Source organism: Bubalus kerabau, chromosome 1 (genome assembly GCF_029407905.1).
Source record: "Bubalus kerabau isolate K-KA32 ecotype Philippines breed swamp buffalo chromosome 1, PCC_UOA_SB_1v2, whole genome shotgun sequence".
NCBI classification, from domain to species: Eukaryota; Metazoa; Chordata; class Mammalia; order Artiodactyla; family Bovidae; genus Bubalus; species Bubalus kerabau.
This window is the reverse complement of record NC_073624.1, coordinates 159971865-160032237: the sequence shown is the minus strand read 5'-3', so window position 1 is coordinate 160032237 and position 60373 is coordinate 159971865. Positions and strand designations below refer to the sequence as shown.

Genomic DNA, 60373 nt, shown 5'->3' with positions numbered 1-60373 from the left:
CCAATAATCCTTTTGTTATGATGTTGTTTTATTTTATTTTTTTGTTTATTTGGCTGTGCCAGGTCTTAGTTGGGGCATGTGGAATCTTTTTTAGTTGCAACATGCAAACTCTTAGTTGCGGCATGTGGGATCTAGTTCCCTGGCCAGGGATTGAACCTGGGTCCCCTGCACGGGGAGTGCAGAGTCTTAGACCTGAACCACCAGGCAAGTCCCTTCAATAATCTTATGAGACTTTGGGTCCATAAAGCTTGGGCAATACTACCTAACTCCATCATTATTATGATGCTAAAAATGGAAAACAATGTGAATATAATTTGTGAATTTTAAAACACTGTGCACATATTAAAAAGTACTCTGGTATAATATCAATTAATGTGATTAATGAAAAGTTACTATTTCCAATTATAACTTTATATGGTATGATATGGAGGATATATGAATCTCACTATTTTAATAAAAACCTCAAATTAAAATGTAAAAAAAATTTTTTTCACAATTTTAATAATATGTGTCAGCCTTCTTTCTTTCTTTCTCTCTAAGTACCGCTCTCCTGCCAGCAGACAGTGCTTTCCAGTGGTTGCATAATACCCAAGGGGCAGGGGCTAGGCCAGTCCTTGAAAACTGCTGCCTTGGATAAGTTCATAACCAAGAAGAGGAAACGCTACATCCAGTGTCATTCCTTGCCCCGAGGAATTGGGGTGTAAGTAAGTGATTTGGATCCTCCCTTTGTCTTTGTCTTTTTTTTTAGTGAAAAAGAGTTTATTAACATGTACAGCATGCACACATATGGGAGAAAGTCTTTTGTCAGTTACAGACAGTTGCTTACTTGGCTGTTTTTGTTTTGTTAACAATACAAAATTATTTTTTTTTATTTTCTTTTTCCTCTCTTTGTCTTAGTTGCCTTTATATGGCTCCAAACACTTTTCTTTTGGATCTTTTGTATAGTTGTTTTCACTCCTCTCAGTACATCAGGGGCCAGGAATTTTAAGCTCATGTATTTTGTAAGAAGCCTTCCCACCCCACCCCCCACAACCCCCAGAAACTGACAAGCTGATTCTAATATTACTGTGGAAATTCTAACATGGACTAGCCAAAACAGTCTTGAGAAAGAACAAAATAGGAGTACTCACACTTCCCGGTGTCAAAGCTCACCACAAAGCTACATTAATCATGACTATTAGTTATAAGAAGAGACAGGTAGATCATTGGAATACAGTTGAGAATCCAGAAATACACGCAATATTTACAGGACATTATTTTCTACCAGGGTGCAAGAAAACATCATGGGAACAAAAACAGTCTTTTCAACAAATGGTGATATGAAGATGTAATCACACATAAAAGAATGAAGTGGACCATTTCATTCCATCATATACGAAAAGACTGTAACAAAGAATGGATAAATACAAGAGCTAAAACTATTAAGCTCTTTATGAAAACATATGTATAAATCTTTATTACCTTGAATTAAGCAAACAAAAAAACAAAAAAGCAGACAAATTGCACTTTGCTTAATTTGAAAACTTTGTTTTGACTGCTGGGAGTCAGATACGACTGAGCGACTTCAGTTTCACTTTCATGCATTGGAGAAGGAAATGGCAACCCACTCCAGTGTTCTTGCCTGGAGAATCCCAGGGACGGGGGAAACTAGTGGGCTGCCATCTACGGGGTCGCACAGAGTCGGACACAACTGAAGCGACTTAGCAGCAGCAGCAGCAGCATACAGAACTTAAAAAAAAACCCAATAATAAGTCACAGTCCCCAAAGTCTACTAAATTCTTTCCTTACTTCTATTGTTTATTTCTCTTTTTTTTCACAAATGCAGTATGCAAACAATGGTATGTCTTTTAATTTATATTTCTTTGATAATTTTAACCTATTATATTTATATGTATCCTACTTATATTTACTCTTTTGTCAATTGATTATACCTACCTTATTTGTATTTCTTTTCATTTTCCTGGTTAATGATAACAAAGCATTGTAAGTTGTATACTAATTCCAAATGTATATATTTAGATTTTTTTCTTTAATGTAAAAGTGTTAGTTGCTCAGTCATGTCCAACTCTTTGTGACCCCATTAACTGTAGCCCATCAGGCTTCTCTGTCCATGGAATTCTCCAGGCAAGGATACTGGAGTGGGTTGCCATGCCCTTCTCCAGGGGATTTTCCCAATCCTGGGGTTGAACCTGGGTCTCTGGCATTGCAGGCAGATTCTTTATCATCTGAGCCACCAGGGAAGCCCTTTTTTCTTTAATAAATATTTACAATTTTATTAAATATTTAGTAATCGAGTAAACACTTACTTTTTTTTCTTGGAATACATGTTAGGTAATCTTAGCAGAAACTATTGGTGTTCTGCCGATATCCCCTTAAATACTTTTACCAATTCTGTGTGACCCTGCTGCGGGTTCCCTGTGCTTTCACTCCGGGTGGAGACAATGTTACTCTTCCTTGGGAAACAGCCTCAAACAGAACCTTCTTGACTGAACAGACAAAAAACCTGAAATCTCTGGGAAGCTGCTTCCCTGGTGGCTCAGCTGGTAAAGAATCCGCCTGCAACGTGGGAGACCTGGATTTGATCCCTGGTTTGGTAAGATTCCCTGGAGAAGGGAATGGCTACACACTGCAGTATTCTGGCCTGGCGAATTTCATGGACTTTATAGTCCTTGGGTTCACAGAGAGTTGAACTGAGCAGCTTTCACTTATATTCCCATGAGGGATGCTGTTAGCCTGAAACCAGAGTGAGTCCCCTTGTTTCTGACTGGAACAAATCCTGGACCTAATTTACATTCTCAGTTCTCCTACAGAATTTGGCTGACACCTTTTTTCAGTGAGACTTGCTAGGTTCTTCCCTTTTCTGTTCCTGCCTCCTCCACTCCCTAATGAATCCTTCCAAGGAGTACACACAAATCTTCCTGACTATCTGATTTATGACAGTAATGCTTTACTGTAAAAAGTGAGGAGAAAGAATGCTTTGGAAAGAGGTACATTGTAGGAAATCAAAAGAATTATACTGCGAAGAAACCTTTACCCATTAACCTTTGAACATCAAGTGAAACTCATCCTGTATTTTCAGATATAAAAGCTAAGTGGACTAAAAGAGAGAGTGTGTGGTTTTTGCCTAAGGTCATGTAAGTTGAACTAGTACTAATATTTTATTTGACCACTTAAAGGGGATCAGCTTAGTTCATGATTCTGGAGACATACAGCTTTGAATGAAGTCTCTGGCTCTATTATTACCTTGAGTTTCATGATCAATGGCATTTACCTAAACTTCTCTGCTTCAACTACCTTGACCGTAAAACTACTTTACATAGATAATGTCATTATTAAGTGAAATAATACATACTAAGGAATTAGAGCAATTACTGACATGTAATCATTCCTGGAGGAAAAAAGCTACTTAACTCAATATTCTTTATATCATGTAAAGTTGGGCTAATTGGTTCAAAATGTTATTGCAACTTAACATTTCATAAAATACTTTGAGATAACTTCCTTTTACTCTCACAAAAACTTTTATATTTCAGATGAGGAAGTTGAGGCTTCAGGTGGAATCATCTCCATGTTTTGCAACCTGGGAGAGTCATCATTCCCTTATATCTCAGCTATAAATGACAACAAGCCTCAAAGAACATAAAGGACCAAAATACAGAAGGCAAGTGACACCTTCTATGACAGATCCTAAGTCAGACTTATTGGTGCAACTTGGAACATCAATAATGCTAAGTACAGGTCAGATAGGCCAGGGCAGCCCAAGCAATGGACAACTGGGTGGTTGTGCTCAGAGAATTTATTGCAAGGTCCATGAGTTCCTCTTAGCAAATGAAAGAAAAGCTGGGGTAATCTGACAACCAGATGATTCATTCTAAGAGGGAGAAGAGACACAATGGGCCTTCCTATGTTTGTGAAGATGTCTGTGACGCCAAGCCTGGTTACTTTTTAATGAGATTTAGTGGATGCATCGCACATGAAAATTGAATATATGACCATACAGCATCCATTACAAAAAAGCACTGTCACAGGAACTAGAGAATGGAAATAAGTACATTTTCCTTAGATACCCTGTCAACCCAAACTGCGGTTGCTTTAACATCCAAAACTCGATTAAGATTCCCAGCTCTTAACACCTGTTAAGAGTATCTGGCTGCCAGATCGCCACTGCGTGAAATAGCAGCGAGGGAATGCTAGAATAAATTTTAACTTGCAGCCAGAAACAATACCAAAATGCCATTCTTAATGCTCAGAAAAGCCTAGTTCATGTAAACTGCCAAGTAACAAATCTGCATGGAATCATAAGCTGTATTGCATTATACAATTTTCCTTTCCTTTTCTTTTTCTTTTTTCTTTTTTGCTTTCATGTTAAAGATTCAGTTCATAAATAGTACATAAAGATGGAACAAAGTTTTACCGCAAAGTTTCATTATCAAACAATACGATGCTATTGAGGACTTCTGTGGCAGTTGGGGAGAACATCTTTCTCACAAACGAATCATGGGGCTGCCATAGTCTAGGGGAAAGATGCTTTCCTGACTTCTCATAGGTCAAAATTCACATGATTTAAAAATAATTCACACAAAGGTGGTGGGTAGATCTTTTTAGCAGTTACAGTGGCATTTCTGTGTTGCAATAGAATGAACCGAACTTAGAGTTCACTCAGTTTTCAGCTTTGCAATTATGTAATTCTCAATGAAATTTTAATTTTATTAAGTTCACATTACTTCACATTTTGTGCCTAAATTAAGGCTTTATTACTGTTTTATAAAGTATTATTTCAAGTGTGCAAAAAATGTACTCACCCTTTATTAGATAAGTATAGTAAGCATCAACCATAGAAGGCAATTTTTAGGATGCATTCAAGGCTTTCTCTCCAAACCTTCATCCCTCTTCTCGCACCACATAAAAGGAGATTTTTATAGTTCTAGGCTAAACTATGTCCCAAGGACAATAAATCAGATATTAAGGGAAGGGAAAGTGTCAAGGATAACCACTAGAGTTCTGGTTAGGCTATCTGTCTATATGATCGTGCCTTCCCTGAGAATTAGGGACATTGGAGGAAGACTACATTTGTGGAACTCATAAATTTGGTTGAGGAAATATTGAATTTGGAAAGTCTGTGGAGCAGTTTAGTAAATATGCTGTTGGATGTAAAAGTCTGTGGCTCACAAAAAGTGTAAATATATATATATATATAAACTAAAAGTGCCTGGTTATCATTTTATTTGCTTTTATTACGTTTGGCATTACCCTTATACTCCAAAATGTGTCCTTGAAAAATAAAGGAATAAAAATTCTGAATGTGCCAAGATCCATGTGAAAATTCCTCCCAGTATAAATCAAATATGACTTTACCTGTTGAGAAACAAATAGACTTTAATGGGACAAAATTCTCAGAGACTCAGAGGTCTCAGAAGACAGACTATCACCTGGGTGAAGATTGTATACAAAACATACAATTAATCCACAGGCATTGCATTCACGCTGAGTTATGTCAAAACATCTGGGGGTACAAAACAGTTTCTTAGCAAACGTATCCTGAGCCATATGGAAAACAAAAATAAAACTGAAGATTATTCCTCTAATAAAAAATGTTATTTTTATAACTTAGCTTGATTCTGCCTATAGAAAATTTGGGAGATTTAAAGATGTCTTAGACTTCGTAGTTATACGTTTTTAAGAACTGAAATGGTAGTTTATTTCTAAGCATTCCTTTGCCAAAAAATAAAGTTACACTGTTTCAAAATTTTTCAACTTGTATACAATAGTCATTATGATATTTGGTGCTTTCCTAAAAGATACATTTTAATGTCAGCTAAGTCCCATCTTAACCCTGTTCTCTCCAGAATGGCTTTTGTTCATAACCCATGTTAAAATAAAGCTACTTCAATTATATTGATGTGTGATGCCAACTCAGCCTTCCGACCTGTGATTCTTTTTCTAGTATCAACTCTGTTCTCTGCCAAATGATTTAGAAGCATAAGCCTAGAAATCTAGACTCAGATTATGGCCGTTTGCAAGGCTAGTGACTTCAATAGTGGGACCCAGTGCACTAAATCAAAGCACAGAAGTGCAGGTATTTGCCTGACTGGACAGGGAGTTTTATAAATGCTGTATAATCACAGTGCCAAAGAAGAAGATAGATGATTCAGCATAAGCCAAACATTATGTTTTGGTTTGTCTTGAATACAAATACATGTCTTGGACAGTCAGAGAATTCTGTTGGAAATAACTCCAAAGGAGTGAGATTGAATCCCTGCTCTGCGTCACATCAAGTGTGAGGCTGTGGGCAAAAAGACTACATGTGTTTGAATTTAAGATCCTCGTCTGTAAATGGGGGTAATCATGCCTTCCCCAGGTGATCACTGGGAAGACCAACATTTTATCAGTGTGACTTGTGGTCCCTTTTGGCATATTTGTGTGAAGATAAAATACCATGAAAGCAATGGTTCCAGGAAAGACAATGTCTACTGCAAATGTATTTTATGTAAGTCACTGGGGAGAAGAAATAGTCACAATCATCGCTACAAAGGTGAGCCCTCACTCACTCCTTTGGAAGAGCAGCTCCTTTCAAATTTTTCCAAAGAGATGTGTCACATACACAGGCATGTGTCAGGTTAGATTAAATGTCTTTCAGATCCAGGCACAGAAATGCTTCTGCCTCCTTTCTTGGACGATGGTGCAAAAGATATCAAAGTGGCTCCCACTTTAGAGAAACCCTTTTCTATAGAAATTCTTGTCCTTCATCCAAGGTGAGTTTGTGTGGAAATGCTCTAGAGACAGTGTATCATTATGTTCTCAGTCTGGTCCCTTCTCTCCAAAATTGGTCCATTATCTGTGCACGAAATCTTTGCATCTTGACTCGCTCATCCCTCCTGCTCACAGTAGGACATTCAATCCCTTTTGCAAATGAACAGTAGGCAGTTTTGTTTGTTTGTTTGTTTCAATATCAGAGACCTGGAGTGAGTAGTACTTAGATTTCAGGTTGTATCTCTTGGCACATAGGTAAGACATGCATATTTACGCTAAAATGTGGCTAATTATAACATCAATTTTGGGGCTTCTCTTGTGGCTCAGCTGGTAAAGAATCCGCCTGAAATGCAGAAAATCTGGGTTCAATCCCTGGGTCAGGAAGATCCCCTGGAGAAGGGAAAGGCTACCCACTCCAGTATTCTGGTCTGGAGAATTCATGGACTGTATACTCCATGGGGTCACAAAGAATCAGACACAATTAGGCGACCTTCACTTTCATTTCACTTTCACAGCATCACTTTAATGACTTAGTTCTAAGACTTTCCTATGAAATCTTGTAACAAGAATATTTTCTCTCTTCTGCCATTATAAGTCATTCTTTATAAGAGATATAGCCAATATTTCTTCACTTTGCCCTATAGAATGGGAAAGAAAGGCTAAATTGTTATTTGTTGGGTCTTAATCTCAAAATGATTATTCTTTAGTTGTCTCTCCTCTTCCTGATACACATATAAATAACAAATTTCTCTAGTATTTAATCCTATTTCTGTTTGTCTTCTAAAAATCTGGTCTTTTCTGGAGTATATACTTCCTTTTTCTCCTTGCAAACTAATAACTTGTAGGTAAATCTTGTCTTCAATTGCAGTAGCTTCCCATAGTCTTTATTTTCTGATACGTTTACCTCCTTAATATTGTGCATACTGACTTAAGCCATTAAGTCAAATGATCCAAGGATGAATTTGGGTTTAGTCCAAGCAAGCAGGAGCAGTTTAATTGGTAATAATGATATAAGGACCCTGCCTCTATCTCTCACTTTAATTCTTACTTCTATCTAAGTCTACTCATCTCTGGACTCTTTAATTTTCACATATGCTCAATTCCACTTTTGCAATTTTTGTAATTGTTCCTTGTTCTTTTCTTCCCCCAACTTGATCTTGCTGCCTTCCTGGGTCTTTTTAAAAACAAACAAACAAAAAAAACAAAAAACCTATCCCCACTGGGTTCTTTCTACTTCTGACTTCTTTAAGCAACATCACCTGCCAGAGTGTCAGTTCCCTGGTATTTAAATTCCCATCTTGAGAGGTATTCCAGCTGGATTTGCTGGACATTATTAAACTTCTGCTCTGTTACTTTAATAATCTTATTTCACTTTTTAAAAAATTGTGCACTGCCCAACTTCAGTTTTTTTTAGAAATAGGCAGTGAATACATAGTAAAACATTTACTTTAAACATTAAATTCTTGAGCCAAAACCCACTCATCTAAATTCTAATATAACTGTATCAAACTCTACCAACCAACATGTAAATAAAGAGAGAAAAATTGGGGAATAGAATGTTCATGATATCACTCTCTTCTCCCTGCTGAGTTCAAAGGACCATTACTCTTTTGAATAAAACAACCTAAAGATACATCTTTCCCTTCAGGCCAGAAAGAAAAAAAAACAAAAAGCAGTGTTTAGTCTAACAAAAGCTCATGACAAGGAAACAAGGAAAAACCTACAGAATTTCTTATCATATGAGAATATATTTGTATACAGTGTGGGCAAGCAACTGTTACTAGTTTAGGGTGACTGGAGCAGACTCTATTCCACTTGAATTTCAAAATTTTGGATAATGAAAGAGTTTCAGAGAAATATAATTTGATCATAATAAATACATCTACTAGCACACACTACTGGTAAATTGCTGCCAAACTGATTTGCTGCCAGACTTGATTTAATAATTAAAGCATTCCTTATATTTAAATATTTCTTTGAAATGACGAGGAAGATGAATAAAATAGGATATTTCCCTCAAACAGTTTGTAGTCCAGAAAGCAGAGAGAGAAAATTCTATATATGCACACTAGCAGAAACAAAAGCTTGAAGGAGACAGCTGCTACGAGCGAGGAGCACACGGAGTTCTACGAAGAGCTCAAGAAAAGTGACCTAATTTGAATGGGAGCCTCAGACTTCCAGTAGGACATGTAGTCCTTGCACAATAAATGTTTAATTTCAGCCACAACTTTGTGTTGTGTGTCAGTGTTAGGAGAGAGTTGGAAAGGGCCCCAGAATTTTCCAAGTTTCAAAAATTCTCATCTTGCAGATGAGAACAGTGTTGAGATGAGCTCTGAAAATGGAGAAAGATGAAGAGAAAAGACAGAATTCCAAGTAAATAGAACTCAAGCAGAAATAAACAGGGAAAAATAGAGATGGGAATGATTCAGTTTTTAAGAAAACAAGGTCTTATAGAGCAGGCGTATTGTGCAACACCTCATGCAGTTTTTCCTATGTCTTCGGATTCATCTTTGTAAAGCAACATGAACAATTTTGGTGAACTGGATGAAGCAAGCTGCTGCTAATTTTATGGTAAATTGGAATGTTCTGAAAAGGTGTTGAGGGCACATATTCTGGTTTCCTAGTCCATTGTGGCATCAGTTATCACCGCAGTCTACTAATGGCTCATATTAGTGGAACTGGTCCAACCTGAGCTTTTAGGATGGCAACTGAATGTATTCATTCATTCAGAAATAGTAACTGGACATCCACTAGGTGCCAGATCTTTAACTGGGTACCAGGATAAAACCAGTCAAGTTAATAATCAAAATGATACTAATCTTTAGTTTGGATCTGTCAAAAATGTTCCTAATAATAAAGTAAACTTGACAACTTATCTCATTCTCTTTTTCACAATTTCCTTTCACCTAAGGCAGCTCAAGAGCTAATCACTTATCACTGCACTAAAGCTCTCCCTTATGCTCGCAGCAGCAGCCCCTATCCCTGCCCCTTGATCCCCACCTCTTCCCCCTAACCCTCTCAGATCTGTACCATATAGATCCATTCAACCTCATTCTCTCAGCTTTTTCTCTTTTCTCATTTCTCAGGCTGAGCCCTCATTGGTGCATTGTTTGGATGCATCTGAAAGTTCTAAAATCCATTTTTTTTGTGGGAAGCCACACAACTTAGAGGGTGGGAAAGACAGAGAGGTCAGGTAGGCAAATATGACATCATCCTGAGAGATTAGAAGGAGCAGGAGGTATGCCTAGGGCATCACAATTCCCTTTTCCCTTCCTCCTTTCCTTCCTTCGTTACTTCCTTCTTTTCATCTGTATACGTTTCACCATGTCAAAATGTTCTCCCGATCAATCTTTGAAGATTCTCTTCCTCTCTCTTTCGCACACACACATACACCAAAGTATAATGTAGCTCCCTAAAGTTAACCTTATCTCTATGACACCATGCTTCTTCATGAGAATGCATGTAAATATTCTTATATGCCTTTGAAGATATTACCAGGTTTGGTCTGTTTATAACCTTATAAATGTCTTTTCTAAAAACTTGAAATTGGTGAATGAATGGCTTCCAGAGAACAGACAGCTCACTCTCAGCACCTCCCACTCAGAATCTCTATGCAGGAACCTGTTCAAGGGTATGTACTTACCAGTTGACATCCCTCCCAGATTCCAGCTGCCACTAGATGTCCCTCCTAGCCAATGCTGAAATGCAATTGCACTTTCCATCCTTCCTGGGGGTCTCTGCAGTGTAAATGGCTAGATGCTTAGGTGCACCTCTACCACCGTGATAGCAGATTGCAGGAGGCTGCTTCCAAACTAGTCTTGATTCTGCCTCTCGATGTGTTTGAATGGCTCTGTTGAAGATTGAGGAGCTTGTTTATTCCTACTAAGTCAGACGGGGCTCCTTGGTGGTATTTAAGAGAATCGTAGGTGCCTTATTTCAGTTCTCTCATGTCCTCATGGTGCCTCAGGTCTAAGCTTTATTACTCATCCCCACTTCCCTGTCGCCACATCTACCTCTGTCCCATGCCTGGCTTGATTTCATATGGGGGAAGAGTTCTCTGGAGTAATAAGGTAGTCCGGTACAGTCTACAGAGTGCTGCGGCAGTCTACCCTCCGGTGAGCCCCGCTGAGTCACACCCTTGTGTCATCCTCGCCTTGTGTGTTGTGGAATCTGGAACTTTCTTCTAACCAATACAATGTGGCAAAAGTGACAGAGTGTCCTTCCTGTGGTTATGTTACATCATAGGGCAAAGGTGAAAGGGTTTCACAGATGTAATTAGGGTTCCTAATCTGTTAGTTTTGAGTTAATTAAAAAGGACATTATCCTGGGTGGGCCTGACCTAGTCAAGTAAGCTTTCTAAAGAGTATTTAGTCTTTTCCTGAATTTAGGGCTCCAAGTGGCAGAGGTGCTCCTTCATTTTCTTCTCTCTCTCCTTTTCACTCTCTCTTTCTCTCTCTCTTATTCATTGACTTTGTTGAATCAAGCTGTTATGAAATCTGCAGTTGTATGAACCCGAGCTCTACCAACAACATAATGGAGGTTAGGAGTGGATCCTTCCCCAGACAAACCTCCAGATGGGAACACAGTCTAACCAAGCCTTGATCTGAGCCTTGTAAGAGACTGAGCTCAGGACCCAGCTCACTTGTTCCCAGAGTCCTGGTCCATAGAAATTGTGCGATATGAAATGAGAAATGTTTTAAGCTGCTAAATGTGTGGTAATTTGTTATGCAGAAAATAACATAATTACTCTTATTAAGTGCATTCAAACATATTCAACCTCACTGCTTTTGAGAAACCAGAAGTCTTTATCCTGCACCCTATCCAAATATTATGTGTTCCTCCTGTTTTTCAGTCCAAGTACAAAAACAGAGAACATTTATTCCTGTTGATGTCACAAAACTATTTTTGGCATTAGAATTCCCTTACTATCATGAATTCATTTCAGTAATCTTCAGGGAAAATGTCAGTCTTATGGTATCTTAAATATTTTTGCATGTAATCAATGGTATTTCTTCTTCCCTGAGCCTCTTTACCACTGTTCTATGGATTAGGCAGTTTTTCTTTGTTTCTGGTTGAGTTTTTTTTTCCCCCCTCCTCTCTGTTGGCAGCAACAACTAATCCTGACGATAAACTGCAAGTTTTTGGAGTTTAGCTATCCAAATTTTGCTCCACATTGTGGATGGGGCTCAGGTTTCTTGTTCTAGGACCATCAGTCTTGCTGTGTTCTTCTCAAAGAGCACAGCGAACACACAGGAGGGGGAAGTTACACATGCGTGTTTCCTAACACATTCATTCAGAGGTGATGGGGCCGTTTGCCCACAGTCCATTTCTCAGAGTGCTATGCACTGAATTATGTCCCCTCCTACCAAGTTTTATGCAGAAATCCTAACCCCCAACGTGATGGTATTTGGAGACGGGGACTTTGGCAGGCTGTTAGGTCATGAGGGTGGAGCCCTCACAATGGGATAAATGCGCTTATGAGACCAGACGTGGCATACCTTTCTTCCTCTCTGTGTGTCTCTCTCTGACGTGAACACAGCATGAAGGCAGCCATATGCAGGTCAGAAAGAGTTCTCACTGGAAATGGACCAGACTGGCACCTCAGTCTCAGACTTCTACTCTCCAGAGCTGTGAGAAATAAATTCCTGCCATTTAAGTCACCCAGTCTCTGGTACTTTGTTGTGGCAGCCAGAGCTGACTAAGATACAGAGCAAGCTACATGGCAAAACCCAAAGCAATCGGAGAAGTATATTCCATCCTCCTGTGTGGGAGAGAGGAGGAGTATATTTGTTAATAATGCAAGGAATGGTATTACAGGTGTTGAAATCCTGTTCAGCCCTTGACATGCTACCTATCACTAGTATCTTAACTTTAAAGTTACAAGTAACATCATCATTCCAAAATCTGTTTAACTGATAAACTATCTAGTCTTCTGGAAGCAAAGCAGAAGTCTTAAACAAATACAGAGATAAGACCTTTCCTTGATATCCATGTGATACCAATTGGTATCTGAAGTAGTTGAAGGAAACATAAAACAAAAGAAACCATACACTTCAACTTTATAGTTCATTACGTATAAGTGACTTTGCTGAGTTTTGCTTAACTAGAACATGCACAAGTTCATGCTTTCGGTTAGAATGTTAAGAAATAAGTAGGGCCTTTTTGCAAACTATGAAAATCTTACTAGGCTCTCATCCTCTCAGGAACTCTTCAACATTTCTGCATAATTCCTGATTTGATGGACTCTTCCTCATCAGTGTCATTGTTCCAACAGCTTAGCATTCAGGATGAAAATACACTTTGACTCATAGTTACAGTCATGATTTTCATCCTGACTGAGCAGAGCTGGGTGCTGGAGCTGAAATCCTGCATGTTAGTCCCAAAACATGTTACCCTAGGAAACCAAGGAGATGATTCAGCCCCAGAATGATGTGATTTTGAAGAAACAGTTCACCACCCAAAAGTATTTAAAGAAACATACAATTCTGTGCTTCTCAAACAACATCAAAGGGATTTTCTATATTAACTTTGGTCACAAAAGCTTATATCAAAGCATTTCCTACCTGCCATCTGAGTAACTCTAGTTCACTTCTCTTTGACCCACCCCTATTTACTCTCAAAAATGGACTTGCTTTTGTCTTATGTAGATTGACTTCTCCTCTCTTGTAGGAAAGTAGCATCTTTGCCCTTGAGGATGGGCAGAAATATGGAGCAAATAGGGTTATAAACACATCACTTTTTTTTTTTTTAACTTTTGTTTTTGTATTGTATTGTATTAGGGCCTCCCTGGTAGCTCAGATGGTAAAGAATCTCCCTGCAATGCAGGAGACCCAGATTCAATCCTGGGGTTGGGAAAAGCCCCTGGAGAAGGGAATGGCAACCCACTCCAGTATTCTTGGTTGGAGAATTCCATGGACAGAGGAGCCTGGCGGGGCTACAGTCCATGGGGTTGCAAAGAGTTGGACACAACTGAGCAACTAACACACACAATGCAGACAGGCAATTAACAATGTTGTGATAGTGTCAGGTGAACAACGAAGGGCCTCAGCCATACATATGCATGTATCTATTCTCCCCCTCCCATTCAGGCTGCCACATAGCATTGAGCAGAGTTCTGTGTTAGGTGCATCATTCTTTCATTAATAGCTGACTTACGGTGTTTGTGAACACACTCATGTTTATAGTTTTCGGTCCTATGCACTGAGTTTTAGACCTAATTGTCCATTTCTTAAAATCTCAGAAACCAAACTCTGGAAGAGATCTAGTCAGATCACCATTGTTTTGGGTTGTCGAAAAAGTTCGTTCGGCCAACCCAATATATCTAAATATGCTCTGCCATAATATCAGTTAAGGAAATGAGGCTTAACCATTGGCAGCAACACAAAATTGAATGTAGAGACATCTGGAGTCTGACTGTTCCATTATCTGTTTGGTTTAGCATATATTGGAGCTGATATCACCTCGGTGTAACTTCTACCAACAATCCTAAAAGTATCCCATAAGAATATATTCCCAATTTCTCTTCTATCTGACAGTCCTTTCAATATTTGAGAATGACTCACACATATAATCAGACTGAATAAGTATCATTTCAAATGCTCTCATGTGACATGGATGTAAGTGTCCCCATGATCCTGGTTGTCCTTCATCAAAGTGATATTTATTTATAACTTTCATTGTTTGCCTAGACTCCAGTAGTCTGGCGAGAATAGTGTAGACGAGAATCCATTAAATCCAATATAATCTCAGTAATTCAGTTTAAACTTTAATAGTATTTTGAGAGGGAGAATGACATGGTTTTGTAAGAGCTCCAACTTGAAGTCAAACCACCTGGGTTCATAGGCAGCTTCATCCTGTGCCTGATTTCTTCATCAACAAGTCTATTCAAAGAAATTTTATGGATTTTGCAAGATTCCAATGAGATAATGCTCACAAAGAACATGCAAAATATCTGGCACAAAATAAGAGCTCAGCTAATACTAATTATCACTAGTATTGTTACTTTGAAAACTCCTAGTTTAGAACTTATAATCAACTAAATTTCCCAGTGTCAGATCTTATATTCAACATTTAAAAATACTGTTATTGCTTCTTTATCATGTTGCATTCATGCTTAATTCTGCTCATTCAGTGAATTCCATTGCCAAATTAAACCAAAGAGCTCTCCTCCATAATGTCTTTAGGCATCAAAGGTGTCTACTTAAACCTGGAGATGACCTTTGAATAGCTAAAATTTGATCTCTTTGCATAGGATAGTGTAAAAACAGTAGCAGCAGTAACAACATCATTTATTGAATGTTTTCTACATGCCAGGCTTACACACACACATACACACACACACACATACCCTATCTTGTTCTGGTTTTCCCATCAATAACCTGAAAATAACGATCCTAACAGTGATTAGTAATAGCAGCAGCTGCTCCACTCCCTTAGTCACAGGGACATTTGAGGGATGAAAAGACACTATCTGGATGTGTCTTTCCCAGGATCTGCCACGTTTGCCAGCAGGATTTGCATCCGTGATTAGAACTGTTTCACAGGCAATTTCTTTCCCCACTGAAAACATTCCCATAAGGCCATTCCAAATATCAGCTCAGCTTCCATTCGGCAAATACGTTACAACTCGTAACATTTCCATAGAATTTTAATATTAAAAACTGCTCTCATGGGACTTCCCTGGTGGTCCAGTGGCTAAAACTCTGTGCTCCCAATGCAGGGGGCCTGGTTTTGATCCCTGATCAAGGAACTAGACTCCACAGGCCACAACGTAGAGTTTACCTGCTGCAACTGAAGATCCTGCATGCTTGAACTAAAGGATCATGCATACTTCAATGGAGATTGAAGATCCTGAGTACTGCGACTAAGACCCTGCATACCAAATAAATAAATTACTTAATTAAAATATTTTAAGTGCTTTCATAAGTGTTATATCATTCTAGCCTCACCAAAGCCCTACAGCAAAGAACCTGTAAAGAGCTTGACAACACTTATAGCAACAGTCACTTATCAGGTGATGGAACTGATACTGGAATTCAAATCCTTATGCTCTCTAGAATCTTCTCACCCCATCACTCAGGGACTCTGGAAGCCATGTGTCCTAACTAGGAATCTACTCAGTCTGTGTGTGGCCTTGAGAAAGCCATGTGAACCCTGCTTCCAGTTCAAAAATGGCCAAATAATCCCCATCCCATAGTGTTTATGTTGAAGGTGACTGTGGATAAAAGCCCCCTGTAAACTTCCATGTGCCTAACAGATATGGGTGTTCACAACACAAATATAGAATGTGAGTGTAATGTTTTCTAGAGATTTAGGACTGATTTCCATACTGTCAGGGTGATAGTTACAGGATGATTTTTGCTTTCCACAGTTTGACTCACTATTTCAAAGTATATGTCTAATAAAAATGTACAAACTACTTGTAGAATCATTGATAAATGTGTAAATAGAAGATCCAATTTTATTTTTTAGCTTGAGAAGTCATTTCCAGTATCTCTTAATTTCTTTGACGCATCTTATTTCTCCTCACTACTCTTGCAGATAAAAAAGCCAACAAAAATAAGAGCATTACTTTTTCCTTCTCACAAATCATTCTTGAATAAATATATGAAGTTGTGTAGTTGGGGTAGATGGTTAGTGCTCTTTTGTATTTTCCTGATGCTATACCCAAGCTTAATAAGGTATTTTATATATTTCAGCTTCAATTTCATTTTGTAGATTATGGGTACAGAAAAAAATGTAACTATTGAATTAATGTATTTTAAAATTATAGTGTTATAACATTTTGTATTACTATTGTTGTTATTTCCAAGATTGCTTCCTAGTTTAATAGGACTTGCCTGGGAACCTCACACTTAAAAGGGAAGTTAACATATGTCTTCTTCTGTAAAATTCTTTGATTCATTTATTCAAAGAGTTTGATATAGTGAAGAAAAAAACATCTAAGCATCAACCAACTAGCCCAATAGTTTTGATCAAGTAGTTCAGCTGTACAATATGATTTAAAGGGAAAAAAGTAAAAGTATTTTTCAAAAGAGCTTTGCAATTTTCAAAATGCCTTTACCATACACACATGTTAACCACATACATAAAGTACACACACACATCATGGAAAAATGACTAATACTACGGTGTGAGAACTGACTGGCTGTATTTGCCTTAAGTGGCAGTCCACTGGTAAAGTACTTAGGGTTTTGTTTTTTTTTTTAATGTTTCTTATTTATTTATTTTAATATAAATTTATTTATTTTAATTGGAGGCTAATTACTTTACAATATTGTAGTGTTTTTTGCCATACATTGACATGAATCCGCCATGGGTGTACATGTGCTCCCCATCCTGAACCCCCCTCCCACCAGTACTTAGGATTTGTCCAATGTACATCTCATTTCTTCAGTAACAGCAAATAAACCAAAACCTTAAACAGTGCTTACCAATTCCATTAATCCCATTAAAGTTCATAAGGCAGGATTTCAAGATCTTTTGCACAACAAGCACCAGTTCAGTTCAGTTGCTCAGTCGTGTCCGACTCTTTGCGACCCCATGAATCGCAGCATGCCACAGGAAACTAGTCAGTCTAATCACACTAGGACCACAGCCTTGTCTAACTCAATGAAACTAAGCCATGCCCGTGGGGCAACCCAAGACGGATGGGTCATGGTGGAGAGATCTGACAGAATGTGGTCCACTGGAGAAGGGAATGGCAAATCACTTCAGTATTCTTGCCTTGAGAACCCCATGAACAGTATGAAAAGCACCAGTTACCACTAACCAAATGTTACTGAGTAAAACAAACGTGTTTTTTGTTCAGTTTTCTTTATTTAGCTAATCAGTTTATTCTCTTCCAGTATAATCCATCCCAGGGAATTAGAGTGAATCAGTTTAACACTTCAAGCAGATTACAGCATTGGTAGAAGGATTAACAGAAGGAAAGTGCGCTCACTGTTTTCTTTAATAGCTAATGATAGAAGTGCAATGAGATATGCAGCATAATAAGACAGAAAACTATTAGGGTTAAGTAAACTGAGGATGAAAAATATATCTTAAGAGCTATCTGCTTTTCCTCTGTTGTTATGCTGAAATCTTCTCTAACTTCATAAATATTTTTCCCTCAACCCCCATATTGCCTGGAACAATCATGGTTACTTTCTCTTTTTTCTTTCACCCTTGCCTTCTGAATCAAGAAGCTTTCCTACTGCCTTTACATCCTAAGAATTTACTCATTCTCAAACTCCTTTACAATCCAGCTTCCCCTCTTTTTCCATCATTAAGATCACCAGCTTTTTACATAGCCACAAAAGAGTCCTTTAGGCTAAAAGCTCTGATCTATTTTCTATTCTCTTTCTCTTTGATCTCTGTGGAGTTCTACTTTATTTTCCACTTTTTTTTTTTCCTTAGAGTTTTCTACTCCCTTAACTTAGCTTCCTTAGCTCTACAATGTCTTTACTTTATGCTCCTATCATCTTTTGATGTACTTCTTCTAAGCTTCTGGACTGGTCCCTACTCCTCAAATATACACCTCTACCAAGAATCAATTTTCAATTTTCTGCTTATAAAAGAATATACAATCTTCCTTTGAGATTTCAGGCATCTGTTATTTTCACTAGGCAATCATTTTACATTGCTAACATGTTTAAGAGTTGTGTTGAAAGCTGTGGGATACAAAGGTGAAAGTTTCCGTAAAAGAGTTTAATTATCAAATTTCCACCATCACAATTGTATTCTTTTAAATCTAAATATATCACCCTCACTTCTTTCCTGAGAAGCAAGGTACTATATCCTGGCCATCATGGCTATAGATGCACTCTCAAAATAGAGCTAAAAATGAACTCACTCTACCTTTCACCTTGCCTAATCATGTGAGCTCTGCTCTAAGGTATGGCAGTGTCCCTGTCACTCAAGCTCAATGTATCAAAGCATTGCTGACTTTTTTCTCACATCCCCAACATACTTAAGTAGTTAGTAATTTCTATCAGTTACTTCTTCTATCAATTGTTGCATCTATTCCTTCCTTTTCAATATTAGTGCTACTCCTCTATTGAGATCCCCTCACATGAGCTCAGAGCAAGTAAACTTGGAATATCCAGGAGCTGTGCCCAAGTCCAGTTCATCCCTTTCTAGTATATTCTATCCTTTATTACTAGAATCATCTAGGTAAATACTAATTAGAATCAATTTTCTCAAACGCTTATGAGTCACCACTATTTAAATAATCACAATTGGGTGGGTGGGGGGCCCTCCATGAGCTAGCCCCAGTCTTACTTCCGTGCTCAAAGGAAGAGTGGCATTCTAGATCCTACTATTAAAATTCCATTCTCAGGTCTTACTCACATGCTGACCCCCATATTTGGAACATGCTTTCCTCCTGTCAGATTTCTTGATCATACTGTTCAATCAAGGTATACCAAACTTGCCTTTTACTAATGTATAATCATTTTTGCCAAATTGTACACCCTTTTTTTCTATTACATTTCAGCATTGACTCTTTCTTTAACTGATGTCATCCACTGCATATTGTTGTCACCATTTATTTGGTCACTGCAATCATGGATTTTCAAATAGCTATTATATTTCAATGAATAATTTTGGAATATAGAAAATGAGGAATACACAATAAGCTAGACAGAAGATACAGTAATAGCCCATCACTTAGAAACAAATATCGCTCCTATCTTCAGTCATTTTTTCCAATATTTCTGCTCTAGTATGCTTTCAAACAATGTAAATATGTAATTCTCTGTCTCCAATTGGGCCATAAGACTGTTGAAGTCTGGTCTGAATTTTATTACCTTTTTTCCTCAGTGCATGACATTTAGAATGTACTCCATAAGTGTTCACTAATATTAAATACAGGATGACAATTACACACATAGCCAAAATTAAAATTATATATTCATCGGTGTATAATGATCTGTACAAAAGACATTTATATCAGTAGCCAGTACATTTCATGACGGTAGGGGTATAGCAACTCTGTTTAGTACTGTCCACCCAACAACTACCACAGAACCTGAAATATACTACACAGTTGTAGAATACATGAATGAATTAAAATCACCTCTAGAAGGCAGTATTATAGAGGATCCAAACGGAAACTTCCTGTGAATTATCCATTTATATAGCGCTATCTCTTTAAATATTTACTATCAGCTGATCATGTAGAATGTAGCCAATGTGACATTTTAGATGATAGTAAATATTGTCACAGCCCGTCTTTTGCTTATGAGAGAAAGAGAAGAATAGAAGCAAACTTTCCATTTGAGGAACTTCAAAATTCACCAAAGGGATGATGTTATCCATTAGGTATTGGGGGGTCATGATTGCATATTATTCATTGATAGATATATGTCAACCCTATACAAATCAGAGATACTAAAAAAGAAATATTTGTGTTCCTTTTGGTCCAAAACAGAAATAATTATGAGATGGAAGACATTCATATCTAGCAAAGGCATAATCTAACCCTTGTGTTAACAAGCCTCTTGTGGTCCTCATTGTCCCAGACTGTGTAATGTCATCTAGGGGCTTCCCTTGTGGCACAGTTGTAAAGAATCCTCCCGCCAATGCAGGTGGGTTCCATCCCTGGTGTGAAAAGGTCCCTCGTGCCTCCGAGCAAATAAGCCAGTGCACCACAGCTATTGAGCCTGTGCTCTAGAGCCCTGTGGAAGACCCTGCACCCTAGAGTCCGTGCTCCACAACAAGAGAAGCCACTGCAGTGAGGAGCCCACGCACAGCGACTGGAGAGTAGCCGCAACTCTCCACAGCCAGAGGAAAGCCGGGGCAGCAACACACACTCAGCACAGACATTAAAAAAAAAAAAAGCATCCATGTCATCCAGACTGCCTTCTACTCCTCATTCCTTCCAAGAGGATGGCCAGAGCCCAGGACAAGGATAGTCACTGGGCTGCAATTCTAAAGAGAACAAAACTGAGCGTGAAGACAAAGGGTTAATGCTTCCTATGCAGATTTATTTTCTCATTGTCAAGACAAAGGGTTAATGCTCCCTATGCAAGTTTATTTTCTCACTGTCGACTTGTTCATCCCCATCTTGTGGGTAGTTTCTTTTGGAATTTATGATTTTAGATTCCTTTCTCTCTTCATTGCTGTTGAAAGCCCACTGTAGAGATAATTTTACTTTTGTTTAGAGGCTTAAGCATTCCTGCACTAGATAAAATGACTTTGACACATACAGGTAGGTAACTCAGCTTTTTAGGGTAAATTCTGAAGCTAACAGCCAGCAAGTCCTCCCTGCAATTCGATTGGCCCCGCAGTATACTTTCGGTATCTTCTCCAACCCGCCCCATCTCTGTGTCTGCCTATGGCCATATTAGTTGGCTCGACTGTTTGAGGATGGATTCAGGATTAATTCCTGGCAACTCACCATTTCTCACTCTCCACTAGAGAAAAGAATATCATGAAGTACTGGTGGGATGAGAGCAGCATGTGTAGGAAAACAGATGTCTGACTTCATCAGGCTTATTCGTGTGGGTGTCTGGGTGCCTGTAATTGCACCTGTCAAAGAGACTTGAAAACTGCCTATTATTTGATGCACACACCTCAGAATGATGACGATCGGCAAAGAAAATTTGCTTTCCCAGAATGATAGATGCAACAGCAGCAGAAACAATAACAGAAAACCAACCAAATTCGTATCAAGCTGCTCCTAAATCAATGCACCTCAAGCACTGTGATTACATTTTGTATAAAACTAATGTGAATTTTGGCCACAGTCACACTTTTGAAAACAATTATAAACTCAGGGTGTTTGTAGGTAGAATAGGACTAAGGCTTATCTTAAATCAACCTCTCATTTTGATGGGGGGGAAAAAAACTAGAGGTTTTAATTGGGGATGAGATTAGATCAAACTTATACAATCAGTGAAAGATAATATTACACCTTAGTTCTTTTCTAAATATAGAAATTTATCCCCTTTACCAAAGGGCTTTTTTCCCCCTCCCAAGTTACTCTAATTCCAGTGATCTTTCTCATTTAAATAACATAGGGATTTAGGAACCCAACAAAAATATCATCTTTTAAATGTTAATGTAGATGTATCTATGCATACATATATATGATATATATCTACTATTATCTTTATTAAATGTTCAATTTTATGCCCTAAATGCAAATCATATCCAGTCATTTTCTCATGTGGCAGAACAAACAAATAAGCAAATCATCTCAAAAACTAGTGCAAAGATATTTGGCTTTTCACAATTTAAAGCAAATCTTTCTTTTTCTCTCTCTCTTACTCACTCTCAGTCTCTCTCTCTCTCTCACACACACACACATGTGCACACATACAGGGTTGTTGGTTGAAATTAATCCTCATTTTAATTTTCCAGGTCATTGAATATTTGTCCATAGCCTCCTGCTACTTCTCCTTGATTAAAAACTCTTTTCTGTGCTCAAATATTGCTTCAGTTTTTAGTAATATGTATGTTTTGGATTTAGTCAAAGTTCAATAGTAAAGGCCTGGCAACATGAATATTTTATTAATGGAATGTGTTTGTGAAAATTTGGGGTAAATTCTGTGATAAGCTCTTCTGAAGGGGTGAGACCTCCTCTTTTGTTCTGGCTTGAGCCCTAAACTGTATTCTGGGTGAGGAGGGTTTTAGTTAATTGCAGGCTTTTGTTTTGCCAAGAGGTAGGAAGGGCTAAGGATTTCATTAAATGGAACAGAAAAGAAAAGAGAGAAGGGGTGCTTTGCTCCTTTTAAGAATTTCGAGGATGAAAGAATGAGTTAAGTCTAATAAGGATTTTTGTTATACTTGTTCTTCCCCATCTACCCTTGGGATAAATCTTCAGTAAAATATCCATCCTTTATTGTGTTAAGGGGTGGAGTCTGGTTTCGAGTTGTGCTAAGTACTTTGTCTTATTTCAAGGCGAGTGGGGGAACAAGAACAGGAACAGCCTATGCTCGCCCCTTCTGCCCCTCCCTCTGTGTGTGTGCAAGTATGTGTGTTTATGTATTTGCAGTGACCTGTATCAACCAAAATTCCCAGAATACAGATCTGATTGAAATACAAAGCTTACCTATTAAGGGCTTATTAGGACTGCAGCCCAGGAGACATAGGTTCAAGAAGCACAAAAATTGTCTTCCACCCAGACAGAATAGGTTGTGGTTATAAGGAGGTTATAAGCCTCCCGTTGGGATGCTTATAAAGGCAAAAACCACAGGTTACAGTTAGTTACATAGTTGTTTATCAAGGATTATAATTGGAGCTGTCAAGAAGTAAGGGCGCTTGTTAAGCTGGGATTTGTTGGGGTTTGGAGTAGTTGAATAGTTGCAGGGAGAGACCTTGAGACCATACGGTTGCAGCTGGGAACTGTTCTGAATATGGCTGGTGGTGTCCATGGTACAGTTCAAAGAAAGCTCAAGTTCTCAGTGGTACAGAGACGTGTCTGAGATTAGATCTTCAGTGGCTGCCCAAGTCCATTTTTGTATACCTGAACTGCCATCAGGCCACTATAATTTCAATTTGTCATCACCTGGAAACACCAGGAAGGATGAGATTGCCAGTCTACAAAATCTAGGAGGTTTAAAGTAATGCAGCAAAGCCAGGATCTTACCTCCATATTTCAGTAAGTGTAGGATCTCTTCGAACACATCCTTTATGGAGTTGGGATAGAGAATATAGTAGCCACACTTTTAGCTATTTCTACCATATTTTCATGCCCACCACAACTTTATTCCCCTCGAGTTTAACAGGTTAGTTTGACTAGTTTGACAGGTTTGTTTTCAGGGGTCTGAGCCCTACTTTCCTTTGAATGTCAACTCTCCAAACATCATCAACACTACCTGTTGATAAAACAAACTCAATGAATTGTTTACCTTGGTAAGGGAAAACGCCTCCACAGAACTCTCTACTTCTTAGAGGAGAAAATGCAAGGTCGAATTTGTTGAAAATAAGAAGTTTAGTTCAAGCTGAGTCTTTCAATGGGAAGACTTGATTGGGACTGGGAAAAAGATTATGCTATCAAGATTTAGAACTGCTGGAAATAGCAAGGTGAGATTTTGAGATTAGGGATTCAAAGCATCTGAAGACCTAAAGTATCTGTTGCTATTTCCTTTTGAGGGGAAATTTCAAATTTTGTAGGAAGTCTTTCAATGAAGAATCAAGTTATTGGCCTGGGCAAAATTTCCTAAAGTAGTAAAATTATGCTAATAAAACCAATGGACTAAATGGAATAGTAAAATTCTGACAATATAGATTATAATGTAGATGTTAAGTTGCGGGTATTGGGGTGGGGTAGCTAGTTTTGGAGTTTTCATTTTTACATTCTTATCCTGAATAACAGAGGCAACCTTAGGGAAAAGTTAACTATTTTCTTCCTACCTCAGCTCTTTTGATATTGCATTTTTTATTTGAAGTATTTTTTTATTTACTTTTCTAGTGTATCTTTGGGCTTGTCTGGTGGCTCAGTGGTAAAGAATCTTCCTGTCAATGCAGGAGACTTGGGTTTGACTCCTGGGTTGGGAAGATCCCCTGGAGAAGAAAATGGCAACCCACTCCAATATTCTTGCCTGAGAAATGCCATGGACAGGGGAGCCGGCAGGCTACAGTCCATGGCGTCACCAAAGACTTGGACACAATTTAATGACTAAACAAGAACAACAATTGAAATCATGTGTTTATGGTTCTATTTGCACATGTGAAGAATTGTATAATAGTATGGTGACATAGTTCTCAAGCTTCCTAGGATCTCAAGGTCTTTTGAGAGCTCATCTTGCTTAGTCTATGGCCTGAGTAGAGATACCATTTATATTAAGCAAGAATTCAGTCAAGATTTCTGCTTGTTAAGTCTGGTGGTGGTAAAAATAAACATTTATTGCATAAGCCTGAGCATATTTATTCATGTTCTTAAATTTTAAGAAACAACTTATCATAGGCAGAATTCTATCACAAGAACCTCTGAAAATTCCAGATTGTGTGGAAGTCTATTCATCAAAATGTATTTTTGGGATTTGTTCTGGAATGTAGAGGAATCTTACTGAAGTCCTCTGTGGATAGGGGCCACTACTCAGCCAAGGTCTCTTCGCATTTATTGGATATAATCTTATGTATGTAGGAATATAGATTATTTTCTAGAGCCTCAGCTGACTCAATTTAACAATATATCATCTTTGGATGAGCAAATATCAGTGTGTGGGATAATGTTCACGACAATCTCAAGTGATTTACACCATATCATCAGGCTGGCCTTATAATCTGAGGAGTTATTTCAGTTGAAATGGGATGAGAAACTGAAGAAAGATTTTTCAGCCAATAACAAAGTCTAATCAAGGTGCATAAAATTAAATATGGAGGAAGGACAAAGATTTGGGGAGAAGCCTAGGTAAGAAGAAGCCTTTACTATTTTTTACAAGGATCTGAAAACTCATTTATTCCTTCATTTATTCAGCTTTCAGTAGTGGTGGCTTGAAGGCTAAAGGAGCTATTGAATCCTGCTGTGTTAGAGAAATAAAAACAAGCCAGCTTGAGTTTGTGTTTGAGGAAGGCAAGGCCATGAAACTACTTGGAGCTCTGCCTGTTGTAAGTTTGGTGTAGAGAATATAGGCTGTATCCTTGGACAAAGGCCACTTGATTTACAATTAGGGTGCTAGAAATGCAAGGACCTAAATGTTGGATTTGGGGGTCAATAAGTATATTTTGCACAATGGAAGGAGAGATCAAATGATATTAGATATATATAAGATTAGATATAAATGATAATAGATATTAGATATATGATATAAGATCAAAAGATATTAGATCAAATGATATTAGACATTAGATATCAAATGATATTAGATATACTCATACTGGAATTAAGGAAAATTCGGAAATTACCTGGGGATTAGGCATTACCATCATCTAAAAATTCTGCCGGAATATTTACTTTGTCATTCACAAAGAGTTAATCTGTTTGCACTGCTTATAAAAATTATTTCCCCAAGCTATGGGAATCATAGAATCATAATTAACTTCTTGTTGTGGCTAGCTTGCAAAGATGTCTGCCATCAATTTCTTCTCTACATTTTTGTGCATACTGCTTATCACATTAAGGGCTGGAATCTAATTCATCTCCTCTTAAATCTGAGATTCCTTAATAATTTCCTTGACTGATTCTAATTTTAAAAAAAGTAATTTTATTTCTAAGGTAGGGTCAGCAAAGGCTCTTCAGCTTCTTCCTAAGTCTTTTATAATCCTTGATTTGGTGACAGTACTTCTTGGAATCCAGCCACTAGCCTATGAGAAGTCCAAGAGCAGGAAGGAACCATATGCGGCCCTTTGGTTAACAACCCCAACTGAGCTCCTGGCCAATAGCCAGCATTTGACTACTTGTCCTGCAAGTGAGCCATCTCTTCATCCATCTTAGTCAAGCATTCAGATGACTGCATCCCAGCCACCATCTTACTGCAGTTTTGTTAGATAACTCATGCAAAAGCTGCCAGCTGAGCTCAGTCAGCCTACAGAACCTGAGAGAAAATAGCATGCTGTTGCTTTAAGCCAAAGTTTCGATGTGGTTTATTACCCAGCAATAGGTAACTGGAACACTTCTCAACGTACTATTTATGCAAATTTCTGTCAATTCACAGTAGGTGGATTCTCAGCAATTAGAATGAATGAACAGATCCTGGTGATACACAAAGCTGAAAACACAAAAACTTCCATTTTCCTCCTTATGTTTCCCCTGCTTACCCTATTTTCCCAGATAACACCATGCTCTGTGGTGTGCAGCAATGAATTCAGACCCGGTAATGTCATGTTTTCCTTTTTTGATATTCCCACTTTATGAAGGAATTTGTACTGCAGATTATAAGCTGCTTCAGGGATCACGTTTATTTGGGGATCCTGATTGCATTGTCTAAATAATGTTGGTGATATCTTGATATTCTAAATTTTTCTTACAGCTCCATGGAACTTCATGAAAAGACAAAAAGTAAAACATTTCGGTGGGAGTAATATATCTTAACATGTTAAAGGAGCAACGGGAATTTTTATGACACACCAGGTAGTAGCTGATGATGAAGAAGCTTAACCGAAAATAAGCTTTCCCACGGCTAGGAAAGTAGGAGGATAGCATGAGCTGAAAGATGCTTTTAAAATATTTCAAGATTGAGATGAGGGTATAATCACTTTGTTCAAATTACCTCCTGTGTGGCAGGCACCAAATTATTGAATTGATAATAGGTTCAAAATATATATTTTTAGGGCTACAGAAAATGTGGGTCATTTGACATCACTGGCACTATATGTTGTTATATGTTTTAATCTGATACACATTTTATACTCCATACTGGTAATTTTAGCTGTATATATGCTTAAGTGTGATTAGAAATAGGGAAGTGAGAGGTTAGTAACTACTTGCTAAGTATGAACTATTGATGAGTCTTCAGCAGTCTTACTGCTTAAGCCATTTTCCCCAGATGGCCTTTAAGGAACAATTTAAAGGATTGGAATAATAAGGGAAAGGTTTTCTTCTTTCTCTGATATTATATTGTCCTCTCTGGAGGAAAAACCTTCTGCTGACTGCCCAGGGATAAGCATAGGAAGAAGGAAAAAAGAAAAAAAAAGAAAAAAAAAAAAAGCATAGTCACCTCCACACACCAACCTGTAGGGGGAAGTCATGGCTTTCACTTACCCATCTCATCTCCTTAATCGCCTCCTCCACAGCCATTCTCTAATAACTCTTCTGATGTTCAGTCCAGCGCTTCTTCCACCTACATCATGTTATCTTGCTGTCACTATTATGTTCAAAATTTTGCTCGCCATAAAATGCTATCTCATGTAGAAAAAAAATGTTTATCACTTTCAATGATTCATTATCCCTCATTATACATTCTTTATCTTATTAGAAAATCATATACATATACACTTCATATGCATCAGCATATATATATGTGTGTGTGTATCTTCCATATGTATTTATGTGTCTGTATATACACATACATTGTCAATAAAGATGAGTTTCCTCTTCTATCATTCAGTAGTGATGTAAAGTTGCTGCATATTAAACAAGATTGCAGACAGAAGCTTAGTTGAAAAGCCACTTGTTTTGAACTGAGAAGCTACTGAAACAATTAAAATCATGCATAGTAGATACTGAATAATTCAAAGAAAGTTGCAGATAATTCATGCTCCCTCCTTGCAGTCACTGCCTGATCTACAAGTAATCTGAAAAATGAAACTGTCTGATAAAATTTTTTCCCTCCTGACAAATAACAGGTTTCTATAATTATCCTGAAATATTTTAGCAGTACAAAGCAGAATAATGTCAAAGCAACTGAAATTAGGTTTACAACAGAATTCCAAAATAGCAGCGGTCTCTTACAGGAATTTAGCCATCTATATCAGGGAAAAAACAAATATATAAAGGCTCATATTTCTGTAGTTGGACCCAGTTTACCTCAGAGGACTTTAAGAAAAGGTAGCATATATTCTATATATGTCTGGATTCTTGACTAAGAGATGCTCCTTGGAAGAAAAGCTATGACCAACCTAGACAGCATATTAAAGAGCAGGGACATTACTTTGCCAACAAAGGCCTGCCTAGTCAAAGCCATAGTTTTTCCAGTAGTCATGTATGGATGTGAGAGTTGGACTATTAAGAAAGCTGAGTGCTGAAGAATGGATGCTTTTGAACTCTGGTGTTGGAGAAGACTCTTGAGAGTCCCTTGGACTGCAAGGAGATCCAACCAGTCCATCCTAAAGGAAATCAGACCTGAACATTCATTGGAAGGACTGATGCTGAAGCTGAAACTCCAATACTTTGGCCACCTGACGCGAAGAACTGACTCATTCGAAAAGACCCTGACACTGGGGAAGATTGAAGGCAGGAGGAGAAGGGGACGACAAAGGATGAGATGGCTGGATGGCATCACCAACTCAATGGACATGAGTTTGAGTGAGCTTCGGGAGTTGGTGATGGACAGGGAAGCCTGGCATGCTTCAGTCCACGGGGTTGCAATGAGTTGGACACAACTGAGTGACTGAACTGAACTGAACTGAGCATATATTCTATATATGACTGGATTCTTAACTAGTCAGTTCTCTGCTGAACAGAGGCAACAAGCCCTGGTGTTGGGAATGTGAAACATACATTTTATAAATCTTAATTTTTATTTTGCTCATTATTTGCACTTTTAACTTGGGAAATCTTAAACTTGATATTTTTTATGGATATATATAATAAATACATGATATCTTATGATTGGATAGTCCATTATATTTTAGAAAAAATATACAATTTTTCTCTCATTAAATCTATAAAACCCTTGAATAACCTTCAATTATTATAATCAGACAAAGAAACTGAAAGTAAGACAAATTGGGAAAATTTTCTCACAACACAGAATTTGAAAATCAGGATTTGATCTAGAATTTCTGACTCTAAATCCAATGATCTTTTCATTACAACAAATGATTTACTAACTACTCAAGAATTTATTTTGGGCTATTTTGATATTTGGGCTTCCCAGGTGGCTCAGTGATAAACAATCTGCCTGCCAATGCAGAAGGCGTAGGAGACACGGGTTTGATCTCTGGGTTGGGAAAATCCTCTGACGGAGGAAATGGAAACCCACTCCAGTATTTTTGCGGTATAATCCCATGGACAGAGGAGCCTGGTGGGCTACAGTCCATAGGGTCTCAAAAGTCGAGCACGACTGAGCAGGCACACTTTTTGACACTTAAAGAAATACAGTATGAGAATAAAATTAGCATTTTAACTCTTGATATAGGTTATGCTTTTAGAGTTCTAGTAATTGGATAAACCATCTCAGACAATGTCTGTCTGACATTCCTGATAGTAATTTTTAGGAATGATAACAAATGAACCTGAATACACACAGCCTATGCATTAGATTGTGTGTGTGCGAGCTGAGTTATGTCCAACTCTTTGCAACCCCATGGACTACAGCCTGCCAGGCACCTCTGTCCATGGAATTTTCCAGGCAAGAATACTGGAGTATGTTGCCATTTCCTACTCCAGTGGATTTTCCCCACCCAGGGATAGAACCCACGTCTCTTGCATTGTGCTACCTGGGAAAGCATGCATTAGATGAGAGACTTAAATTATGAAAAGTCATCCTGTACATATGGTAGAATCTCAATAAATTGTTGGTGTTCAGTGACATTTGACAGTTGATGTTTCTGATATTTCCAAGGCTTAAAATAGCATTGTGATATCATGGAATTGAGTGGTTGAAAATATATCTTTTTTTCTAGGTTTTTGAAGAGCAGATTTCAGCACTAACTTAACCCTTTGAAGAGTCAGGGAATTTCTTGTGCCTATGCTATGTCATACTAGAATCAGTTCGGTTCAGTTCAGTTTAGTCGCTCAGTCGTGTCCGACTCTTTATGATCCTATGAACCGCAGCACGCCAGGCCTCCCTGTCTATCACCAACTCCCGGAGTTTACTCAAACTCACATCCATCGAGTCAGTGATGCTGTCCAGCCATCTCATCCTCCGTCGTCCCCTTTTCCTCCTGCCCCCAATCCCTCCCAGCATCAGAGTCTTTTCCAATGAGTCAACTCTTTGCATGAGGTGGCCAAAGTACTGGAGTTTCAGCTTTAGCATCATTCCATACTAGAATAACCCAAACCAAATAACCCGTGCTAAAATGACATCATAACCCTTTCTCTGGGAGCATGTGCTAAAATAATCCAAACTAAATAATAATATGTACTAAAATAACCCAAGTCAAATAACTCATACTAAACTAATCAAAACACTTTCACTGGAAACATATAGAAACACAGACTAAATTTAAACATACATAATTCAAACACATAGCTGAGATTGTTAGATATAGAACTTCTCAGGTGACAGGAGAGAAAGAGTGCTGAAAAGACACTGAAATAACTGTGTAAGGAAATGATGTGGCTCTTCTTTTCTTTTCTTCTGGCCATGCTGTGTGGGATCTTAGTTCCCTGACCAGGGGTCAAACCTGTGCCCCCTGCTTTGGAAGCATGAAGTCTTAACCACTGGACTGCCAGGGAAGTCCCCGGTGGCTCTTTAATGTTGGAAGTAGTTGAAAGGTAGGGAAACTGGCATTTGGGAGGGATCGTGATCAATAACCTAGAGCAGTGGTTCTCAAATTGTATAATTTTGCCACCCTTCCTTTTCACTCCCTGCCTGGACACATTAGACAATATTTGGAGGCATTTTTGGTTGCTGCAGCTGTGAGTGTGCTCTGGTGTGGGCAGTGTTAATAACATCTAGTGGGTAGAAGCTAGAAATTCTGCAAATCATCCTACAATGCATAAGAAAAGCCACCCAGAAAAAGAGAATCATGTGGTGTCAAAGTCAATAGTGCTCAAGTTGATATATTCTGGCTTGATGACTGGGGGTTTATGCCCACTGGGACAGTGAGGGAAGATTTTGGTCCAGAGGTATGGAAGTTTAGAACTGAGACTCCCAAAATGAGAGTCTTAATCCTATATGTGAACTATCCTAAGTTGAAGGGAGAATCACAAAAGAAAAACAAATCACAGAATTTGCCAGTGAGATATTTTTTTCTTTTCCTTTTTGTCTGGAATATGGATTAAGAAAATGAGGCCACCTCTCAGTTTGTGGTTCACATTTACCGGCTATATACTTTGGATTTCAAATATTTAGAAAATAAAATGAGCACTGATTCTAAATATGTGATATTACTGCAAATTTTTTGCTGAAGGATACACAGAATACTCCCTGGCAGGATAATTTCAAAATCTATGCTACAAAGGGATATTCACAGAAAGAAAAGAAAAAAGGGATAGAGATTAGTTCACAGTAAAAATTTTAAAAGTTGAACAGTGCACCAAAAGAGATCTTTGGTACATTCAACCTATAGAGATATTAAAGTCCATAACACTCAAGGTAATAAAATAATTTTGAAAGGAAAACAAACAAGTTAGGTTTAATACCATCAACATATTTAATAATATTTAAAATTCTATGAAACTTCAGGCACTGTAAAAGAAGTGGACCTGTAAAAAGAAGCAAATCAAACCTTTAGAAATGAAAAACAAACTCAATGAAATAAAAAACTCAATCAACAATTTAAATAGAAAATTAGATACAAATAAAGAGAGAATAGTGAACTGAAATAAACATTGAGCAATTAGGTAGAATACAACAGAGGTGGGGGGAAAGAACCTCAATAATGTTGCAAAATATGAGAGGTTAAGAAAGACAGAGTTCAGAATAAAAAGTGTCAAAATTCATAGAGTAGGAATTTTTTAAGGAACGACTAGAAAATTGGGGAGATATCATATTCACAATAATGGAACTTGTGAAGCTGGATTGGCTTCTTTGAACAAACTCTCATGCTGACAACAACTAAAAATTGTATATGAACTCTGGGAAAAGGTCTCTGTAAAGTTTAGAAGAGCTATGCAGATGACACCACCCTTATGGCAGAAAGTGAAGAGGAACTCAAAAGCCTCTTGATGAAAGTGAAAGAGGAGAGTGAAAAAGTTGGCTTAAAGCTCAACATTCAGGAAAGCTAAGATCATGGCATCTGGTCCTATCACTTCATGGGAAATAGATGGGGAAACAGTGGAAACAGTGTCAGACTTTATTTTTTTTGGCTCCAAAATCACTGCAGATGGTAATTGCAGCCATGAAATTAAAAGACGCTTACTCCTTGGAAGGAAAGTTATGACCAACCTAGATAGCATATTCAAAAGCAGAGATATTTCTTTGCCAACAAAGGTCTGTCTAGTCAAGGCTATGGTTTTTCCACTGGTCATGTATGGTTGTGAAAGTTGGACTGTGAAGAAAGCTGAGGGCCGAAGAATTGATGCTTTTGAATGGTGGTGCTGGAGAAGACTCTTGAGTCCCTTGGACTGCAAGGAGGTCCAACCAGTCCATCCTAAAGGAGATCAGTCCTGGGTGTTCATTGGAAGGATTGATGCTGAAGCTGAAACTCCAGTACTTTGGCCACCTCATGTGAAAAGTTGACTCATTGGAAAAGACCCTGATGCTGGGAGGGATTGGGGGCAGGAGGAAAAGGGCACGACAGAGGATGAGATGGCTGGATGGCATCACTGACTCAATGGACTTGAGTTTGAGTGAACTCTGGGAGTTGGTGATGGACAAGGAGGCCTGGCATGCTGCGGTTCATGGGGTCGCAGAGTCAGACACGACTGAGTGACTGAACTGAACTGAACTGAACATGTTAATGATAAACTGGTGGTCAGAATCTTAGAGAAAATGAAATCCAGAGACAAACCTGTTTCTTGGTAAACTCACTGAACAGTGAGGGTTTGCTGGTCTCAGCTAAGAGACTAAGAATCTTCTAATAGTATATTCTCATTTCCCTTTTTCTTGTCTTTAGGCTACTGGTGTCCTATGCTTTATTTACAGCTATGTTACAAATCATGTTATGTATGTCATTGTTGTTATTGTATTTTAAATAATTTTTAAAAGAGGTTTACATAATAAGAATATATCTTATATGTCATATTTAATCTTCTTGCTTAGGTATTAGTCATAAATAAATATTTCCTGTGGTTTCACAAAATTTGGAAAATTTCACCCATTAGTTCTCCAAATATTTTTTCCCCTCTTTTTTTGAGACTCTAATCAATGTATATTAGGCTATTTGAAGTCATTCCACAATTCAGACATTCTTTTCATCTCAGTTTCTAATACTATACCAAGTTCACTAAGCTTTTCTTTCGCCCTATCTCATAAACCAATAATCCCAACCAGTGTCTATTTTTATTACAGGTATTGCAGTTTTTTATCTTCAGAAGTTTCATTTATATTTTTAAAATATCTCCTATCTAACTTTTTTAACATATACCATATAGTCATAACAGGGCTTCCCAGGTGGTGCTAATGGTATAGAACTTGCCTACCAATGCAGGAGATCCAAGAGACACAGGTTCAATCCCTGGAGAAGGAAATGGCAACCCACTCCAGTATTCTTGCCTGGAGAATCCCATGGACAGAGGAGCCTGGAGGGCTATAGTCTATAGGGTCCCAAAGAGTCAGACATGACTGAAGCGACTTAGCATGCACACAATATACTCATAATAACGACTTTAATGTCTTGTCTGCTGATTGTAACATCTTTATTGGTTCTGCATCAGTTTCAATTAATTGAGTACTTTTTAAAATTGTAGGTCGTATTTCCTGGTAATCTTTGATTGAAGGTCAGACATGGTAAATTTTATCTTGTTGATATCAGATATTTTTGTATTTCTAAAATTTTCTTCATTTTTTTTTCTGCCATGCTGTTTAGCTATTTCAAAGCAGTTTGATCCTTTTGAGTTTTCCTTTTATAATCTGTTAGACGTGTCCAGAGCTATGCTCTGTCGAAGACTGGTTATTCCTCACTTCCTGAGAGGGGACCCAGTGCCCTGTTGTTCACAAGTTTTTCAGTCAGGCTAGTGACAGCAGCTACTACTTCCGGCCCTGGGTAAGTTCAGGCGTCGTTCTTTGATCCAGTCTATGTTTCAGCCCCTGGCCTCCAGCAATCTTCAATACCTGTGTCGGTCAGTCCTCTGCTTAATGTTCAAAGAAAATGCCGCGCATCTGTTTGAGTCCTCAGTCCTGTCAATGCAGCCCTCTCCACTCCTTCCACCGTCAGCACTATCTCTAAAACTTAGCAAGTCTGCTTGGCCCCTTCTGGATTCCCTCTACCTGTTCAACGGTAGCCCAGAATCATTAAGGCAGTGAGATGGGGCACTTGTATGACTTACCTCATTTACTTCTTTTCTCTCAGGGAATACTTTGAAAGTGAAAGTAAAGGTCATTCAGTTGTGTCTGACTCTTTGTGACCCCATGGACCATACAGTGCACAGAATTCTCCAGGCCAGAATACTGGAGTGGATAGCCTTTCCTTTCTCCAGGGCATCTTCCCAACCCAGGGATCAAACCCAGGTCTCCATGGGGTCACAAAGAGTCGGACAAGACTGAACGACTTTCACTTTCTGCTTCACTTTCTACTTTTAACTTTCACTTTCCTACAAGTGTCCCATCTCACTGCCTTAATGTTTCTGGGCTACAGTTTAACAGGTAGAGGGAACACAGAAGGGGCTAAGCAGATTAAAGCAGTGAGATGGGGGGGGGGCACTTGTAGGACTTACCTCATTTATTTCCTGTCTCTCAGGGAACAATTTTCCATAGGGTATGTCTGGCGTCTTCAAAACTGTTGTTTCATATAATTTGTTTTCCTGGTTGCTTTGGATGGAAACTTATATCTGGTCCTTTTTCTTCTATCTAGGGCAGAAATGGAATTCATATCCATTACATTTTAATTTGGAGAAGGCAGTGGCACCCCACTCCAGTACTCTTGCCTGGAAAATCCCATGGACGGAGGAGTCTGGAAGGCTGCAGTCCATGGGGTCGCTAAGAGTCAGACACGACTAAGCGACTTCACTTTCACTTTTCACTTTCATGCATTGGAGAGATAAACATCTAGTTGCCTCCAACTCTATTAAAACAAAGAGAACCAAGGAAATATTTTTGTCCTTGTCCACTAATGCTTAAGAATTGGAGCGAATGTGTTGAGGGGAGACAATGTATATTTCCAGAAGTCAGATTATTGTCTATTTTTCTGCCATAAGCATAGAATAAAGGATATATATTTTATTATATTTTGCCCAGTGGCCCTGTCTTCTATGTTGGTTATGCCATTTAAAAAATGTATACTTTTGTATACAATCTAATATGTTCCCCCACTTGTTTTTATTCATGTTTTAATAACCACTTTTCCTTTCATAGCATTTAAAATAACTTATGCATATATTTGTTAGATGATCACCTCCCATTCTGACTATAAAGATCATATACCTTTTATTTCCCTTGATACTTCTAAGACCTAACAGAGTGAATACCACATAGGAAAAGGGTTCTAGATATTTTCAAAAGAATGAATAAGAGGATAATTTCTGGCCATCCAGAGTCAATAAATAAGATTTCTGGCTTTTCAAAAGCCACAATATTATGGAAGTTTAGGCAGAGATTAAGTAAAGGGCAGTACATTGGAGAATTTCAATCTGATTCAATTTCTAATTCTATGTTATTTTAATAGTATGAGAATGCAGTCATACAATATTGATAAAATGAATGTTTAAGTGGCTTTGAAAAATTAGAGTTTATTGGTGAAACACTGGAGGAACTTTCATTAAAGTTAAGAACAAGAAAAGTATACTCATTATTACCTGTATTATTTTTTTCTAAAGTTATACCAAATAATAGAGGAAAAAGTAAACAAAAGGTTTAACTACTGAAGGGGAGACAAAATTTGCCAATGTTTCTAGTTGCTTCAGTTATCCTCCTAGAAATTTGTTAGTATAAAGTAAAAATTTGCTTCAGGTCATAATATTGGAGGTTATGGTAAGCTGAATAAGGCCTCCAAATATATCTAGGTTCTTATTGTTGGAAACTGTGAATATTACCTTATATGAAAGGGATCCTTATATCATTAAGGATGTTGCAATAGTAAGATTTTCCTGGATTATATGTGTAGGCCTAAATATAATCACAGGAATTTCCCTGGTGGTCCAGTGACTAAGACTCCACATGCCCAACCCAGGGGACCAGTTTCAATCCACATGTCATGACTAAGATGTCACATGTCACAACTAAAGATCCCAGATGCCGCAACTAAGACCCAGGGCAGCCAAATAAATAATTTAATTCAAAAATAAATATTTAAAAATAATCACAAATGTCCTAATGAGCAGGAGATTGCATTACAGAAGAAGCTAATATGATGATTGGGAGCATAGGGACACAGACAAAGAAATTCAAAAGGTTTGTTGCTAACATTGAAGACAAACTAGGTATTGTGAGACTACAGAAGTGAGGAATGCAGCTCAAGATCCTGGAAAAGACAAGGGAAGGGCCTCTCCCCCAGGCCTGAAGAGGAAGCATGGCTGACCCTTCAGTCCAGTGAAACCCCTTTTTGGATTTCTGACCTCCAGGATTTTAAGAGAATACATTTGTGCTGTTTTGTGTCCCCACTTTTATGATGGTTTATAACAGCAGTGGGCTTCCCTGGTGGCTCAGTGGTAAAGAATGCCTGCAGTGCAGGAGACATGGTTTCGATCCCTGGGTTGAGAAGATGCCCTGGAGAAGGGAATGGCAACCCACTCCAGTATTCTTGCCTGGGAAATGCTATGGACAGAGGAGCCTGACGGGCTACAGTCCATGGAGTCAATATGACTTGGTGACTAAACAACAACAATTACAGCAGCAACAGGAGATGAATCCAGAAGAAAAGAGACTCCTTTCATAAGATCTGGAGAGAATTTCGCACATTTTTGGATGAACTTTATCAGGTACATCCTTTAAATAGCTTTTAAAAGTTTATCTAGGAATGTAAAAAGAGATGTACTCAGAAGTGTGATACTGTTACTTTTTCAACCATGTAAAGCCTATGTTTCATTCCAATCAATAGTTTATATAATTTTTGAGTTTTCAAAAATTATTCTGTATTTCATATGGAAAAATAAATCTGGGAGAACAGATAAGAAGAAATTAAAAGAGAAGAATAAATGGAGGAGAAGGGGAAATCTGACTTACATTAGCAGATGTAATTGCCAAATTTGAAAGCATCTTTAACTATGAAGTTGTCTTTTTTTTTCAAACTCTGATCTCTGATTATGTTGTGTTTAAACAAGAGACTCATTCTCAATGGAACCAGATTTTTACAAGGCAACAACAACCGCATGTATATATATAAACATTTACATCTGATAAATGTGACATTACAAATAGTGGAGAAATTATGAATTATTCAATAAATCATGCTGGGACAATTAGATATTTTGTGGAGAAATTATATACTCTATGCCAAAATAAATTCCAGAAAGATTAAAAAATGAAATCTAAAAGTAAAACAGTAAATAAATAAGAAAACCTTTCTAAAAATAAATTCAAAGGCAGAACTCATTTAAAATATTGATATACTCAAATACCAGCAGTTAAAAATATTTGTATTTCAAAAACTAGGCAAAAATAAACAAAAGTAAAAGGAATAAAGTAAGCTTGAAAAATACATTTGAAAATTTAACAGGAAAAACTATTTTTATATAAGAAGAATTTTTATATATTAATAATCAACAGATTGAATACTCCAATAAAAATGGGTAAAGGACAGAAGTAAATTACTCAGTAAAAATATACAGATGGCCATTAAACTTTAGGGAAAAAAGCTCAATCTCATTCACAATAAAAATGCAAATCGAAACAAAGAGGTTCTATTTTGCCTTCCAAATTGGTAAAGATGGAAAGGGAGAGGGAATTCTACAGTGTAGCAATTACCATTTTATAAAATGAACATATATTAGTGTTATAATAAAAATATAGAGTAAAAACAAATAGTAAAGGAGAAATTTCAAGAAATCTTTACTCCCCTTTCCTGACTGGGTTAGTCATTCATTTATTCAGTTAATACATATTGGACAATTATTCTCTTCCTGAAACTTGAAGTCAAGAACCTCAAATCATATTATAAGTGGCTGTGTATGTGTGGTGGAGGGTGGAAGGTGAGAGGAAAGAGGCAAGCAAAGCCACGTTAACAACCCAAGTATAAGTACTGGGGGCTGCAGGGAGATGGAGAAGGCCTATCACAAGGAAGCCAGGAAAGAGTTGATGGGAGGTGGTGCTTTAGTTAAGTTTTATGGGCTTCAAGAACTAAAAGGAGTCTACCAGTTAAGAAAGAGATGTGTACTTCTCTGGAGCTCCAGCGCTTGGGACTTCCATTTCCAATGCAGAGAGGATGGGTTCAGTCCCTGATCGGAGAGCTAAAATCCCACATGCCTCACAGCCAAAGTACTAAAAACATAAAACAGAAGCAATATCGTTACAAATTCAATAACCTCTTTAAAAACGGTCCACATCGAAAAAAAGAGAGAGGGGAGGGAGGGGCCTTTTTGAGGGAGGGGGACCGACAGGAAAGGGGAGGGGGAGCATGACCACTGAAGGGATTGCAGTTCAGCACCCCTCACACATCGGTAAGGATGAGTTCAGCTGGAGTTGTCATGGAATTCTTGTTTGCCAGGTTTAGGATGTGGGACTTTATTCTGTAACTCCTGAAGCTTCTCTGAATGTTTTCATAAGAAGGTGGTAAGCTCTTATAATCTAAGGGAGGGACAGAAACTCTATGAATACTGGGGAAGAGTTAACATTGAGAAAAATATATCTGTGCCTTTGGCCATGTATATCCTTCCATTCGTTTTTATTCATTTTTTTAAATAGATAGATTGTATTTATTTATTTTCAATGTGACGTTATTTTTATTTATATTTTTGGCCTTGCAGTAGAGCATGAAAAAAAAGTGAAAGTGAAGTCACTCAATTGTGTCCCACTCTTTGCAGCCCTATGGATCGCACCAGGACCCACCAGGTTCCTCCTCCATCCATGGGATTTTTGAGGCAAGAATACTGGAGTGGGTTGTCATTTTCTTCTCCAGGGGATCTTCCCAACCCAGAGATAGAACTCAGGTCTCCCACGCTGCAGGCAGACTCTTTACTGATCCTGACTCCCCCACCAGGGGTTGAACCTGCACCCTCTGCATTGGAAGTTTGGAGTCTTAACCACGGGACTACCAGGTAAGTCACCAATTCATTAATTCTTTATTAAACAAGGATTGTTGAGCTCTCTTGGTGGCTCAGTGGGTAAAGACTCTGCCTGCAATGTGGGAGATGCAGGAGATGCTGGTTCGATCTCTGGGTTGGAAAGACCCCCTGGAGGAGGAAATGGCAGTCCACTCCAATATTCTTGCCTGAAAAAATCCCATGGATAGAGGAGTCTGGCCAGCTATAGTCCAAAGGGTCAGGCAAGACTTAATGACCAAGCAGAAAAAAACTGTTGAGCTCTCACTGCACACTCACTGAGGAATCTGAGGGGCATTCAGCACAGTGGTTGCCTGGGTGAAGAGAGAGAGGAGGCAGGTAGGGAGATAGGTTGCAGTAGAGGCTGAAATAGACCCCGCTGAGGAGAGAGGGTGTTAGGCAAGTTTTCTTGGAAGTGCTGACACATTTATTGCACATTTGCTGGCCAAATGGCTCCAAGCATAGAGCAATCAATCCACATGCAGAGTTCACCCTAGGAAAAGAGCCACCCTGATCTGATACATGACCTCACCCACAGCTGTGGATTTCAAAGTCCTTTGAGAATGGATAACAGGGAACCTTTTCTCCAGCTTCAGGTGCCCTGATGCCTTAGTGCTTCAGAACTCAAATCCAGATAGGGCTGCCTTAATATTTTGAATTTTATTGAGGGATTCAATCATTTTGTTCTTTCTCTTTCAGTATGTCATTGTAAATAATTCAAGTTTTAAATACCATCCAAGGTACATTTTAAACAAGGATTATAATAATTTTCCTCCCCCTACAAATAAACAGGCTAGAAAAAAAAAAAAAGAAAGGAAATGCAAATAGAAAAAGAAGAAGGAAGAGGAAGAGAGAAAAACAGGGGAGAGAAGGAAAGAGTGTGAGAAGAAAGGAAGGAGAGAAAGAGAGAGAGCAAGGACCAGGAGTCTCTTGGGAATAAGTATCTGAAACTCTTTCTCTTCCTTGTTTTCTCTCCAGGTAGATGTGGAATTACTGTGATTGGAGTGCTGAATGGGGCATTGCCCTGGGGCTTGCCAGAGCTGGGAAATCAAAATAAGGGACCTGAACAATAGTCCACAAAACTCTGGCATGATGCATTTATTCCTGACCATTGTGCTGAATCTTTTTAAAGATTGTTTTAATACTTCTTAGTAGAACTAAACTATCTTGGTCTTTAAAAGGGGGTGGGGGAAAGGCCCTCTTTATCCCATCCCATTTGCTAAGTGTATTGTTTATCAAGAGAAATAAAGGGATACAGGGAAATGAGGGTAAGGAGAGGAGGGTGAAAGGAGGTGGATCAGCTTCTATTCACAGACTCCCTCTGGCTTGCCTCTGTCCTCTGCAGCCTCTGCAGCCCAGAACACTTCCCAGCTGAGTTCCTGCCACCTCTTTCTATGAGCTGGGCTGGCCCCATGACATTTCAACAGGAGCGTTTGGATCAAGTTCACATAGAGACACTGACATTTTGCAAGTTCATCAGAAAGGCAGACTGTAACCCACAGTTGTTCTTTCCAAGAGCAATTTTCGGTTTTCTCTGAACAGCCCAAATCGAAGTGAGTGAGAGGTAGACTGAGAGAAAACGAAAGAATTTTTCTCTTTAGAAAGGTGGAGAATGAACCCCTGCTTTCATTGACTGCCTCTCATCCACAAAGCACTCTAATCTGCTAGCTGGAAAGGATGTCTTACTCCACTGAACCTAAGGAGTCCTCTAAGCCATATGCCATTTATCACATTTCCTTTCCAATCTTGCTATACAGGTGTTATCCCAGTTGTACAAGTCAGGTCCGAACAAAAAACAGAAAGCACATTGATCTGGGATGTTGAAAACAATTTGATGAAGAGACTATTACAAAAGTATGGACAGGGTTAAGGAGACCACAAGTGAGGCTGAGGTATACAGGGACTAATCACAGTAAGAAGCCATCACCACTCTATACCTGAAGGGGAAGGATAGGAAAAGGAATGGTAAGGTTTAGGTGAGAGTGACAACTATGAATGAGGCTGCCCTCTCCTCAGTTCAGTTCAGTTAAGTTGCTTAGTCATGTCCGACTCTTTGTGACCCCATGGACTATAGCACGTCAGGCCTCCCTGTCCATCACCAACTCCCGGAGCTTGCTCAAACTCACGTCCATCAAGTCAGTGATCCCATCCAGCCATCTCATCCTCTGTCATCCCCTTCTCCTCCTGCCCTCAATCTTTCCCAGCATCAGGGTCTTTTCCAATGAGTCAGTTATTCACATTAGGTGGCCAAAGTATTGGAGATTCAGCGTCAACATCAGTACTTCCAATGAATACTCAGGACTGATTTCCTTTAGGACTGACTGGTTGGATCTCCTTGCAGTACAAGGGACTCTCAAGAGTCTGCTCCAACACGACCGTTCAAAAGCAACAATTCTTCGGCACCTTCCCCTAGTTGCAGTCATAAACATTGCCAGAAACATCATACTTAGACAAGGAGGAAGTGTGTGTATGGATGGCAGAGTGGAAGTGGGGGATGGGTGGGGATGAGGGAGAGGGGGATAAATATCCTGAAATCTTCCCAATTATGACCTCTGATCTCCTGCTAGTGCCTTGTATTCTATTCTGTCAATTGAACCCAATCAGGAAGAAGCCTAGCGCTCTAGATTGCTCAAAGTCAGCCTGTGGTGGGTCCGGAGTAGAACAGAGATAGGTGGAGAATGGGTCAGGCATGGGAGCTGGCAGACATAATTACCAAACCATCTGAATTCCTTTAATGCATGGAATTAGGTAAAGATCCATAAGCACATTTTCTTTTCTGTTAATGAGTCAAGCACATTTGTGAAGTCCATAGGGAAGTTATCAGGAGTAGGGGTAATCTTTGTGCAGCTATTGAGCACTATGATTACATTATTGTAATAATATTATGATCATTATCCCACTATTAAACTTCAAGTTAATTAAAGAAGAGATCCTGTCTTGGTTTATTTCTATATCTAATCCCTTATATCCCTATTTCCCATCAGTGCTGTGGTGGGCACTCCCACCAGAGTGGGCACTTTCAAATATTTATTATAGAAAACAAACATTTATAGAGAGGAAGCTCTTAATTTAGCATTAGTAAGAGCATCTATTAACCAGTACATCCTCTTGGAAATCTGTAGCAAATACTGTTTCTCTAACTCAGATGCTGATAAAATTTTGTAGGAATATTCTGATGGCTGGACCATGTTTGTTAAAATGGGCTCTGAAGGCAACTTGAATCCTTGTGAAGATACTTTCAAGCAGAGTAAAATATAATACATATAAAATTAGAAAAAAAGGAAAGAAAGCCCATTACAGAAACTATTGAAACAGACATAAAAGAAATATAGATTTGAATATTTCATTATGAAACTAATCCCATATTTATATTAGAGAAATAATCCTACTAATACTGTGCTATAAGCAGTTGCAAAGCACTTTTATAGAGCATACAATTGAAAAGAAAGTTAGTCTAGATATCTGTTAAACTTGCTAAACGTGTTTAAGAGAAGATAAGAGACACCCTTATTTTGACTCTTCTATTGGGAAAAAGACCTCATTAAATAATTCTGACCACAGAAAAAACAGTGGGATACAGAGGGGAGAAGCTAATAATAAACCTGAACCTCATTACACTCATAATCAGTGGTCAAGACAAACGCAAGATTGTTCATTGATCAATGTGTGATGGATAGGAAAGTGGGAATCCCTTGACCTAGCTCCAACAAGCTATTAGAAAAATGATGGTTCACCGGCAAGTACATTTCAGAAATTGGTATGGTTGGAGGCAAATGTTCATCTGGATAGACACCTAAGCCAGGTTCATCTGGCTAAGTGCATCTGTGATCACCAAAATAATAGCATGTCCATATGAAAATGATGAGAATATATCAGTATTACTAGTAGGTGATTCTAGTGTAAGGGTATTGTCTCTAAGCAGGCTTCCAGCATGAGTACAGTGGTCACAGTTAGTGAAGTCTTGTATGTCATCATTGATATAAAGGCCATATGAATATGTGGAATAAGTGCAGGGGGCCTCACAAGTTGCACGTTGTACAGGAGTAACTTTGGAATGCCAGCCTCGGTGACTAGGATGTATAATTGGTACTTCAGCACAGATCGGCTATGTCTCTTCCATACTTCCACTCCTAGGTCCCTGGATCTCTTGAAAGTTTCACTTAGAGCTTCTGTTGATCTTCTACTCTGATTCATCTGCACGACCATCAGCTGAAGAGGAAAGGCTATGAAACTGAAGATTCATTTGGGCAGATGAAGTTACACCCTCCAACTGGATACACTAGATTTCCTTGAAAATAATTTCTGATCAGCACTTTGGCTGCTTGGCACACATGATACAGAAAAAGTGAAGGCTAAAAAGTCTTCTTCATTCTGAGTCTATCTGAAATATTTTAGGCTATTGGTTCTCCTTTTTACTGTGTGGCCCTGAAGACAGTCTTAATGATAATGGCCATGTGAGACAGAAATTACTGCATTTGGCTGTAGGGAGAGATAAGTGTGAGGGATCAATTTTTAAAACTTAACTTTTTATTTTGAGATAATTATAGGCTCCTATGCAGTTGTAAGAAATAGTAAAGAGAATTCCATGTACCCTTTACCCAGTTTCCACCATGGTGACATTTTTCAAAACTATAATATCACAACCAGGATATTTATTTTTATTTTTTATTTTGTGGCAGCACCATTTGGCATGTGGGATCTAACCTGTGCCCCCTACATTGGAAGCATGGAGTCTTGATCACTGGACCATCAGGGAAGTCCCCACAACCAGGATATTTACATGGTTTCCGCAAATCTTATTCAGGTTTTCCCAGTTTTACTTGTATTTATTTGTGTGTTTGCGTGTGTGTGTGCTTCTAGTTTTACACAATTTCTTCACATATGTAAGTTTGTTGTAGCTACCGGTACAAGCAAGATACAGACTGTTTCTATGGCTGCAAATTTACTCTTGTTGCTATTTTATAACCACACCCACTTTCCTTTGTCTACCCTCTCCACTCCCATTTCTAACCCCTAGCAACCACTAATCTTTTCTGCATTTATTAAAGATCATATCACATTTTTAATGTAAATGGAATCATACCATATGCATGTTTTAGAATTCAATTTCTTTCTTTTTTTGGCCCAGCATAATTCTCTAGAGATACATCCAAGTTCTGTGAATTGTATGATCTGTTCTCTTTTATTGCTGATTAGTATTCCATGCTATGATTATACTACAGTTTCCTTAACCATTTACTCATTGAAAGACATCTGGTTGTTTCCAGTTTTTTGCTATTACAAATAAAGCTTTTATGAACATTCGTAAATGGTTTTATGTAAACATAAGTTTTTATTTCCCTGGGATAAATGACCAAGAGTTCAATCATCAGATCATATAGTAGTTACATATTTTCTCCTTTAAGAAATTGAAAAACTTTCTTCTGGAGTGTCTGAACTATACTACATTCTCACCAGCAATGTGTGAACATACCAGGAGTGCAGCTGCTGGGTTGTATGTAGCTGCATGTTTAGTCTTATGGAGACAGCATACTCTTTTCCACGCCAATCAGCAATGTATTAGTGATTGAGTTTTTCTTTATACTTGCCTGCATTAAATGTTGTCAATATTTTATATTAGTCATTTTGCATTTATCTGATGGGTAATGATCTTGAATATCTTGCCATTTGATTATTTGTCATCTGTATATCCTCTTTGTTGAAATGTTTGTGTATGTCTTTTATCTATTTTCTAACTAGATTGGTTTTTCTTTTCATTACTGAGTTATGAGAATTGTTTATGTTTTTTAAGTACTAGTCTTTTGCCAGATATGTGACTTGCAATATTTTCTCCCTTTCTATAGCCTATCTTTCCATTCTTCTAATAGGGTCTTTAGCATAGTGAAAGTTTTAACTTTGATGAGGTGCAATTTACCAGTTTTTCCTTTTAATGATCATACTTTTGGTGTAAAGACCAAAAACTCTTCTGCTGGGGTTTTATCTTGTTCCTTTGTCTGGATGTTCCTCTGCTGCCTCATTGTATCTAAGTTGCCTCTTGTATTTTTATGTACCTGATATATTAGTTACATTTCTTGACCTTGGAGAAGTGGCCTCTGTAGAAGTTGTCTTATGGGTTTCAGCACTCCCCTCTTGTCATGCTATGCTCCTCACCCAAGCTATATGCTCTCGGGTTTCCCCTAAAAGGGCTCCTTGGGGCCTTCTGTTTTTGGCAGGCTGTGTGGGTGGTCTTGGAGGCTTGGTTGGCCCCTAACTCAGTTGCTTGTCAGGCCCTGCCTTGTGTGCATGCTGCCGGCTGCTGGTTAGCAGGCCCTGCTCAGGAGGTGGCTGACGGCAAGACCCCAGGGGACCTGAGGGCTAGTGCTGGCTCCCTGATGGGTGGAGTCAGGGTCCAGAGGACTCCAGTGCTGCTGCCCCTAGATGGCGGGTGAAGCCAGGTCCTGGGGTTAGTGCTGGATTATGATAGGCAGTGCCAGGTCCTAATGTTTGCTGCAGGGTCCGGGGGTCCCAGAGCTGGTGTCACATCACCTGGGGGAGCAGTTCCTGACACAGTTGGGCATGGGGTCCCAGGTGTGCTGAAGCTTGTGTTGGCCTGTTAGTGGGCAAGGCCAGGACCCAATTGGTCCCAGAGTAGGTTCTGGCCTGCTAAGGGCAGGCTGGGTCTGAAGCCTGGGGGATTGCGTTTTCCTTGCGTCTGTCTGATATCTGGCCCTGGTGGGTGAGGCTGGCCTAGAAACTTGTGCACATTTCCTGGAGGACAAAGCCACTGCCTGCCCACAAGCGGGTGGGACTTGTCTGGAGGAGGCTGTAGATTCAGGAAGTCTTTAGGAGTATGTGCTGATGGGACTGTGTCTCTGCCCAGCTGTTTGGCCTGAGGCATCCTGGTGAGAACACCTCCAGGATGTCAGGTGGGGCCAAGTGTGGCTAGGTGTTGCAGCTAATGAGCTAACAACGCCTCCAGCACCAGCTTCTAGAACGAGCTCCTAAATATGGCTCCCGCTGCCGCGCCCTCTCACCTCTTGTCTCTCTGGGAGACTCTCCTAGAAGAAGCACGTAGGTCCAGCCCAGAGGGCCAGCTCAGGTTCCTATCAAATTACAGCTTTTGTGCTATCTCCTGTGCATATGAGGTTTTGTATGCACCCTTTAAGAGTGAAGTCTCTATTCATATCCCTTTCCCCACTCGGGTCCTGTGGGGCTCCCAAATTTAAGCGCCGCTGGTCTTCAAAGCCAAATGCTCTGGGGGCTCATCTTGCTGGGGCAGGACTCTGGGACCGGGGAGCCTGAAATGCAGCTCAGAACTCACTCTTGTGGTAGAGCCTCTGCATGATTATTCTCCGGTTTGTGGGTCTCTCACCCCAGGGTGTGTGGAACTTGATCGTATCCCAAGTCTGCCCCTCTTACCTGGCTCCTTGTGGTTCCTTTTTTATGTTTTGTTATAGACAGTCTTTCCTCGTAGGTTCTGGGCTTGTTCATCAACAGTCCTGTAGAGAATTGTGATTTTGGTGTGCTCCTGAGAGGAGGTAGCTCAGGATCCGCTATCTTGAACATTCTCTGAGAACAGCCTTCTCTGGTCCCTGCTACTTCCTTTGGTCTCTGAAATCCTGAGACAACATTCAGTCTTATAATTGAGTCTATCCAGGAAGTTACTCAGTACTGGGTCACAAAATTTGGAAAGCAGTTGTAATAGCTAATGTTACTGAATTAAGTTGTAGGAACCCTGCTAGAGCCCTAGCTTGGCAGATGCTCCCTGCCTGAGGGAGGTGGGGAGTGGGGTTGGTGGGCGCAGTGTTCTTTTTCCACTGGGACTGGAGCAGCCAACAAGGAAACCGAAGCTAAAATCAATTAAAAATGGACACAGCACAAGCTTCATGGGTGGTGAAAGGAGAGGCAGCAACTACATTCACACATCAACCTCTCACCTACTTTGTGAGGATTTAATTTTAAAGATTAAAGACAAAAGAAGGAGGAGTGAGCCTAATGATGGGGAGGCATATTCATTAGTCAACTGGGGAAAGCCCAGGACTCTTTTGAGGGAGCGGGTTGCCATCCTCTTTTTACCCCTTTTTTGTCCTTGATGTTCAGTCATGGCATTTAATACGCATGAGCGCTAAGTTGCTTTAGTCGTGTCCAATGCTTTGCAACCCTTTGGACTATAGCCAGCAGCCTCTTTTGTCCACGGGATTTTTTAGGCAAGAATACTGGAGTGGGTTGTGTGGGTTGTCATTTCCTTCTCCAGGGGATCATCTTCTGTGACTCCTGTGTTGCAGGCAGATTCTTTACCTGCTGAGCCATCAGGGAAGTCCATTGTTTAATATGCTGATGTAATAAAATCAAGTTATGTTGAGACTCAGGACCTATTAGAGGTCAGATTCATGCCCTCTTGGTTCCAGCTGATTCCATCTGTTTTTTAAATTTCTTCATCTGTTGCTTCCTTTAACTTAAAAGGTTTATGTTAATTCCTACTAAAGATGGGGGACTGCAGGTTTTGAGCAAGGATGGAGCTGTTAAAGGTAGGGGTTGATGGATTTGGAGCAAAGACCTGGAGCAGCTCTGGCAATGCTAATAGAATTAAAGGAATAAAATGCAGGCCCTGGGGTCTCAAGGGGAAGAAGAAAGGATGCTTTTCTTCTCTCCCTTCATCTTTTATCTCTGCTTATCTCTTTATGTTGAACTCACTTTTTGCTGTTGTAAAGAAACTTTTTCAGTGGGACTGTGTTGGGTCTGACTGTAGGCTTAAACTGATAAGATTAGAATATCATGAACTCCTAACAAGACATAAAGTGTATTGCTTGGGAATTCTGGGAGAAAAGTTCTTGGAAGGATGATGACTGGCTGGACTAGGTCCAGAGAAAATCCATCAGACAGTATCTGTGGTGAGAGGAATGGAGTATTCTATGGGGATGGGGAGGGGAGAGGAATGGGGAGCTGTGATTGACACTATTATGATTGACATTACACATGTCATGGGGCAAGTGAAAGCTTAATTCTGCAACCTCAGGGGCTTTTTTTTTTTTCCTTTCCAAAGAATATCTTAAAAGATGACCTCTTTAGAATATGAACCTTGTCTTGATTGAGGTACATCCAAGTATTTTCAGTATATCTAATGTGTCTTTAAACTAGTTTGGTAGTATCGTCTTCTATGACAGTGGTTGGTCACATCACTGGTCAGCCCCCTGTAATGGAAAGTAAACACCCACCACTTGGTATTAAAGAAAAGTTACAGGTGAGCCCTTTCGATGATATTTGCTCACTGTGTGGACACATGGGTCCTGGTGCCCAGAGGATTCAGGAAGGACCTGTTTGGCAGATAAACCAACTAAAAGTGGCAGCATCTGTCGTAGTGACCTTCAGTACTTCCCTCTAGCTCTGTCTCTGTGAGGATCAAGCTCAACCTTCCCCACGCCAGTTCTTGGCCTTCTCTCATCTGTTGTATTTAACATAAGGAATGCCCTACGCATCTCCCAATTGCTAACCTTCTGTCAAAGCCCAAATCACTCTTCTCTGCAATCAGTCCTCTAAAAACCATGGAATTCTTTCTCTGAAATCTGGAGTCACTGTATTTTCTTCTGTCTACCTTTGCCAGCAAAGGTCCATCTAGTCAAGGCTATGGTTTTTCCAGTAGTCATGTATGGATGTGAGAGTTGGACTATAAAGAAAGCTGAGCACTGAAGAATTGATGCTTTTGAACTGTGGTGTTGGAGAAGACTCTTGAGAGTCCCTTGGACTGCAAGGAGATCCAACTAGTCCATCCTAAAGGAAATCAGTCCTGAATATTCATTGGAAGGACTCATGCTGAAGCTGAAACTCCAATGTTCTGGCCACCTGATGTGAAGAACTGACTCATTGGAAAAGACCCTGATGCTAGGAAAGATTGAAGGCAGAAGGGGATGACAGAGGATGAGATGGTTGGATAGAATCACCAACTTGATGGACCTGTGTTTGAGCAAGCTCCAGGAGTTGGTGATGGACTGTGCTGCAGTCCATGGGGTCGCAAAGAGTCAGACACGACTGAGAGACTGAACTGAACTGATAAGTGTAGTAATTTGTACTCATGTCTCATACCACCCTCTACACAAACACACACACATGAATATATTATTCTTGAGTTCTTTCCTTAGTATTATCTTTCTTGCAGCTAACAACATGACAGATGTTTGAGGAAGGATCTATGGATTATTGCTTTTGTCTAATGTCTTTAATGATTCCTCATCCATTTCCCACTGGAAGGTCCACTTTACATTTTAAACATGAGCATGAAGCCTGCCCAGGATTGCTCCTCTAGCTTTCATATGACCAGGCTATTAGGCACATTTTACTTTCCCCAGTTATTCTACCTTGGTATACTCTTTCACTTCTGAGGCTGTAATTTATGATTTCCAAGTTCGAGTTGCTGATGCTGAAATGAGTCATGCTGAAATGAGCCACCAAGGCACTGAACCAATGCTGAGACTTAGTCAGCTAACCTCACAGGATTGGTCCTCCCAGGCTGAGAAAGTTTAATTGGGTCAGCCAATTACAAAAATGTAGTATTTCATTAGTGGTTCAGATGGTAAAGAATCTGCCGGTAATGCAGGAGACCCAGGTTTAATCCCTGGGTCGGGAAGATACCCTGGAGGGGGACATGGCAACCCACTCCAGTATTTCTTGCCTGGAGAATCCCACAGACAGGGGAGGCTGGCAGAAGACAGCCAATGGCGTTGCAAAGACTTGGACACAATTGAAGCGACTTAGCATGCACAATATTTCATTCCTTTCTCATGGTAATTTCTATTTTGAAAAAGAAAGTGAAACTGAAAATGTTAGTCTCTCAGTCGTGTTCAACTCTTAAGGACCCTAAGGGCTGTAGCCCACCAGGCTTCTCTGTCCATGGAATTCTCCAGGCAAGAATACTGGAATGGGTTGCCATTTCCTTCTCCAGGGGATCTTCCCAACCCAGGGATTGAACCTGGGTTTCTGCATTGCAGTTAGACTCTTTACCAGTGACCTGTCAAGGAAGCACCGTGCTTATTTAAGCATTTGTCATGCACAAATGACAACTTTGAGGCTGACTCAGTAATATTTTATCTAGAAGACATTTAAAAAATTTATTTTATTGAAATATAGTTGATTTACAATGTTGTGTTAATTTCTACTGTACAGTAAAGGGATTCAGTTATGGCCTTAGGATTTTAAGTTCCATAACAGTGAAGGAATTTAACTTCACTAGCTGTTGGAAATTGTATAATCATAGCTATACATTTACCTGAGTAACATAAATATTTTACTGCTGCAATGAATCATCTCCTTTCATAAATATCTCATAAAATAAGAATGGTAATTTTCTTTTAATTCTAGGAAAGAGCTTGTTTCAGGAATACACCACATTAATCTTCATGTTTGTATGAGCTCTGATCCTTAATTTACTAACCAGTGTTGTTTCAAATGCTGGATGTGAGCTTACCTGATCTTACATCAGAATCTATTAACTGTGAAGAATATCAGGGTCCCCCTTACTGTGTCTCTTTTAGGAAATGACTTTTTCCTATTGGGCCTATCTTCAAAGAAACAGTAAGGACATTCTCTCCAGATCCCAACCTGAATTTTTAAATGCATGCTTTCATCTCTTTCTAGCATCTTTCCAATAGCAAAATATCTCCTCTGCTCAAATTCGGCACCATGGTTCCCCTCTTAACTACTGTGGTCTTCCTTTGGTCTGTATTTATTTTATGGGCTGAAAGTCTGCTAAATGAATCTTGGGTTATACTATTTGCCTTACCTGTTTCTAAACTGCCTGAAATAGAAACTATTTTTTTTTAATGGTTCAGAGACATGTAAGTCTCTTTGCTTGAAACTCAATCTTAACTGCAGTAGAGTGTTTTGCCTTAAACTGCTGATAAATTTAAAGCATTTCACAAAATAAAATAGCATGGTGTCAGATTTACCTTGCATTCTAATTATTTGTTTAAGAAACATACCCAGAAGCTTCAGTACATTTTAATAGGCAACTAAATTCTATTTTCTTGCTTTACATACGCTAAATAACTAACCCACAACAGGAATAATGTCTTTATTTCTTTTAGCTCATTAAGTAAGCAAAAGAAAATTGTAAAGGAATTTATAAAGAAAGGAAAACAGCACTAAGAATTACCTGAAACATATAATTGACTGTTTGAAGTCTTGTTTTGGGCTATGAACTCCTTTATTTGTCAGTTCTTCTTTTAGCATTTAATTCTCTCAGCATTCATTCATCCAGTCTTTAAGTAAACATTTAAATATCTGTTATTCTGAGTCACTGATTTAGGCATTGTTGTAAAAGTCATGATCCTAGCCATTTATGAGTGTGCAGTATAGAAAGCAAGATGGTATACAAGTCAGAAATTGAAATATGAGGTAGTAATGGTGGTAGCCAGTCACCCTTCCATTTATTCAGTCATTCATTAATTCATTATTTGGTTCATTAATATTTTGGAATTGACACAATATATCAAATATGAGCAGTACAAAGGCAAATAAGACTCAGGTTACAATATCAATTAACAGGGTCCTTAGGAAATGACAGACACATACACAAAACTGATGTATCAAATGCAATAATAGAGATATGTGCGAGGTATTATGGGGAAAAGGGAATGGGAACATTCATCCTTGAATGGGAATTGTGGAAACTCTTATCAAGAATACCTAAGGAAAGAGAAAGGAGAACTTTCAAACTATGACATACCACATAAGCAAAGGCAGAGGCATGGAACAATATGGAATGTGGGAGGAATTACAAACATTTTCATTTTTCTGGAACAATATACATAAAGGAAGGAGTGGTGAATGAGGCAGGCAGTCCTTTGTCATCTGCCAGAGAACACAGAGGAGGTGTGATCCCTCTTAATCCCTACTGTCATCTTCCAAACATATAGTAAGTTCTCCCTTCCTTTTGTCTCAGACCCATGTCAACTGTATGCTCCACATCTCTTCCCCCGTCTCTCCTCCACTGAAGTAATAAAAGACAGAAAAATGAAATTGGCAGATCTCGTGACTTTCCCTAAAACTGCTGCTTAAGTGTGAGGTGCACCAAGTCTACTCACATTCCATTAGCTGAGACAGTCTTCCCCATGATGTATGTGTGAATAATGAAGCAGTGATAATCAAAATTATGCATGGGCACGAATCCATCAGACAGTGGAATCAGATTCTAGTCATCCCTTGCTATGCACGTGTTATTACTGCTATCGCTGATGTGAGTGAAATATTGGGGGATCCAGAGAAGAGGCTGGGTTAGCTAGAGCAGTGTGGAACTCTAGGCTATTCAAGACTGTGGGTGCTTACCAATTAGTAGAAAAAGCATTTCAGCATTTCAACAATTAACTTACGTTGGTATGTACTGAATGACTATTAGCCTGGTAAGTGTGCATGTGTGTGTGTACATGTAGGCAAATCAAATGTGATGATAAGGAAAATACAGTATTCTTGGGTTATTCCTTATTTCTGGTTTGGGTGGTCACTTAGGGAAGTGATGCTGAATAAGAAACAGACAATGAAGGAGGAAAATGATTAGGAAAAAATATCAGTTTCATATTAATTATTATATATGCTAAAAATTTCAGTTGCTGGTTTCTTATATCATTCAGGCCTCAGAGGAGAGTTCTTGCTGGAGATAAACTGGATATTGTTGTATTGTCAGGATGTGGGTCATAAAGACACAAAATGCACAGGCATAAAGCAAAGGTTGATATAGTAGTACCATTGAAAATATACAATTTATGAATATCAAATACTTAATTAACTTTTATAATGAAAGTCATATAATGCTTGAAGAAGGTGATATATTATGGCAGGCAGACTCAATTATTTTAATATAAAAAGTATACAATCTTAATAAAATAACAATCCAACATTTTAAATTAATAAATATAAATCAATATGAATGGATTATAAACATATAGGATGATTCCAACTCATAATTATGTTAATATGCTTTTTAAATATTTGACTTATCAAACAGAAATATAAAAATATTCCAAAATAAATAGTGCTGAACGGGATAGAGGGAAACGCACACCCCGTTTGCTACTGCTGAAAGTGTTCATCTATGCTCTTTCTTTGGCAACCAAAGAACATTAAGTTAAAAAATTCTGTAAACAGAGTATCCTCTAATTTCTGCACATGAAAAGTAGACATACATGGAGACTTACAAACACATGTGCTTTTTCTGATAGACTATTTAAGAAACTTAGCTGTGATTGTTTCTTTGGAGAGAGACAGGATAATGGTGAAAGAAGAGTTCATATACTCTGACATAGACATTGAATTTTATGTTTAAATGTTCAAAATTTTATTGTTGTTTATGTTACTTTTATCACTTCTAAAAGATTTTACGTGCATATAAATATTTGATAAAGCAGTGTTTGTAGATGGCCACTTAGACATAGGAAATAATCTGGCAGATTTATAAATGTTTTAGAAATATCCCTAACACAACAAGCAATTTCAAAACAATTCTTTTAGTGGCTTGCATGCAAATTGCTCAAATACAGTTGTGCTTAACCTCTCTAGAATTTGAAGATTTAAAGAAAGAAAACAACCTGCAGTAAGACTTGGGTTTTAAGAATCATATCTACACTTTAAAGTGAAAAAATGAAACTATGTAACAGTATATTCACTCAGTCTATAATGCACTCGAACTATCAGCAAGTCTGGTGATTCTATATATTATCCCTGTGCCCAAATCACAATGAGGTTATGTATAAACAAACTAAAAGATTAATCTCCCTGACTTTTTGGCCACAAAAGCTCAAATATTTACTCTTTTCTTTTGAAATATATTTGCATAATAAAGATTTTATGTTTTCTAGACTTCTTTTATGGAAGTGGGAGAAAAACAGTTTTATCGGCTGTGAGATTTACATGTCAATATTGAATGAGGATAGGAAAAAATGAAATATTTACCTTGTTTCAGAAATTTGAAGGAAAGCAGACTGAAAATGATCTGAATTTTTGTTTTTGGCTTTTGCTGACTGGGGCAATAAAGGTTAAAAAGGTATCTCACATTTCTTAAGTCACTCTTCAAAATTCAACACAGTGGAAATTTGACGTAAAATGTCCTTTCTTTAGAAGCCATGTTGCTTTATGTTTAAAATCCTTATTTCATCAGATAGGTTGTGCTCTGGCAAGAAAATTTCAAAATCCCTCCTGTGTTCCTGATCCTGTGAGCCAACACTCAATTCATTTGCAGATTTTCACAGGCTCTGCAGATGACTGTTGGATTAGAATTATATTATTTTAACATATATGATGTTAGATTACTATATATGCTTGTCAGACTAGAGCTATATTGTTTCACCATATATGATGTGGTGGTTTAGTAGCTAAGTTGGGTCCAACTCTTTGTGACCCCAGCGATTACAGCCCACCAGGCTCCCCCGTCCATGGTATTTCCCAGGCAAGAATACTGGAGTGGGTTGCCATTTCCTTCTCCAGGAGATCTTCCTGAGTAGGCATCAAACACATGTCTCCTGCATCACAGTCAGTCTCCTGTGTTGCAGGATGATTTTTACCACTGACACACCAGGGAATATGTGATGCAAATCCATAAATGCTTTCTGAGGAATACCTCAATAGGTAAATTATTCCAATGGAATGCAAAGATGATATTGGCAAAATTTTAAAAAGCAAAGTGAAAGTCGCTCAGTGGTGTCAGACTCTTAGACTCCTCTGTCCATGGAATTCTCCAGGCAAGAATATTGCAGTGGGTTGCTCTTCCCTTCTCCAGGGGATCTTCCTGGCCAGGGTTTGAACAGGTCTCCTGCATTGCAGGCAGGTTCTTTATGGTGAGCCACTAAGAAAGTTACAAGAGTCAGCTTTTAAAATTCAAACACACTTCTGTTTCTGGCAGCTATATTTACTTAGGTGTTACATGCTTTCCTTAAGTTATTCAAGGCAAATTATCTAAATTTTCTTCTTAATGTCACATGTAACTCTCTATTTTCTAGAATCTTATACTTATGTGTTAATTTGGAAAATGTATATAAAACTTCAGGTTATTTTATTTCTTAGAAAATTTAACTCATAGTTACGAATATCTAGGTTTTGAAATGATAGTCTAATACAAAATTATACATTAAACTTGTTTCCAATATAATTGTTCTCAATTTTCAGATGACAAAATTAAGAAAGTAAAGTAACTTGCCCAAGGATGCAATGTTATTAAGAAAGAAAGAAATATGATCCCTGAGCTTGAGCTGCCTGACTGGGCAAACACTCTCTTTTCACCATCTTTCGTAGTTCTGTCTGTCTTTTAAGGTTATTAAAATAACATTTATTTCTTAAAAGTTAAGAGCTTTCCTTCCCACCCCTAGGAAGAAGCTGCACAACTTTCACTAGCTATTTTCATCATTTGGAAAGATACTGTATAAGTACTTCCCAAAATAGATCCATTGGGTCCACAGTAAGCTATAGTGAAATCCTAGAAATTAGTGTCCAGTAGAGCTTAACAGATCTTGACCGTCTGCCTGCCATGAGGCTGCACAGTGCGGCCAGGCTTGTCTAATCAGTGTCCTCCTTCTCAATGCTGTTGTAGCTACAAGGCTACGCTCTTGTGTGTAAGCTGTGGCCATGAAATTGAAATAAGCTAAATGACCTACAAGGAACTGTTCCAGACCCAGCTCCATAAAACACTGGAATTGACTAAAATGAATTTATTTTCTGAGCCTGTGTCTACTAGGGTGGCCAGGGAAGTCCCTGCAATCTTTTTGCCTGAAATAAAGAAGAAAAAGTGAAGCTATGGTTCTAATCTGAATCTTCATCCTTCGTCTGGTCATGGAAAAATGTCACCTTACTTATTCTGTTTAGCACAAATTCTGAGTCATTCTATCTCAGATACCATACAGTTGAAATATCAACCTGGATTCAGTAAGTGGAGAAATGTTTACAATTAAAGCACTATATGATTAGAAAGTCTTGTTTTACATGGATATGTCATGAAAGATGAGTTTAACTCCTCTGTACAATAGTGTTGTGATCATCTCCTCTTCTCCCCACTGGTAGAAGAATCCTGTGCCCTAAGTCATATAAGTAAATGTATAATACCCAACAGTGGTTTGATGAGATTGTTGTTGTTCAGTCACTAAGTCATATCCAACTCTTTGAGACCCCATGAACTGCAGCATTCCAGGCTTCCTTGTCCTTCACTATCTCTTAGAGTTTGCTCAAACTCATGTCCTTTAAGTGGGTGATGCTATCCAACCATCCCATTCTCTGTCTCCCCCTTCTCCTCCTGCTCTCAGTCTTTCCTGGCATCAGGGTCTTTTCCAATGAGTCAGCTATTTGCATCACGTGGTCAAAATATTAGAGCAGCTTCAGCATCAGCCCTTCCAATGAATAGTCAAGGTTGATTTCCTTTAGGACTGACTGGTTTGATCTCCTTGCTCTCCAAGGGACTCTCAAGAGTCTTCTCCAGCACCACAATTCGAAAGCATCAATTCCTTGGTGCTCAGCCTTCTTTATGGTCCATCTCTCACATCCATACCTGACTACTGGAAGAAACATAGCTTTAACTATATGGATCTATACTTTGACTATACTGATGAGATTGACAGTAGTTTATTAGTCACATATACTCACAACCCAAACATATTATAGCATGAACCAGAGGGGCTAGGAGAAGCAGGCTTTGTAGTAACACAAGAATGGAATGCCCACAGCTTCCCATGGGAGGATGTGATTTGTTTGAATAATCTGATGGTTGGTAGGGAGGGGAAGGGCTTCCCAGTTGGCACTAGTGGTAAAGAACCAGCCTGCCAATGCAGGAGATGTAAGAGTTGAAGGTTTAGATCCCTGGGTCTGGAAGATCCCTTGGAGGAGGGTATGGCAACCCATTCCAGTATTCTTGCCTGGAGAATTCCATAGATAGAGGAGCCTGATGGGCTAGGATCCATAGGGTTGCAAAGAGTCGGACACAGCTGAAGCAACTTAGCACACATGCAGGACATTTGCTTAGTCACTGAGCTATCTAAGCAAGCAGAGAGGTGAAATCTATTAGGTTGCTGAGGAACCATTAGGAACCAGGTTGGATGCAAACTGGTCTGACTGATAGTGGAAACAGGAGGGCAGGGACCCTTTCCCACTAGGTGGGGCATATCTGGTTTCTGGTGAAGGTCAAACATGTCAAAGCAGTATTTGTAATTTTAGATCTTATGATGCAAGTATCTGTAATAATAATTTTCTACCACACAGAGCTTTTAGGAAAATCAGTGAAATAATTGTGTGAAAATACTTAGTAAAATGAAATGTTTTCAAAATCCTTATTTATTCATATTTCTTATTAGAAAAACATTGAAACCTCATTCTTAGTTTCTACTTATGACTCTATATCTATATAATAATTTATTAATAAGTGAAGAATATACCTTAAATCTTATCTGTGGATTTACCTCTACTCCTTGCCATTAATAAGTAGAACAGTTGGGTATACAGCATTGCTGTATATAATGCCCATCCTCCATTGGAGTAAATTGGAAATGGATTGTGTGGGTAATGCAGGTGGTATTATGAAAAGAGAAATAGACCAAGGAAATCAAGATAGTGACAGCCTGAAATGTTCAGGAGTCTTTAACACCACTCTCAGGCTTAATCATTTGCTAGAAGGAATCATAGAACTCAGAAAAGCTATTTTACTCATAGTCATGATTTTTTACACCCAAAGAACACGGGCTAAAATCAGCCAAGGCAAGGGAACACCAGGCAGCATCCCAGAGTTAGCAGGTGTGAACTTCTGCTTGTCCTCTCCATATGGAGTTGTTTGGATGGCACCTGTTTTTCCAGCAACAACATGTAAAAATGCACTTGGAGTATTCCCAATAAGTGAAGCTCACCCAAGCTTGGTTTCCAGGGTTTTCACTGGAACTTGGTCAGGTACACATGGGTGATTGGCTACCCACTCCAGTATTCTGGCCTGGAGAATTCCATGGTCTGTATAGTCCATGGGGTTGCAAAGAGTCAGACATGACTGAGTGACTTTCACTTCACTGGCCGTGTACACATGGGTGACCACCTGAATGGCTGACTTTAGTCTCTAGACCCTTCAGAGGCTGAGCTAGTTAGTGTTCCAAGTTCCTCTGCCTTAAATCATGTTATTAACATTGACCATCCACATATCCCAACACCTCTGGGCAAACAAAGCCACTCTTGTTGAACAGGATTTAGGGGTTACCTTTCAGGAGCCAGTGGCAAAGACCACATCTCTCTTTGGTCAAGGTTAATCGATTACTTGTGACTGACATTCTCTTTCTTACTCAAACACTAATTCACCAGCTTTGATAGCATTGGATATGGTTACCTCACCTGTAAAATAAGAGGGCGGGGCTGTATTAGTGTTTTTCACACTTAGCTTTGAGGAGGATTAGGAGATTTAAAAAATTGACTGAGGTATTATTGAATATGAAGATTAAGGAAGCTACTGGGAAGTTGCCCGAATCAAAGCAATTCAAAGCAATTTATGTAGTGGACTTTTACCTAAGGCTTAATAGAAAAAAAGTATTTTCTGAGCACTTAGAAGTAGAAAATTCCTGGAAATGCACGGTTTCTGAGGTTCTTTCCATGTCTAGTGTTGGAGGATAGCATAGTTTTAAGAAAAGACAACATATTGTCATATAATTATTTGGATACTTTGTATTTAAATATAGTAGTATGAAGATAAAAATATATTTTTTTAAATTCTGAAGTTATCCTGAACATTTATATAATTTATTCTTACAAAGCTGCCCATGATTATTCATGATTATAATAACATTCTTTGATTGGTGGTGGTTTATGTAACAGAAACTTCTTTAACATCTCTATAGATTTTTTTCTTGAACCCTATTATGTAAGTTCCATTTCTCCATTTTCCAGATGAGTATTTGGTTTTCCAGTGTATGAAAACTCAGGGTAGTTAGAGTACAATAAATAAAACAAATTGATGCTTCTGTAAGAGAAATATTAGGTCCTCGTAAATTATTAGAAAATATGAAATACATTCAGATACTTTTGCACAGACTAAAGAGTCTGAAGACAGAAGTAAATTTTTGTATTATCTATTCTAACCCCATTCAGTCAGCTATTTCAGCATAGAAGTTGAGGATAGACTCTTGCTGTATAGTCCCTTTTGAACATAATTCCGATAACTTAGAATTTCAAGATGTTTGATTTGTAAACGGAAGAAAATTCGACATATTTCTCACAAACAAAATTGTAAGCTACAGTACCAAGATTAAACATAATTTGAAAGACATCTTGAGGATGCATAGACTAGGAGTTAATTGAGTGTTAGTTCCAGCTCTAAAACTCATGAATTCTATGTCTTTGGATGCTACACAACTCCTTTTTCATCCGTTTTTTCGTGTGACTAATGAGGGGGATTAATCTGAGTCTCCTGGTTTTTGCAGTGCCTGAAATTGATTGCCTGGCCTTTTTATAGTTTAGCTACATGTTAGATATTTACAACCAAAAAACTTAGGATGTATTTTTTCCTTATTTTGTGAGAAATCATTTCACCGTGTCTTAATCACTTGTCAGTGATTGCTTCTCACAGGGCAGCTGGGCAGGTTCAAAATCTGCTGGAACTTCACTAGTATGATTTCCTATATTTTATGCAGTTCTCAAGTTTCTTTGCTGCTATCATAAAAATTTGTTTGGCTGTGTAAAAGCCTTGACATTTGTTTTCCAATTCATTTGACCTTTAAGAACAACAAGTACACACTCCCAGTTTTGCCACTTCTATTAAATTACCAGCTATAAAGGGCACGCATTTACTACTACTGCCAGTGATTACTAAAAAACTATGCTGTGTGGTTCCAAGACCGTGGCGTGTTACTGCTTATATAATGTAAGCTATGACATCATGCCACGCTCCTGATGTGTCAGGCCTGTTTTGTTCCATAGATGGCTGGAAGTCTGGGGCTGAGAACAGGCAATGCCTATGGTGTAACCAGATTTAGTGGCGGCAATTACAGTGAAGTGAAGTGAAGTCGCTCAGTCGTGTCTGACTCTTTGCGACCCCGTGGACTGTAGCCCATCAGGCTCATCTGTCCATGGGATTCTCCAGGTAAGGATACTGGAGTGGGTTGCCAT

General features: G+C 38.7%; 1 long non-coding RNA gene across 2 annotated transcripts; it reads right to left on the bottom strand.

The window, feature by feature from the left end:
* Positions 1-33817: 33817 nt before the first annotated feature.
* LOC129641850 (uncharacterized) lies at positions 33818-46858 on the bottom strand. Of its 2 annotated transcripts, none has more exons than XR_008709481.1 (3): positions 46697-46858; positions 34823-34955; positions 33818-34237 (listed from the first exon to the last, which is right to left on the bottom strand). It is a non-coding gene; the product is annotated as an uncharacterized LOC129641850 (long non-coding RNA). The 2 variants fall into 2 exon arrangements; XR_008709482.1 differs by lacking the exon at positions 33818-34237 and adding an exon at positions 34323-34376.
* Positions 46859-60373: the final 13515 nt, after the last annotated feature.